The following is a 72089-nucleotide window of genomic DNA, read 5'->3' as shown; positions in this document are numbered from 1 at the left end:
CCTGGTGCCCTTGTAACATGCATCTGTTTAGTGGTTGAGCGCCTTAACACCAGAGGTGTGGACTCGAGTCATGTGACTTGGACTCGAGTCAGACTCGAGTCATGAATTTGATGACTTGCGACTCGACTTGGACTTGCATAACAATGACTTTGTCCCACCTATGAGATGTGGACTCGAGTCATGTGACTTGGACTCGAGTCAGACTCGAGTCATGAATTTGATGACTTGCGACTCGACTTGGACTTGCATAACAATGACTTTGTCCCACCTATGAGATGTGGACTCGAGTCATGTGACTTGGACTCGAGTCAGACTCGAGTCATGAATTTGATGACTTGCGACTCGACTTGGACTTGCATAACAATGACTTTGTCCCACCTATGAGATGTGGACTCGAGTCATGTGACTTGGACTCGAGTCAGACTCGAGTCATGAATTTGATGACTTGCGACTCGACTTGGACTTGCATAACAATGACTTTGTCCCACCTATGAGATGTGGACTCGAGTCATGTGACTTGGACTCGAGTCAGACTCGAGTCATGAATTTGATGACTTGCGACTCGACTTGGACTTGCATAACAATGACTTTGTCCCACCTATGAGATGTGGACTCGAGTCATGTGACTTGGACTCGAGTCAGACTCGAGTCATGAATTTGATGACTTGCGACTCGACTTGGACTTGCATAACAATGACTTTGTCCCACCTATGAGATGTGGACTCGAGTCATGTGACTTGGACTCGAGTCAGACTCGAGTCATGAATTTGATGACTTGCGACTCGACTTGGACTTGCATAACAATGACTTTGTCCCACCTATGAGATGTGGACTCGAGTCATGTGACTTGGACTCGAGTCAGACTCGAGTCATGAATTTGATGACTTGCGACTCGACTTGGACTTGCATAACAATGACTTTGTCCCACCTATGAGATGTGGACTCGAGTCATGTGACTTGGACTCGAGTCAGACTCGAGTCATGAATTTGATGACTTGCGACTCGACTTGGACTTGCATAACAATGACTTTGTCCCACCTATGAGATGTGGACTCGAGTCATGTGACTTGGACTCGAGTCAGACTCGAGTCATGAATTTGATGACTTGCGACTCGACTTGGACTTGCATAACAATGACTTTGTCCCACCTATGAGATGTGGACTCGAGTCATGTGACTTGGACTCGAGTCAGACTCGAGTCATGAATTTGATGACTTGCGACTCGACTTGGACTTGCATAACAATGACTTTGTCCCACCTATGAGATGTGGACTCGAGTCATGTGACTTGGACTCGAGTCAGACTCGAGTCATGAATTTGATGACTTGCGACTCGACTTGGACTTGCATAACAATGACTTTGTCCCACCTATGAGATGTGGACTCGAGTCATGTGACTTGGACTCGAGTCAGACTCGAGTCATGAATTTGATGACTTGCGACTCGACTTGGACTTGCATAACAATGACTTTGTCCCACCTATGAGATGTGGACTCGAGTCATGTGACTTGGACTCGAGTCAGACTCGAGTCATGAATTTGATGACTTGCGACTCGACTTGGACTTGCATAACAATGACTTTGTCCCACCTATGAGATGTGGACTCGAGTCATGTGACTTGGACTCGAGTCAGACTCGAGTCATGAATTTGATGACTTGCGACTCGACTTGGACTTGCATAACAATGACTTTGTCCCACCTATGAGATGTGGACTCGAGTCATGTGACTTGGACTCGAGTCAGACTCGAGTCATGAATTTGATGACTTGCGACTCGACTTGGACTTGCATAACAATGACTTTGTCCCACCTATGAGATGTGGACTCGAGTCATGTGACTTGGACTCGAGTCAGACTCGAGTCATGAATTTGATGACTTGCGACTCGACTTGGACTTGCATAACAATGACTTTGTCCCACCTATGAGATGTGGACTCGAGTCATGTGACTTGGACTCGAGTCAGACTCGAGTCATGAATTTGATGACTTGCGACTCGACTTGGACTTGCATAACAATGACTTTGTCCCACCTATGAGATGTGGACTCGAGTCATGTGACTTGGACTCGAGTCAGACTCGAGTCATGAATTTGATGACTTGCGACTCGACTTGGACTTGCATAACAATGACTTTGTCCCACCTATGAGATGTGGACTCGAGTCATGTGACTTGGACTCGAGTCAGACTCGAGTCATGAATTTGATGACTTGCGACTCGACTTGGACTTGCATAACAATGACTTTGTCCCACCTATGAGATGTGGACTCGAGTCATGTGACTTGGACTCGAGTCAGACTCGAGTCATGAATTTGATGACTTGCGACTCGACTTGGACTTGCATAACAATGACTTTGTCCCACCTATGAGATGTGGACTCGAGTCATGTGACTTGGACTCGAGTCAGACTCGAGTCATGAATTTGATGACTTGCGACTCGACTTGGACTTGCATAACAATGACTTTGTCCCACCTATGAGATGTGGACTCGAGTCATGTGACTTGGACTCGAGTCAGACTCGAGTCATGAATTTGATGACTTGCGACTCGACTTGGACTTGCATAACAATGACTTTGTCCCACCTATGAGATGTGGACTCGAGTCATGTGACTTGGACTCGAGTCAGACTCGAGTCATGAATTTGATGACTTGCGACTCGACTTGGACTTGCATAACAATGACTTTGTCCCACCTATGAGATGTGGACTCGAGTCATGTGACTTGGACTCGAGTCAGACTCGAGTCATGAATTTGATGACTTGCGACTCGACTTGGACTTGCATAACAATGACTTTGTCCCACCTATGAGATGTGGACTCGAGTCATGTGACTTGGACTCGAGTCAGACTCGAGTCATGAATTTGATGACTTGCGACTCGACTTGGACTTGCATAACAATGACTTTGTCCCACCTATGAGATGTGGACTCGAGTCATGTGACTTGGACTCGAGTCAGACTCGAGTCATGAATTTGATGACTTGCGACTCGACTTGGACTTGCATAACAATGACTTTGTCCCACCTCTGAGATGTGGACTCGAGTCATGTGACTTGGACTCGAGTCAGACTCGAGTCATGAATTTGATGACTTGCGACTCGACTTGGACTTGCATAACAATGACTTTGTCCCACCTATGAGATGTGGACTCGAGTCATGTGACTTGGACTCGAGTCAGACTCGAGTCATGAATTTGATGACTTGCGACTCGACTTGGACTTGCATAACAATGACTTTGTCCCACCTATGAGATGTGGACTCGAGTCATGTGACTTGGACTCGAGTCAGACTCGAGTCATGAATTTGATGACTTGCGACTCGACTTGGACTTGCATAACAATGACTTTGTCCCACCTCTGCTTAACACCTCCTGTTGTATTGAGAGAACGGTTAAAGCCTATTCTTATTTTTTCATCACTTTTTTAAGGAGATTGGAACACTGAGGTGGATCGCAGCCTCCGCTCCCCTTGTCTGGTTGACGAGAGCTCTGATGAAGAAGCAAATGACATCCGCATGGCAATTATTCAAATAAAAACCTCCACACTCGTTAAATTGTTGAGCCAATATTTTGGAAACTCTCGATTGAGTCGTTTGTTGGTCAGACTTAATGGATGTAAGTCGCTGCCACTGTATTATTCCAACGATTGCAAGAATAATGCAGTGTGTGTGTGTGTTGCCTCAATGCTGACGATCAAAGCATTGGAGAGTGTGTGCCTAGGGGCTCACATCCATAGTTAAGGCGAGAAAGCGTAATGGAATAATCTTCTCGGGCGGATGTCTCATGTTTTCACAAGTAACGGCGTCAAAGAATACAATTTTCATCTCTCTTGCTGAGTAGAAGCAGAGTGTTGTGGGGGGGGACGGACGTGTTGTAATGTATCCAGAGCAAGCCGATCAGGAGGTGTTTGAGAGGAGGTGTTAGAGAGTGTGTAAGGTGTTTTGGCAGGAGAGGGGGTGTATTAGAAAAGAGGATGTGTTTGAGAGGAGTGGTATTTGAGACGGCACTGGCGGCGTTGAAAGGAAGGAAGGTGTGCTTGAGAGGGGATGAGGTCATTGAGAGTGGAGGAGGTGTTTGAGAGAGGGTGAGGTGTTTGATAAAGTATTCAATCCATCATTAACGACTGTTTTCACAATAAGACCGTGGTAAATAAGCGGACCAGGTGGGTAATGCTGCTAACAATGCTTTGAAAAGAGGAAACCAATGAGACCATCCTCCGACTTGGACATAAACAATTGATCACGTTAGGCACTTTCGTTACATCGTATGCGACTGTGGCAGAGCATAAAAAAGCAGGGGTAAGATTAATAATTTAACAAGGAGATGTCATGATCCCAGACAGTCTCTTGCGGTATTGCCTGCATCGGATTTCTTAATGGTTACATCGATTAAATAAAGACTACTTACTGTACATGTAGCACAGTAGTTATTGTGCCCGTGTCGAAAATAGAGGGCCTGAGTTAAATCTATGTTAAACTATAAACTATTTTTTTTATTTTACTGGGTAAGGCCCACTGGGCTATTTTGCTCTTTTCCAGAAGCGACCTGGCCACAAATGATATCTTAACGAAGTGGCTTATCATGTGGAAATTTATAGGAGCCAAATACTCTAAACGCATGTTTCTAAATGTGGAGGGAAGAACGGGAGGACCCGGAGAAAAAAATCCATGCGACCACGGGGAAAACATATACAGGTGGCAGGGTTTGGATGGAACCCACGACCTCTTGTATACCAGGCGAGGCAGTTAACATCTCGCCATTACGGCGCCCATCCAGGGTCGATCAAATTAGTACCTTTTTTAAAGACGTGCAGCTCAAAGTGTTGACGAGTGAAATCACAGTCTTAATGAGAAGTGTTTTGTGAATGATTTTTCCACACAGCAAGCATCTACCATTTGCCGAACTTGAACTAACGCTTCACAAGTAGCGTTGGGGGTCCTTAATTCCCACACTTTACTTAATAATGGGGGGCTTTTTAATTATAGTAATTGTGGCACTTTTCTCAATGGTGATTCAGATATCATGCTGTACACTTGTACAGTAATGACAATTCACAGCCCTTTGTCAAGCCTCTGCTGGAAGATGGACTCCCCACGTCATGTTTGTCGTGGCGGCTTTTTAACCGTCCGTCACCGTCCAAAGTAAACATGGAACGATGGGCTTACGTTGGTCCATCGGTTCCAACCACATGCCCAACGTTGCCTCAACGTTGGGCATGTTTACTGGGATGCTGGTCAGTGTGGCCTGGTAAAGCTCGGATTCAGGACCCGTTCGGATATATCACTCACCACTGACATTAACCGTGGTTTGACAAATGGCTGTCGATATTGCATTTTTGTTCATTCAATTCATAGTGCAAGGCCAGCTGCTTGTCTTGTGCAGAGTGGATCCTGGGTCATTTCCACGTTTGGCACAAAAGTCCGTGGTATTTTTTTGATCGTAGCTGACATCAGGTGTGCGACTTTGCACCGTCAGTGTTTGTCGTCGACCGAATCGCGCCCGAAATACTTTCCAGATCTCATAAGCTGAGCGAGGTTTATTCTGGGGAGTACTGTGCTTGGGATGAGTGACCACCGGGGGCTTGCCACGTGTCGTGGCCGTAGGGCTGCGAGATGGCCCACGGGAGATGGCGGTAATTAGTGTCTCCCTTTTGTGTGTGTGGGTCCTTCCGAATCCAAACGCTTCATTCGTGCAATTGCCCAAACCCTCCAATTGCAGTAGGACCCTCCTGAAAAAGTCTTGAGACTCAGGATTTATTGGAGCAAATAGTTGACGCTATGAATGCACTCCGTAATAAGTATAACCCGTAAAAACAAAGTTTTTCACTATAAATCCTTTATATGCGTGGCGGCTAGAGTCCTCTCGTCCTCTGGCTTGAGATGGCTGCCACCTATGGGTCAGATGATTGCATTGCACCATTAAGCAATTGGTAATTCAATATAATATTTTCGTCCTAAAAAGTGTAAATTGTTGGAAAATCTTTTTCACGAACATTAATTGTCACGCACAACGAGTCTGCGTGGAAAATATCAGCTCGATTGGATCACGGGAAGTGGGTTAAAAAACGACCGAAAGATTTGCACGGTCCTAAGCAAGCAAGCGAACTTAATATAAAGGATTTAAAAATTAAAGTGGTCTCAAATGCTTAAGTGAGCACGAGGCAACTCTTATCTTGTTTACAGCCCTGAGCCAAGTGTCGGAAATTCCACACTCCAAAGACGAGGACGAGTTTATCTGCAGGACGTCCACTGTTGACTTCACTTTGGAATCTGCTGTGTGCTCTTGCAATAATGTTGTCCCACTCGTGGTGAGTTTGCGGTTCGGTCCAGGCCTCTCATACGAATGTGTCGGATGCCATCTAGAGGTCATACTGTGCTACAACATAATCTCTGCAAAACAATATTGTCGGTTGAACATATGCGGTGATACATATGTATATGATTGACCAATGTGTCGAATGTTACTGGTTTGTTCTGTCAGTAACCAAAACTGCAAGAGATTTGTGCTTTATAAATTAACATCCCTGTTGCTGTATACATACTCCAATTTGCTTGTATTTCCAATCATTTTCGTGTTATTCTCCAATTTCTGTTTACCAAATTTATTATTCGAGATATCAAGTATTTGCAATCATTCTGTCCATAACGGGAGACAACATTGATTTGAAGAATTGCAGACAAATTTGCCTTCGTATCTTCATCAATCATTATTGGGCGAATTCGTGTTTTCTAAACGCAGCGTGTGTTCCTGTTGGTTGGCCTCTGAATTGCCCATTACAATACTCGGTTATCTAACACATTCCTGCGGAGGGAGCTGGTAGGAACGTTGGGTTGCTCGGTCAATGGCCAGGGTCAACGGCGGCGTGGTGTATTCCGCAAATATGCCCGACTGTGAGGGCGGGCACAAGCCGGCGTGAGTAGGTTAAACGTTGAGTTTTATAAGGGCACCACGGGGTGACCAGCCCCTCCCCACCCAGCCCCACCCCTCCCACCCCCCCACCAAGCCCCAACCCTCCCACCCCCCACCTAGCCCCACCCTCCCCACCCAGCCCCTCCCCACCCAGCCCCTCCCTGCACGACGGACGGACGGACACAATAATCCCCTGTGGGCTGGTGTAACCAGGAGGTTCCTACCAGTATAATCTTTTTATACACATTTCATAACCATGGAGTGGCGTGTGCTTGGAATTGCAATGAGGGACAGATGAACGCACGAACCAGATACGCAAGTCATAGACATCGTATCGACTGGTAGGATATCGCATTGGCTTTGGCAGGACACGTCGCTTGCAGATGTGATGGCCAGTGGCCGAGACTAATAACGGAGTGGCAGGCAAAGAGATACTCCCCGACAGTTATGAAATCAGCTCGTGTTCAGACGCTTACAGACAATTTAGATACGGCAATGGCTAGGTGAGGCCGCTACAAATAAGTGGATTTTTCATAGCTGATGACGAAAGGTGTTGTCGCTTTGAGGCCGACAATTAACAAAAAATCCACTCGATTTTTTTACAATTGTATTCCAATTTTCATATTGACAAACATTGAAGTCCTCTTTATAAAATGTAATTGTATATAGTCCACCTCCGTTTTAGGTGTTCACAAGAGGAATGTTTGTTTCTTTAAAATAATTGTTTGGAATATAATTGGACATTTTCATCGATTCCCAGCTATAATTTGTTGATGAATCCAAAAATATTGAATAGAATTGCAACATCCCCGGAAGTAGATTGCAAACGCAACAGCGGCATTCGGCTCCCAACCATGGCAATACACACTGCAAACATTATTCAAGAACGTGCTCTTGCTGTTGACACGGATTATCAGTTATGATAAAGTGCTGCAGGGTATGTGTGTGTAAAGATACAGTACTGTATATATTCCACACAAATTGCACACGAGGAATGATTTCACCTTTGATCATTTTATTGCATCGAAGAAAAGAGACGCTGTCACTAATTAACGTATTGGCACGGGTACTGTATAACAAGCAAGGACCTCAAGAAAGACAGTTTTTGTTCAGTTGTGAGGCTGTGAATTATTATAAAGTATTGTAACTCGACGATAAATACTTGGTATCTAACCATTCCGCGTCCCCCCCCCACCCCATCGCATTATTCGATGATTTGCAACAATTTGGTGTCAATTCAAATGTGTTGCCATGATGGTGAACGGTAGTGGCCTCTAATGACTGCAAGGGTCGTCACGTGAACACGTTTACCTACAGTATGGATGAACAATTGAACGTACGTGCGATTACATATTATAATAAAAATAAATCGCAATACATGCGGAATTTTACAAAAAAAACGAATACTCATTGGTGGATTAAACAAACCACTGGTTACTTTTTCAGAAAACAATCGACGAAACCCGAGGAAAAACGACCAATCGTGACCATCAGTGCGGTGCGGTGGATGACGGCAGAAAAGTAGCGAATGCGACACAACTACATTCGTACAAATGATTCCATCGACGATTTTAGTGTCTCCACTCGATATACCGCTTTTTGTCTCACTGTACCCTTTACAAACCTTGACACAATACACTTTTACAAAGTATTCCAGTTTCATTGCTTCATCGAAGAATGCTACATTTGTTCAACAAATTCATCTCTGTTTAATACAAACTAAAGAATTACGTTGTTTTGTAGATTTATATCTACAGGCACTTTCATATAACACTATTCACTGGACACATATCCGTGTAAATCCAATTACATCAGTGCCAAACGGCGGTACTATTGCAGTAATCTTTTAGGCGAGTGAATGAATCTGCCTGCTATTTTAACTTCACCAAAACCATAAAATAAAACGTTAGGTTACGCCATCCGAGACATTAACGTGTCATGAAATTATGAATCTACATGCTTAACCTCTATTTTTATAATACTGAAAATCAAATCACGCTTCAGCAAATTACAAACTGTAGCCAAACACAAAGTATCTATGTGGAGTCTCTTCTATAACGCCGCGTGTTCACATAACGCGAATTTGATATAACGCGAATTTGACATAACGCGAATTTGATATAACGCAATCAGGACTACGTAGCCTCGGCATCTTCTCATGCTACCCACGTGCCTCAGTCTTTGTTCAGTCTGCATACGTCACGTGTTCTCGCGTACTGTGCTTTACAATATAATATAATGCGGGTGTTCTGCAGGAACGCAACTACCGCGTCGTAGAACAGACTGTATGCTGAACTTCTTTCGCACCGTACGTAGTCAACCCCGTGCTAATCGGAGGAGCGAATGTATGATTAACACCCATTGATTGCATTCAATAACGCACTGAGCACAACCAGCACATAATTTGATCTTTCTCTTGCGACTGCATAGGTTTTTGCGGGTATGCTGTACAGTTTCCCCCCCGTTATTCACGAACATACTATCCGTGATTTGAGCTATCCGTGAACCTTATCCGGAACTCTACACGACTACACCGAGAGAGAGAAAGTGATGAGATAAAGTGATATAGTGATGAGATTATTTTCATCTATTTATTTAAGGTATCATTATCCGCAAAATTTGCTAATCACGAGCATCTCCGGAACGTATCCCTTGCGGATAACGAGGAGATACCGTATTGTAGCTCTCCACTGTTTGTGGGTTGTTCCGCATCGTCTTTGTTAGGCGCGATGCCCGACATCGAATTGATTTCACTTCCTGCACTATTCAGCTCCTGACAAAGCTCCCACCACCCACCACGCGCAGCGAAACATCAGACACCACGCCGTAGAATGCGCAGCAGCAACAACACGAAAAAACACGACGTGGGGGAGGTCGCAATCTTTCTCATCTTTTACCAAACCCGAATTTGTTTAAATGTGAAATTTTTATCTTCTTGGTTCTTTCGGTAAAGTCACGTAGAAGGGAAATAATAAAATAATAAAAATAAAACATAAAATTATTCTCACGACGTTTCGGCCACAACGCAAGCAGCCGTCCTCAGGTGAAGAACAGGTCTGTCGGAAAGACGCTGTCTTTCCGACAGACCTGTTCAGACCTGTTCAAACCTGTTTTTCACCCGAGGGCGGCTGCTTGCGTTGTGGCCGAAACGTCGTGAGAATTATTTAATGTTTTATTTTTATTATTTCCCTTCTACGCGACTTTACCGAAAGAACCAAGAAGATGAATCCCTGCAGTCACGAAAGCTTCAAATCGAAAAGTTACATTTTTAATTCGCACACCCTTGAAATCACAGCGGGGCGGCCCGGTGCACCAGGGTGGCAACGAGAGTGAGTGAGAGCGTCACGGCGATGTTTGCGCGACCACGGCCGGCGTTTCCCATTTGGCTGGCGTAATGACGAGCCACCTCCACGTTAGGGTTTTTGTCGGTGAACCACATCTGGATGCAGCGACCACTCCCACGATCGTCCTCCGTGTACTTATAGGAGCTGCTCCAGATGCGCTCGCACAGGTCCTTCGGTGTGGGGAAGATCACACGGAACTGCTTGCACTGGGAGTCAGGTGGGCAAAGGTTGGTACCTGCCAGGGGGAATGACAATAATTGAAAGGTAAGATATTGGAAGGCAAATATACAATTGTGTCATTTAATAATGATTGCAGAGCACAGCATGGGAAATATATTGATCTACGATGGCGCTCTCTCCGTCCCCCTAACCCCCTGCAGCATAACAAAAAGCGGCTTAACTTAGCCCCCCCTCCCACAGCCCATCCTGGATCCTCCCCCCCGCTTAACCTGTATATAATCTCGTGTCTCTTAGAGCTCTCTTCACTTGATACAGTAATTTTGCTGTGACGGTTCCACCTGAAGACGGAAGCTTGTGTTGCCTCCGAAACGTCGTGTTTTAATTTATTTTCTTTTTTACCTACGTGACTTTCCCGAAAAAACCAAAGAGTATGGACCCTTACAGTCACGAAAACTTCAAATCTAGAATTGTTTTTAATTGTCACTTTTCCAAATTTACTCAAATTGTATTCTCGGCCTCGTGTCATGCGAGTCCATTTTGAATTTTAGAGAGCCACGCACCCATGTGTCAGAGCACGGCCAACGGAATAGATTTTTCACAGCATATGTTCCATCAACTCCACAAAGTGTGTGTGTTTTGTCCACGCACTCAGCAATATGACTGTGTATTACATGACAGTAAAACTGACATTTAAACGTATTGGCGGTACACCGGTGCACAGTATAAAAACACATGTTACTCAATAATCATTTATGTTCCCGTGATTCGCAACCCCTGATAGAAAATATTGCAGGGTGGTGCGTCAAAATCAGTTCTCGTGATGTCGAAGCAGCCGGAAGACGAATGCCAGTTCAAATGTTTATTGATGAAATGTTTTATAAGGACCGTTGTGTTGTGCTCCACTAGTGTACCGCCAAAACGTCAACATTTTAATTTCAAAGCTGGACTTTGCCAAATTGAGTAACACACCAAATTTCATAAAGTTTTTTTTCGTGAAGTCACAGGGCTGAAATCAGAGGTCGCAACCGGGTACCTGATACCCGTACCCTACCCGATACCCGGCTACCCGTACCCGGCCGGGTACGGTTAGCCGTTTGCGACCCTGGTGCGGCCGGGTACGGGTACGGGTAGGCCGTGAGTCACTGGTGAGTCACCGTTTGTCACTCATTTCGGGTAGGGTACGGGTACGGGTAGGGAACGGGTACCCGTACCCGGCCGGGTACGGGTACGGGTACCCATTTGCGACCCTGGTGCGGCCAGGTACGGGTAAGGAATCAAAACCCGTTTGCGACCTCTGGCTGAGATCATCAACTCGCTCCACTTGAGAAGCTGGTTTGACCAAGGCGGAAGTGCCAATTCAAACCCAGGATTCCCAGTGGTGCGAACACGACGCATTCAGAGGTAGAGGAGCTATCACTCACCGCCCCGGGAATCGAATTCCAATCGGTCCGGTGCAGTGCGTTAACCACCGAGCGTCACCTCACCAAAATGAAGTCAATATTCGACCACGCTGCGGTTGTCTGTGGATATATTGTGCAATGGGGGGGATATTACTAAGTGGCATTGAGAGTTCGTGGTGTTTTACGAGTCGCTTACCATTTATCCATTCCCATCCGCTGTGCCAGTTTTCTTTGCAGGTGTAATCATTTCGACAGTCATTCCACCAACTATGGCAGTCACTTTTGCAGAGTGGAACATTTATGATTCTCTCCTTTCTCCAGCTGCTGTCAGTCTGTTGCCCATAAGGCCAAAGATACAAACATAACAAACAATTAGTTTAATTACGGAGCCATGTGTTTCCATACTCTTTTAACAAATATGTATTTTTCCACAATATTATCCCGATTGCAGTTTCAGAGTTGCATCATGAGACACAGAATCTCTCGCAATGCAGTGCCACCTTTCGCGTTAAAGAAAGTCTCATGGAAGCGGATAATATAGAACTAACGTTGAGATCCCGTCAAGTGATCTCTATTCTGCACAGTAAGGGGCAGCAGTTTCCCTCGCCACCCAACAAGAGTCATGTTTGTCACGAGTTAACCCAATATTTTTTATTGTCAGTGTTAAAATGTATCCAAATTTATTGCAGAACTAAATGTTATGTTTATTTATTTTGCAGTCATTGGTAACCAGGCTGATGCAATCAACTCACAACACTTAAGAACCCAGTTTACTCACAATTTCACGCGTTCGAGCGGTGATAACAAATGATATCAATGACCACGAAGCACATGTTTTTTATAATTGTGTTAATAGCCGACTTTGTGGATTCCGCACCAGCATCTAATACATGGTATTTGTAGTATAAATTAGAGAACAATGCATATGTGAAACCAAGAGCTGTTCCATGACCATAAAATGTATCTAGCACATTTAAAACAATATGAGCACATCACACGCATTATTCGTTCCCTGTGTTGGCTTCCAGTAAAAAACAGGATCGAATTTAAAGTTCTTGTATTGGCTTTCAATACCCTGAAAGGGTTCGCGCCATTATATCTCGATGATCCGCTGAAATCGTATGCCCCTGTGCGGCAACTTCGATCTACCAACTTCCGGGCACCTGAGTGTACACCTCAGACAAATCTGCGTTCAATGGATGATAGAGCATTCAGTAGTCAGGCGCCTTGTTTGTGGAACGCCTTGCCCCAGACCGTTAGGGATGCTCCGTCAGTCGAGGTTTTTAGGGCTCGTCTAAAAACACATTTATTTTCTCTTTTGTTTTCCGTTTGTGTAGGGTTATTTTTCTCTTAGTTTTAGTGTCAAGGGTGTTTACTGGGATTCCGTTGTAAAGCGCTGTGAAGCCTTGTGTGAATTGCGCTACGTAAAACTAAGCTTTACTTACTATTTACTTAGTGTGGCTGTGTTACGGTGCGCCATCGTGCCACCCTAATGGATATTCGAAGCCAGTGAAAATTACAAATGTGGTTACATTTTGCTGACCATGCTTTGGAATTCCACAATCTCTTGTTCAATGTTGGACTATTGCTCTTTGCATGTGGTGCAAATTTGACTTCTCCTCGTGTCAGGTCTCCGACACTGATTTTTAAATCCTTTATATGAAGTTCACTTGCTTGCTTGCTTGCTTACGACCGTGCAAATCTTTCGGTCGTTTTTTTACCCACTTCCCGTGATCCAATCGAGCTGACATTTTGCACACAGACTCGTTGTGCGTGACAATTAATTTTCGTGATATTTTTTTTCCAAAATTTTACACTTTTTAGGAAAAAAAATTATATGTAATTACCAATTGCTTAATGGTGGCAAACAATCATCTGACCCATAGGTGGCAGCCATCTCAAGCCAGAGGACGAGAGGACTCTAGCCGCCACGCATATAAAGGATTTATAGTGAAAAACTTTGTTTTTACGGGTTAATTTATTTTAAATTTAGAATGCAGATAGTGCAATTGCAAGTTTAACCATCAATACGCTTCAAGGACGCATGGCAGATGCAGCTATCTCCTACACAAAGGGCATGTAAAAATGGCCCACAGTGGACACTGGTCACCAATCTCCAACTGTGGAACACAGGAGAATCTCAGATAACACTGGTCAACAAAAAACACATTTTTTCTGGCCTGGACTTTTGCAGTTGTTTTAGACTAATTTCAGGGTGCTGATTCCAAATCTGATCTCAGACTTGCACTATTACATCTCATCTTTATGCTATCGGCATTACCCCGTTTTTATTGATTTTACCCGAAATTAACTCGGTCACTTATGATTGCAAGTTGTTGCGAGTCAGTGACTGCTTTAGTGTTAAAATATGGTGCTGTATTTTTAGGATAGTGTATTTATAATATCATTTTATGTAGATATCCACATTTATTTAATATTTTAGTTCTGCAATTTTTTATTGAAAATGCAATATTTGATATCTCATAAACCTGATGTGATAGACTAAACACTGATGCCAAATTACCATAAAACCGTTGGAATACCTTATGCCAGAAAAAGTGTGTTGACCAGTGTAATCATCCCGGCTACTCCTGAAGCCATCCACCACCTTCACAACCTTGACACGAACATATATACTTTGCTGATTAACTTTTCGCCAGAGGAAATAATAAGACGTTAGATCAGTGAAGTACCTTCTTGATCCAGGGTCCCAGATTTGGCGAGCACTCGTACAAACAGGTGTCCTGCACAAAGTGCTTCTTGCATGCATCCGACAATTTAGGCTGACCCAGAGACCAGCAGTGATTCCAGTTGAAGTTGTACAGGTACGATTGATCCTCATGAGCTTGTTCTGTAGTGTTGGCGTTGCAACATGCGTTGTCCTTCCATGGTGCACACTTTGGGTTTCACATTTACACACACAAAGACAAAGATCATCCTCGTGGCCTTAACCAACATTTGGAGCAGGTGCAGTTAGCGAGCACCTATAAATGCCGGCACGGTACACGACAGGGTGGGTTACCAACGCCACGCTCGACCACGTTTGTCTCCCCAGTGGCGATGTTTATACACCACACCACGTACTCATTTGAGGCTGAGTCGACCTAAGACCGGTTCGGATAACCTTCACTGCTGTTGGTAGCCAAAATCAGGAATCGAACTCGGGTCGCGTGGTTCGTAGCACTCCCAGCTAACTGACACACTACCACTCCCCTATAGGTTAACACAAAAGATACCAAAGATCCCCCAAATAGCCTTAACAGACTGTTGGGGCAAGTGCTGTTAGCGAGTACATATGAAGGCCAGCACGGTACACGAGGAGGTGGGTGGCCAGCACCACGCCCGACCGCCTTTGTCTCCCCAGTGGCGATGTTTACACACCGCACCAGGTACTCACTTGAGGCTGAGTCGACCTAGGGGAGGCCCACGACCAGTTCAGATAATCGACATTGGTGTTGGCCGTGAGCGGGAATCGAACTCGGGTTGCCGGGATAACACACACACTTAAATATATACACACAGAAAAGAAATACTTGAGAGGAGCAAGGATACATGAAGGGAAAAAAAAACGTCAGTGGATGGGATGTATTTACTATTTACGTGAAAGACTTTAAAATATACACATGGTTGCCCACTCTTTAATTGTCGCAATCGAGCCCCACAAGGCTAAACAATGGACAACAAAATACATCTTGTCCTGTATCGCTACACCCCCTTGTCTTTCTATCTCACTTCGATGAAAGAAAATCTACATCCAGTCCCGAACTCCACCTTCACCAACCCGCACTGACCAGTGTGGTGAAGTATGGCCAAAGTAACCCCCACTACCTGCAGATTGAGGGGAGGTCCTCATCCAGCAGCGGACTGACAAGGGGTGGTCCATGTACAATGTGCTAAAGGATTAATGCTTAAATAAAAATCTGGTCCATTGACATCGATCTATTTTGAGCATTAACTGCATATTATTCTCACTAATAGCAGTGTATTAACCAGGGTTAATAGTCACGCGAACTCTCTATCGCACTGAATTCCACAAAGTCTCTAAGACCAACCTTTTAGACTCGTGACCTTTGATCGACTTTTTAATGTTCAAGCAAACTCGTCTAATTTGGATGAGATACGTTTCAGATGAAGTGGGTCAATATTGCACGAAAGATTGAGAGCGGATAAATATTTGTACAATGTAGACAAATGAGATACTATCCAAGTGTCCCCGACTAGGAGCTGAGACACAGCTGTGTCTGAGATAATCAAGAGTCTGAACAGAAGTATGTACTTGAGATGAAACTGCATATTTAACATTGATTTATGTTCGTGCAGTATTTTCAAATTCTCACGTGACGCGTCGCTTTTTTTGTTGTTTAGGTTTGTATTTGCTACATTGCTGTACTTGGTGACCCAGGTGACTTTTCAAATGATACTTTCCTGATCTCTTGAGTTCTCATCTAGTTAAACAAAACTCGAAACTACACTGCAATTGTAACACATATTGCACTTTCAATGGTAAATGCTTTTTGTCAACATATACCGCATTAAGTGTACTACATTTTAGGCATGTAGCAATTCATTTTATCCGCGCCTGTGATTTGAGCCGTCACTACCGTATTCTAAGTTGTGTTTCAGTGACTTAGCATGATTCAGATTAACAACAACTCACTGAATTAACACACAAACACACACAGAATACACGCACACAGAGAGAATTGAATTTTCACAATGAATTGTCACAATTCAGATTCACAATTCGAAACAAGAAGAACTTCTCAAATTTTTACCCATATGACTTGTATTTCTTTTTGTGCATTTCTGTCGAAATTATATTAAAAAAATCACACCGTTAGCCTAAATATAACTTCAGAATATGACTTGCATAAATCCATGTTAATTCTCACACGCAATTTGATGCACATTTGTGGCCAGATCGCTTCTGAAAAAGAGCTACTGTATATAACTCAGTGGGCCATACCTAGTAATATAAAAAATAATTAATAGTCTTTAATAGTAATACTTCGCACAGGCCAGTGCCGGTTGGTGAAGGTTTACCAGGATAAATTGAGAGATAACTCGCCACTGATGTAAACCGTGGCCAGGACTTGAACTCAGGTAACCAGGTTAACAGTGGACACCCCTTCCCCCCTTCCAATTGCAAATGATAACTAATCGATTCTGACATGTGCGTGCTTTTCGATGCACGTAACGCGAGCGTGCAAATCGATTTCAATCAAAGATGCACCATATCGTTACACTGCAGCATAAAAGGAGACGCACGCACGTTCAGCCGCGAAAAGGCACGGAAGCATCACACGACGCGGCGACGAACAAAACTCACCTGTCCGTAAAGTAACCCCTCGGGACCCGGCTTGGTCTTGTGGTGCTTGGCGTCCATGCAAATGTTCAGCAGCTCGCTGGCCATGGCATTCGATGCCCACATGGCCAGGAGGAACACCAACTTAGTCTGTGGCATGACTGGTCCTGTCTCTCCCCGATGCCCCTCCACCGAGCAGCTGCGCACACTGGCTGAAGAATCTGTTGGCCCTGAAACAAACGCAGGTGGGCTTTTTATAGGGTTTCCGATCAATACATCAAGAGCAAAGATCACACGATGGTAACCAGGTTACCCATAAACTGCTCAGAAGTGCTTTATATATTTAAATATTTCTTGTCTATAGCAAGGCACTAAAGGTTTGAATATTCACAAAATGTTGAAATTTGAATTGCCTGTCATTTAACTGCCAAGCTCAACTGGATTGGTATAACTTTAAATGAAACTGTGAAGCGCTATGCATATTGTAAAGTTACCCACAATGATTTTTGCCGTTAAAAGAGTTTCAAATATTTTGGGGCTTATTTACTTTTAAACCATCCCATAAAAAAAAAAACTTGCACCTGTGACTTTATTAAATGTGATTGTCAACAAGCTAAAATAATTTGTGAAAAAGTTACTAATTATAAGTACTTTCAACTCTTCCGTCCCACTTTTCGGCCAATATCTTTTCATCTTCCTGCCTCATCTTTTACCCTTTTATTTATTTTGTGTTAAGTTTTTGAAATGCTAGGCTGTCCCTTTACATGAATTAATTTTTTTTTATATTTCATCACTTTTTTTTTTCCTCGGCTCACCGTTGTAAAAGCTCATGTAGCCTCATTGAGAACTCACCTGGTTAAAATAAAAGTGATTGTAATAAGCATTTGCTGGAATTCAGAGACCTTAGTTTAATTCAGAACCACGGCTAACATTAGTGGCCGATTATATCCAAACCAGTTCTGCCTCCCCCCTCCCTCCTCCACCAACCTACACTGACCAGTGCGCAGACCTATGGACAAAGCAACTTCCATGCCTCATGTGGCTTGAGAAGGCTTTGCGTGAACAAATGGCTGTAAATTATTATTATGACTACCCCATGATTAACGTGGATAGATTAAAGAACCGCTGAGGTAGACAACTTTTACAATCAAGGACAAAGACCCTAGCACATTCCAGAAAAGCTGTGGATGAACCTTTAGGAGGGTATTTAATAGGCTTAAACAATACCAATGTGATTAAAGATTAATAAGTCACGGGGTGGAGCAATGGTGCGGTGGTTCACGTGCTGCCCTATGAACTGCGTGACCCTCGTTCAATACTCAGCCACGGTCAACATCAGTGACTCGTAATATCAGAACCGATCCTTGTCCCGTTATCCTACCACTCATTCATTCGTAAACCCTCACGGACCAGCCTGGTGGAGTCTGTTAAAAACAAAAATCCACAATATGTACCGATGTGTCTTGGCCTTCATCCAACGGCGGATTGAGAATGGCTGAATTCGTTTTTTGTGCGACGTCACCGGCGTTGACCACCAAGGTTGGCGAAAAGCTTGTGACTCTGGTTAGCGTCTAATCCATTCCTTTGAGGGTCAGACATCACGTGGAGATGGTGCCATTAAATTGAACGTGATACTGTTGAGAAATTAAAGAACAATGAATGGTGCTATGCTTGTAAAACAGCAGACCCTTGAGGCAACCTGGACCCCGACCAACCCAAGTCACGAGCTGCTATTGCACGAAACTATTTCGAGGTCTGTACTAAAATCGAAACCTTCGCGGAATAAACAGCCGCACTGATGAGCGTGGAGATGCGAGCGCGATCACGCAACGCTCACGTCTGACGCAGGCGTCGGGAGGCATTTATCCAGCAGTGGATTGACAAAAGGAGGTTGTAAAGATGTCTCAGAAGCACTTCAAACTCATGGTCAGAGTTTTAATAATAATTAATAATTAACATTATTAATGGGAGTTTCATCCAAGGATCCCAAAGCGCCGTAAATGTATTTCTGTGTGTAGCTGGAGCTGTGTTCATAAACTTGATCTGTGTATTAGAAAATCGAACCATTCAGTCAAGAGCAGCAGCTAAGGTGGTGTTTTAAACCTGTTACGTTTTAAATACCTTATGAAACACACCTGAAACCATCAGTCTGTAACCAAATCACCTGGTACGTGCCCGATCCCATCAGATTTTGGAAGCTAAGCAGGTTTCATCCTGGATGGGTGCTTGGTTGGATGTTTGTTGTGCCCTGCTTGCTCGCAGCTCAAGCGAAGCAGTCATGGATCTGTCATGGCTTTCGATCCGCTGACCTCGCCAAATGTTGATTTAAACTTTGAATGAAACACCCACGCGGTGCTTTGCCGGGTCCAAAAATTGCACAATGGGAGCTTTTGTTGATTTCCAGTTTTTTTTGGGGGGGGGAGGTTTTACTAATGTCCAGACAAACAGCCAACCCACCCCCATGGTGACCATCCGCCTTCGGCAGTTCTGGCCGTCCTGCGTTTTCTGGCACTCATCCCGCATACCGTAACAAATCGATGAGTCGCTCAAATATATATATGCGAGATTTAACAACCCTGTCGTGACATTTAGCCTTCAAAGGATATCAAAGGATCAATGATTAACAAGCGATAGCAGCAGAACGCCAACTGCGCGGGGTGCAAGATGGGCCACTGGATTGAACTGCAATAAACTTACAAATCTCGCTTCCCTTGTGCACAATAAGCCATTCCGTCTCGCTGGGCGTCAATCAACTTTCAATATCTTATCGGTTTTTAAGACGTACATATCTTATCAGTTTTGATACGGTATTTACGTAATCGGTTTTGATAAGATATGTAGGCCAGAATGTATTACAAATGGGTCCCAACAAAGTCGCATCGCTGTAGGCTACATTGCGGGCAGCGACATCCAATGTTGTACTGCACTGCTATGCCCCCCCCCCCCCCCCCCAAGGTATGGTACCATCATTGCTCAGTCATCAACTATTAGAAACGCGTGGGCGACAGCTAACGATGCACAGCAAATGCCCACGTGCGTTAAAGGGCCGTCCATAAATGACGTCACGCACCTAGGGGGGGGGAGGGGGGTCAGACATTTGTGACGATGTGTGACGAACGAGGGAGGGGGGGGGGTTTGAGAAATGTGACGTCACATCAAAATGCACAACTTTAAATAAATATTAATTGAAAAGAATTGTTATAACACTAATTTTTATTCATTTTCATTATTAACTATTTGATTATTTAAATTGACTGAGGCCACCTTTTATTTATTCCATGAAGGAGCATTTTGCTTCTCCATGGAAGAATGGAGAAGCATCAATTTTGTAAGAACAAAAAGATTGTTATTAAACGTTTTTATTCTAATGATTCTACCAGGGCTTTTCATTCTGTGAAATGAATGTGATTGTTATAATTGTACTCTCCATTTTGCTTCGTTCTACTACAAAGTTTCAAGTATTTTTTAAAGTTATAATTACTTTTAATATTTTATAATTATAAGAGAATTAAAATCTGAACATCCGCAGTTTTAGTTAGACGTTGAATATTTTCAAGTGCATTTTATGCTAAATTTCAGCTTTCCAACGCCTCCTTTTTAATAAATGTTTTCTCCTACAAAATCAGAGTGCAGCGCCACATTAAATACGCACTACAATGACAATAGTTTAAAGGGATTTGAAGCATGTTCTATTTTCAAAAAAATATTGTTTTGGGGGGGGGGGGGGCAGAGCTTTGTGACGTCATATTTGAGGGGGGGGTCTGACTTTTTGTAACACTGTGACGAGGAGGGGGGGGGGGTAAAAAATCGGCCAAAATCTTGTGACGTTATTTATGGACGGCCTCTAATTCCATCAGTCCGGTCAATTCAACTCGCTTCGCTTAATATACCGCCCATGTACTAATACGACGACGACGACAACAACGAACCACAATCGTATTACACAATCATTCATCTTAGTGGGGGTTTATTTTGTCTAGACATAACGGATGTGGGTACTGCTGCATTCCTCTGCGTGCGGAGAACCACGGGCTTGGTAAAGCTCATAAGGGGCCGTCCATAAATGACGTCACGCGATTTTGGACGATTTTCGACCCCCCCCCCTCGTCACAAAAAGTCAGACCCCCCCCCTCAAATATGACGTCACAAAGCTCTGCCCCCCCCCCCCCAAAACCATATTTCCATCTTGAAAATAAAACATGCTTCAAATCGCTTTAAACTATTGTCATTGTAGTGCGTATTTATAATGTGGCGCTGCCCTCTGATGTTGTAGGAGTGTTGTTATAACAATTAGTGTTGTTATAACAATTCTGTATATATTTAAAGTTGCGCATTTTGATGTGACGTCACATTTCTCAAGTCACAAATGCCTGACACCCCCCCCCCCCCTAGGTGCGTGACGTAATTTATGGACGGCCCCTTACACAATCATTACTTTTTTTTATATGGACATAACGGATGTAGGTACTGCTAGCTTTACTGGACATGACAACTGTTGCATTGTAGCCCATGCGAACATCGCAAGCAACCGCGCACTTCCATGCACTATACACACGCACACGCACGCCACTGCAATCTTCCACGCTTCTTTGGTGTACAGTACTGTACACTATAACACACACACGCAAAGTCTCCACAAATGCTACAGGTCAATACATACAATTCAGTACTTACGTGACGCTGAGCTGTAAACGGCACATACATAGCATACACGTATTATCTAAATATACAGAGCAGAGTATATGCTTATGCGTAGTGTACACCGCATACATACGTGTCTATTAGAACGTCTATTTCCTGAGAGTCTATGGCACATGCACGTGTACTGTATGTACTGTATGTACTGTGGATACTGTACGTACTGTATGAAATGTGCGCAATGTTAACTGTGAACTGTATGTACTGTATATATGTAATGTGTATGAACCGTGTGTACTGCGTGTATGTACATTATATATGTGATGTGTATATGTAATCTGTATGTACTGCATGCACAATGTACATGTAATCTATGTGCTGTGTGTATGTACGGTGCGTACTGCATTACTGTATGTACTATGTATATGTAATGTATGTACTATGTAATGTATGTACTATGTAATGTATGTACTATGTAATGTATGTACTGTGTACGTACGGTGTGTACTGCATTACTGTATAAACTGTATGTACCGCATGCACAATGTATATGTAATCTACGTACTGTGTGTATGTACGGTATGCACCGCTGTGTATGTTTATTGCCCGTACACGTTGAGGTTGTTGAGCAGCAGCGGCAGCACCACCACCACCCACGTGGTCCGTGTCCAGACGCACGCTGCCCCCACGTGGTCGCTCGCGCTTCCGGGTCACGCCTGATGCAAAAGGACGCGTTCCCAGAGCACGTGCTGAGAGCAAAGCCGCCTCGTTGTGGTGCAGCAAAGTCGCGCCTGTCACGTCTCACGCTAGCGGCCGTGAGACACACACACACAAGCTATCTCATGCTGGCACAACGTACTCTTAGGTTTTTTTTTGGGTAAAGTCACGTAAGTAAAAAATAAAAATAAAATTAATTAATGTAATAGAAATAAAATAATAAAAATCACGACGTTTCGCAGGCAACACAAGTCTCCGTCATCAGGTGGGACCGTCACAGCTAGATTTTCTGTATCAAGTGCTGTGATACAGCAAATCTTGCTGTATCACAGGTGGGACCGTCACAGCTAGATTTGCTGTATCACAGCTAGATTTGCTGTATCACAGCTAGATTTGCTGTATCACAGCAAATCTAGCTGTGACGGTCCCACCTGATGACGGAGACTTGTGTTGCCCCCGAAACGTCGTGATTTTTGATTTTTTTATTATTTTATTTCTATTATTACTTTTATTAAAAAAAATTACCTACATGATGACTTTACCGAAAAAACCTAAGAGTATGTATCCTTGCAGTCACGAGAGCTTCAAATCTAGAACTGGCACAACGTAACATCGTGCAGTTAGTTTCGCGTGTGTAGTGTGTGAAAATTCAGTGGGGGGGACGTTGGGCAGGGATATTTGTGTATTCAGTATAACATCATTACATCATTCCTCATCATACACCCCCCCCCCCAGTTTGGTGGCCTCGCGCTGATGGTAGCGATCTTTTCTGGAAGTCTTCGCTGTTTTTTTCCTGGATGTTTCTATTGCGCGAAGTCACTTTAAGATGTTTCTTGTTCATGTATTTTTTGTTTGTTGCAGTTGCACCCAATTCAAGAGCCGCATGGCTCACAGGGCTATGCCGAATAAATGATCTGAACTCACGCCACTCGGTGGTCGCTCTCACTCATTGCACGTCCGGCGTTCCCGTGCACCCGTTACAACATCGGGTGTCGCACACAGGACACACGCCTGTCACGTCTCACGCATCAAACCGCGAGACTCACGCAGGCACAACGTAACAGATTATTTTCTGTCACGAAATTTCACGTGTGAGATATAAAAAAAAATTGGGGGGGAAGGGTGGGTTCTTCTTTGGGGGAAGGGTGGGTTTTTCCGTTTGATATGTCAGTACATCATCCCATCCGTTTAACACGTAGGCTTTCGCGACCAATATTATTCATAATCAACGTTTTTGGGTTAGATCGCGAGAGCAGAGCCTCACCATTCTGGCGAATTGCCCGATGATGCTGGATGCAATTACCAGCGAAACGTCGTACGACTCAAAAATTGAAAATGTTGTGGTTTCACACTTCAACACACCGGTGGGCTAAAGCAGTGAACTATTTGTCTTTTGTCAACGTGACACTTTTTTGCTGATTGGCCGTGGCGGGTGGTGGAGGGTTACGACACATTTATAAATAACGCGATCTAACCCAAAAACGTTGATTATGAATCATCCCATCCCTCTGCAGGTCTCACGCCGATTTCCAGCAAACGCACGCCACTCGCTGGCTGCTCTTAAGCATTGCATGTCGAGAGATGTGAACAGTCGTAATAGTGATTTAAAGCTTTCGTGACTGCAGGGATTCATATTCTTGGTTCTTTCGGTAAAGTCACGTAGAAGGGAAATAATAAAATAATATAAATATAAAACAATAAAAATTCTCACGACGTTTCGACTGCAACACAAGCAATCATCATCAGAAGAAAATTTTCTTGCTGTTGATTTCACACATGCTGGGGATTTCACACCTGATGATGATTGCTTGTGTTGCAGTCGAAACATCGTGAGAATTTATATGTTTTATATTATTTTATTATTTCCCTTCTACGTGACTTTACCGAAATAACCAAGAATATAGTCGTAATAGTGCCATGTAAATTGTTTGCTGCATGTAAATCAAATTAATACGGTACGATACGTCCTTCCTAAGTCATACCGGTTACCCGTATTCTTGTATAGAGGAATTTAGTTTAAAAAACATTGTTTTTGTGTTTCTCCCTTCTGATGGAACTTTGTAAGATGAACGTTGAGATGTATCAGGGGCACGAGGTGATCAATAAGGTCTGTATTGGTCTGTAATAAGGTAGGGCACTGAGAATGGGTTGACAGTTTTGCTAAGTATACTCAGACAACCCATATGACGGACACAGAGGTGGAGAGGCCATTCTGCGGGGGATTGATAACGTTAAAAACACACACACACACACATACCCTATGTATGGACTGGTCCCTATCTTGGGAATGTGGAATGTCCACCACTTTCTCAGAACAGTAAACAAGACTACAGCTCCACGTGCTAACGCGAAACTTTGCATATATATACAGCAATGCTTGTGCCTTTGCTAAGTTAGAAGTACACCATCTGGATGAAACTACAGGACTCCAGGGAAATGCAAAAATGTCCGTTTTTATTCTCGCTTTTTATGAGGATGCTGTTGCTGTGATTTTCCTGTTTCACAATTATTCTTGTATAGGCTACACAATCAATGCTATTGAAAGTTTCAAATATGTGCCTTAGCCTTTCTTTATTATTCATGTATTCACGTACGTTATATACCGATGTATTATCTAACTACTATATCAGTTGTTTTAACGGTGAATGTGCATGTTACATAATAGTTGGACATGTATTTTCGTTTTAATCATTAACCCACTTAAAAAAACCTCCACTCTCTAGGTATACAGTGACCATGGAATGTCAGACATCTCTGCATGACCCCATCCACCGCTGTAAAAAGAAAAGTTTCACGGGAAATCTCCCTGCCAGTGATTACTGAGAGTAAATATTCCAACATTTCTGTTGAGCTCCACCAGGATACGTGTGAGCTAGCAGCCCCCTCTACATCTCATCAGCCAACTTTTGCATATAGCCATGCCCACTCAACCACCAGAACCTTATTTGGCCTTCTTCTGAGTCATGCCAGACATTTAAACCAGAGTCAAAATTCTGACTTTTTCAGGACACCGAGAACCTCGTAATGAAACCGGGACTGTCCTGACAAAACTGGAATGTTTGGTGGCTTTACGGTTATTATGCTTGTCTGTCCAGGAAGGCCTAACTTAATCTCAAGGCTTTTTCTCAGGAGGGTCCTGCCAAGTTTTTTTCAGTAGAGGGGGATATTACTATGTATAATCTCAAGTAAGTATGTTTGCGAGAAATGTTTGAGCATTGGAAGGAAACCAGAGAACCAGGAGGAAACCCATGTAGAGCAGGGGGAGAACATACACACTCCACGCAGAAAGGCGGGAATGAAACTTAAGTACTTTTTGCTGTTGAGACACAACTGTTACTAATGCGCCACTCTGGCACCCATTACACAATAGTCTTGCAATCGATGAGTGGTCGCAATAATAATTTACCACATTTCGATTTAAAGCTTTCGTGACTGCAGGGATTCATCTTATTGGTTCTTTCGGTAAAGTCACGTAGAAGGGAAGTAATAAAATAATAAAAATAAAACATAATAAAATAATTCTCACGTGAAAGCTAATCAAAGAGATCAATCTATCTCACTAGACTTTCACGTGAGAATTATTTTATTATATTTCATTTCTATTATTTGATTACTTCCCTTCTACGTGACTTTACCGAAAGAACCAAGAAGACATGGGGTATTCCTACCGTTTTTATAGCGCAGGGTTATCATGAGGATGCTATGTTCTACAGAGGGATATTGTCTGCGAATAGGGAGTCATGTTGCTATATGTAACCCAGTTGAGAATTTGGAATGTATACATAACACCAACTTACCTGTCTATAGTGTTGGCAAATACTGTATGTTATAGCCCAAGGATATGTTATTAACATGGCAATGCGTCACGATGTTAGTCACCAATATGCCACCTGAACATCTCGGAGGCATGTCTCGACTTGCTGACCAAGCCATGCGTCCTGTTATTTTGGCACGTCTAGTTATTCATAATCATCATCACCACCACCATCATGACAGCTAATCAAAGTTTTATTTCATGTGGATCTGTCATTATCATGACTGTATCACGAGTCATTATCATGATGTGTATGTATCATCGTCATTATTACTGTCAATTGGCATCAGTATCTTCATCACTTCATCATCTCCAGCAGCTGCTATCTATTCAGTCACGTACATATATTAGTAGTGATCGCGTGACTTTCAGCTGTGTACCAGTTTCATCATCTTTATAGATCAGCAGCACTGCTTCGTGTGAGCACCCAGATCCCTTGCAAATTAGACTACCCTGGTCTTGAGTTATCACCTTATAAGTTCCAGAGGTCTGTCCACAAGTGGATTTGTTCGTAAGTCTAACTTTACGCCTGTCGATTCCAAACATGTTGTACGGCATGTACACTAAACACGGGGAATGGCTTTAAATTTGTATAATCTCCTGTAGATGTAGATGCCACTGGTTCTTCCTGTTCCACAGATGTAGATGCCACTCCCTCCATCGATTGCGCTGCAATTGAACTTACGACTCTCCATCCGAACAGGTAAACTGGGCATACGGACAGGTTTGTTCGTATCTCTAAAAGTCAATAAGTCGAGTGTTCGTAAGTAGAGGAGGCCATTTACATGACTATTCAGAGGACGTGCTATGCAGAAGGGTCATTTACATTTGTTTCCATTTTAAGGCCACAGTGTTATTGACGAATGTGTTGAGTTGGTTTGTTTTTTGTGTTTCTGTACCGCTGCCAACGCAGTGGCATCACCGAATAAATAATAAATACACATTTGACAGCTTTATTCAAATCGTTAAGTCTCTCCTATCTCATGATTGTTTCCTGTTATTACAAAGCAACCCAGCAGGGGGCTTTACTGGTACAAGGCACCGCGGGCCCCATTGTGTTAGAGTTCATTTCACACTGCCATGGCTTGCATTTGTGGCGAGTGATATTTGATCTGGACTGGGACAACCACACCCCCCCTCCCCCACCTTTTTCACCAACATTGCACTGACAAGCGTGGTGAAGTATGGTCAAACAACCCCAGCGTGGGGAGATCTTCATCCAGCAGTGAATTGCCAAATGGTTGTACTGTACATAATAACCAAGCAGCATTGATTTAACAGGCAAACCTCTACTGATGAGACTATGAAGGTGAAATTGGTCCAGATTTGACATTCTTAAACAAATATTAATGATCTGATGGACAATGCACTACTTTACAGTTGGGCTCCGGATAAATGTAATAAATACGAGCGAAGCAAAGGGCATATACAAAAATATTCACGGAACAATTCTCTACACTATTTGAATTGTCTTCCAGAGTAACAAAACTTCTGTCCACCAGCTATTGCTGGTGGACCGAAGTAAGAATAATGACATAAATAAGCAGACAAGGGCAGGTTAGAGTCCTTTTGGAAAGCTGAATTTTACAATGAGAAGTTACATACCGATGTGCCCACATGAGCACACAAGGCATTATAATACCGAAATCAGTGCGTACTACCCATGAGATGTGAATAGGAAACATGGTTATACTGGTAGGAACGAAGTGGACCAGACCACCAATAGATTATATCGTCCGTCCGTCCGTCCGTGTATCAACATCGCCCCCTACTGCAAACACTTGGCAGGACCCTACAAAAACCTTTTGACTCAGTGGGGCTTTCCTGGCTTAACAAGTGTAATAATACATTATGTTTATATTCTTTGGTTATTCGTTCCTACCAGCCCACCCCGCAGGGTCCTGTTACTGGTAGGAACGAAGTGGACCAGACCACCAATAGATTATATCGTCCGTCCGTCCGTCTGCGTCCGTTTGTCCGTCCGTCCGTCCGTCCGACAAGATGGCCGCCCGCTCCCCCTGCGATCTGTGAATTAAAGAAGATGGCCGTCGCTTCCGGCGCCTCACGGCGAAACTTTTTGATCGACTGACTATGGGCGAACTCATTTATTCTGGTGGGTGAACAGTGGCGGGGAGGGGTGGAGGAGGAATTGATGATAAAAAACAAACTTGCACCATCGTTACAGCTGCCGCGACGAGAGATGTGGGAGGAGAAGCGGCGACCGCTGCCTTGCAGGTGAGAGGTGCGTGTGTGTGTGCGTGTGTGTTTGCGTGCGTGTGTGTGCGTGTGTATGCGCGTGTGTGTGCGTGTGTATGCGCGTGTGTGTGCGTGTGTGCGTGCGTGTGGGTATATGTGTGACTGTGTGCGTGTGTGTGCGTGCGTGCGTGTCCGGCCCACTCGAGCGGCGTGATGAATGGGCGCTATTGGGCTTCGGATCGTTATTCACGGCGAACTGGAAGCGTAGCAACACAACTTCAATTACGTGTGTGTGCGTGTGCGTGCGTGCATGTGTGTGTACGTGTGTGTGTGTGTGCGTGTGTACGTGTATGTGCGTGTGTGCGCGTATGTGCGTGTGTGTGTGCGCGTGTGTGTGCTTCCTGGAATTACATCGAGAGCCAAAAAGAGGAATCAGAATACCAAAATCAGTGCATACTGCCTGCTATGAGATATACTCAGAAACACCATCGTTAGCAACAAGACTGAACAGGGCGTAAAGTAGCATAGATCTGTTTCCTGGAATTTCATCTAGAGACAAAAAGAGGAAAAACACGTGGATTAGAGGGCATGGGGACGTCAATTACAAGTCAAACTTTTAAAAAGTGGGCTTGGGCAGGACATGTCACGGCTATGATGGCAGATGGCCAAGAAAAATAAGAGTTGCAGCCAAGGAATTGAAATCGTCTGAGAGCTCGTGACCTAGTAGATGGAGCGATGAAAACAGCTCATGTGACGGTGCAAGGTGGAATGTTACATCGCAACATCGAGAGAGGTGGCCGGAGCACGGGAAGGCATTCACCCAGCAGTGGATCGTACATGGTTGTTGATGACAATGAATTTTGTGAAGAGCCAGAGAGTACTGTACAACATCAAACGTGGCTTTTCGTAACCAATACGATTAATATTTGCTGGGTTAGGCCACGCGATAGTTTTATGACAACGTTCTTGACATTAACCCTCGCATCACCCAACAATTGGATTGTCACTTTGCAAACAAATTTGTCACGAAAGTCTTAAGCCACCGGTGAGAAGTGTTATTGGTCAGGATTTGATCAATACTGTACATTGATTGGCACGTTTGAATAATAATTTGTGTGAACTTGACAATCTGTGTCGGGTGGTGGAGGGTTATTGACAAGCATTTAGTGCTGCTGCGTTGGCAGTGGCGCACACGCAGTTAACAAAAAAACAACGTCAACATGCTACAAGGGCCGTTGCCCGAAACGTCGCTTATCATATGTATTTGTGTTCTTCGTTTTCGACCACCGTGTCATCGACGAATGCTGTGAAATTGTTGTCCGACCCAATAAATCAAATATTTGGTCGGACAACACCAGTACGTACATCCGTCACATCTGTGCGAGAAATTGTGAATCGAAATCGTCATTGATGGTGCAAGCGGAAAAATTAAATCAACCCCAGCAGCGTTCCGCGTCGCCTAGCAACCGGCAACAACACGGGGGGGCGTGTCGCTGTGTTGGGGGCGTGTCGCTGTGCGTTGGGGGCGTGTCGCTGTGCGTTGGGGGCGTGTCTCGCTGTGCGTTGGGGCGTGTCCCTGTGTGTTGGGGGGCGTGTCGCTGTGCGTTGGGGGCGTGTCGCTGTGTGTTGGGGGCGTGTCGCTGCGCGTTGGGGGCGTGTCGCTGTATGTTGGGGGCGACGTGTGCGTCGTGACGTCACCACGCACGGACGTCACGGCGCGCGCTGACGTCAGGGCTCGAGGCGCGCCACTGATTTAGGGTGGAGGATGAGGCGCTGCTTCGGCGGCGGCTTCGGAGTCGGTCTGTGCGATAAAAAGTTTTCTACGACCGCCGCACATTGTCGCCGCGCCAATTTCTCTCGCCGCAACTGGCATTTTTCTGTACGCACACAAATACGGACGAGCACTTCGCTCTGCGTGATTCCTAACTAACCCGAGCGCGCTAGTCGACCGCGCACTGGGTGGAGACCAGGCGGGTTTTAGTTTGCTCGCCATGGTGGACGTGGTGGTGATGACGGGGGAGGAGACGGAGGATGCCTCGACGATGACGACGGTGATGGTGGTGAACGGCAACAGCGTCGACGGTGATGTTGGCGGTGACGACGGTGACGACGGTCACGGCGGCCGTCGGCAGCGGCTTGCGGCATCTGCGCAGCGCAGGGGAGACTCGCCCGAAGTAGCTCAGCTCCAGGAGCTCGTGAAGAAACTCGAGCGGCAGAACGAGCAGCTGCGCCGGGCGAGAAGGACGGGCGCGAAAAGGCGGCAGATGAGCGACGATCACCGCCAACTCCTCGACTTCCAGCTCATCCACCAGCAGCGACAACCAAATGCTGAAGAGCACAGAGGTTGGATGGACCCCGCCGCCGCCGGATTAACTTCTCCGTTGCTAGGGCCGCCGTGCCGTGGTTGCGCGGACTTTCAGCCACTGTCACCCACGTCGCCCACGTCGCCCACGTCGCCGATGTCCTCGGGCCTCCAAAGTCCCACTTCAGACCTCCAGACCACCGTGATGCCTGATGCAGGATCGGGACGTCTCCACCACCGTCATCACCACCAACGTCACCACCGTCGACACCGTCAGCAACAGCAACAACAACAATTTGGGCCTTCGGACCATTATCCCGTGTCTTCAAACTTTCAGGTGGCCTCGGATCTGCAGTTGTCTTCGGATCTTCATCCCATTTCGCCGGATCTCCATGTGCCCTCAGATCGCCAAGTGTCCCCGAATCTGCATCCCATGTCCGTGGACCTTCATCCCATGCCCTCGCACCCCCACGTGTCTTTGCGCCATCAATCCGTTCCCACTGATCTTCGTGTGTCCTCAGACCTCCAGGTTTCTTCTCACCGGCAAGTCCATGCCGTCTCGTCGGATGGCCACGCCACTTTCGCAGACCCACAGCCACCAAGTTCAGTTCGAGTGGAGGAGACCTTGGTGGGGCCGGGAGGACACCGAGACGGAACCCTGAATACCGTGGCCTTAGTTGATCTTGAAGAGTGCGCACGCTGGCAAGATGAGAGCTGGCAAGTGCAAATTGCTCGTCTCTTCTGGCTGCTTCACTCGTGTAACAACATGGTCATCCAGTACTTTTCGTTTTAAAGTTACACTGTGTAACACTATACTGTATCTTCTACGTGACTTTATCCAGTACTTTTCATTTTAAAGTTACACTGTAACACTATACTGTATCTTCTACGTGACTTTACCGAAAGAACCAAGAATATGAATCCCTGCAGTCACGAAAGCTTTAAATCGAAATACAGTATAGTTTCGATTTAAAGCTTTCGTGACTGCAGGGATTCGTATTATTGTTTCTTTCGGTAAAGTCACGTAGAAGGGAAATAATAAAATAATATAAAATAAAAATTCTCACGACGTTTCGACTGGTGTGAAATCTGATGATGATTGCTTGTGTTGCAGTCGAAACGTGAGAATTTTTATTGTTTTATATTTATATTATTTTATTATTTCTCTTCCACGTGACTTTACCGAAAGAATCAAGAATACTATACTGTATTGTTATGCATGTTTATTTTTTACTGTACTTTCTGTAATGTTACCTCCACTCAGAACGTCTGTGAATCATGGATTTAGAACGAGGTTTCATCTTTATCAGATTTACATTTCTTGGTTTGCCTGCACTTTGCTGATCCATGCCTGTCTCCCGTCCGCTTCGCTGCTGCGAAATTATCCGACTCAACTTTTACGCGGTACATTTTCAGGCTAACAATAACACGTGTAGCAGTTTAATAATAATGAAAACATGTCTAAGCAAGCTGCTTAGGTATAGCTGTTTTCCTTACTCGGGAATGTGACTATTAAAGCAACTGTTAAGTATTAACAGAGCCCATTTTCCACACAGATAATTTTAGGTTAAGTGAGCCAGTATATTTAAGCCTTGGTGCTATCATTAAGTAATATCAGTACCATCAATGATGCAAAGTTTATCAAGTAATTTCCTTCAACCTGCACTAATCTGGGGTCATTAGTGCACTTTTTACATCAATAGCTATTCTTTTTTTCTTATCCACTTAGCCGTTGGCACTCTCCCATCCGTCATCCTTTCAGGCCTTTTTGAGTTTGCAGAATGCATTAGCAGGTTTGTTTAATGCTGCCAGGGAAAGAATAAACTGTTTAGTTTTTATGTCTCCAGATAACCTTCCAGCGCCCACCACAATCCCACCCCAAGCTCATTGATTTCTTTCCCCCCCTTCCCCTGGGGTGCGCTCCTTCCTGCCCGCAGGCTGTACACGTCTTCTCGCCAATGCAGCACCTCTGACGGGACGACGCCGAGCTGGTACGAGTGGAGCCGTCAAGTCCTGGACAACCCGAGCCCCGAGATGGAGGCGGCTCGCCGCTCCCTCATGTCGCGCCTCAGCAGCACAATGCTTGGTATGGGGTGCAGCACTTACCCACTTGGCCCGCAAAGCGAGCAACCCTCGAACTAAGGGCAAGGAGATGCCTATGGTCGTGTGGTATGAGTCTTTAGTCTTAAGATTCATATCACACCATCATACAGACTCGGTTATATATGCTTCTTTCATATGGATTAATAGCAGAAGATTAAGAAGAAGACTTGGCTGTACGTATATTACAAAAATACATTTCATAGCCTCTAGGTTTAAGGTCGCAGAACCGTGGCTGAAGTTATTATAGGGATCACTTGCAGATTTAAAGAGCAAGAAGATGCAGGAGCTGCTGCGACGTGAATATGTAAGTCTTCTGGGTTGTCTGGTGATTATAAATAGACTAAATTAAAAATAACATTCTTTTTATAACCCCTAAATTAAGGTGGCAAGTGCCATTGCTCAAATAATTTAAGAGGGCACCTGCAGCTATGAGCAAGTGGATACGGAGGGTAGTGCGCCAAGAATCTAGTCTACAGGCTTGGCTGGTGATTAAAGACGGACTATAGATGTCGGTTTAATCTGCCATGACTCAAATAATCTTCAGGGGTACCTGCCTGTGATCAAATTTACTCCGCCACCTCTACCCGCAGCACTCATAAGATTTTTATCCCTGCTTACTCTGCTCTTCCCCTATAGTCGGTGTTCTTAGCTTTAAGGAAAAGCGTATTGACAGATGATACGAGCATATCGTTTTCTTGCATAATGTCATTATCAATCTCTTAAGCATGTCAATCAAGTGAAATGTCCTGTTGCAAATATGGCCAAGAATCAATGTGAATTTTGATATCAGCACTGGGATACCACTTTAGTGTGCTGTATGGTTTTGAGATTCGTTTAGCACATTTGGGACCCACTCTTAGCCACATAAGGGGAATTGCAGGATATATGATAGTTTAAAACGGTAGCAGGACTGTGGGGTGGGTAGCGTGGTGATGCAGTGGTTAGTGCATTGTGCTACAAGCCCGGGAACCTAGATTTGATTTCCAGCCAAAGCTGACATCAGTGGAAAGGGATACCTGAAATAGTACTGGGCCTTCCCTTCACCATTCGCACTCACCTACGTGGGGAAATTTGGTCACATAACCCACGTAACTGACACGGCGTAGGATGACCTTTCTTCCAGCAGTGGATTGACAAAGGACTCTCAACCATACAACATGGCTGTATGTTTGCACACATTATATACACATCACACAATTTCCCATTTGTTTCTCCCGCAATTTCACCTTATTTTACATTTCACCCACAATATACAGTGCCTTTTATATGGTACGAAACTGCCAGTGTGGCACAGAAGGGAACACTGGTGAATAGATATTGTGGCCATCACTGCTATAGCATGATCATAAAAGGCAGTGTTTTGTGCTGGCACAAACACGCGACACAAAACTCTTGTTTCAGCCAAATGGTCAAAAGGGGCCACGGGATGCGAGCAGTTTCTGGAATTTGGCAGCCATAGTGGAAGCGCAGTAGAGCCCCATTGTGCCTTGACCGATTAGGTCCGTGGCCCCGTCCCATGTTCTTGCTGTCCTGTAGGCAGTTCCACAGTGTTCCTTTTATGTACAGCTTGGCCTAAACTGTGGAAGGTCAGTGACAGCAGTTATGCATGCCACTTTGTGGCATTGCGTGATTGAAAGTCATAAATATGCTTGCACGATACAGCAATAACGTTTTTCCCGATATGACAGATATGATATAAAATTTCATAATGATTATTGCCGTATCAATATCCCACTACTTTGTAATTGTAATTTAACTTTTTATTCGATAATATGTATGCTTTTCTGCATTTCCAGGACACATATAAATTACTTATGTTATTTAACTGCAGTTCAGTACAACCTGCCATAAGTCTTCTAAACGTTGGAAACTTACAATCTATAATGCTTACAGGGCAGTGCCGTCAGCCATGCAAGGAACAGTTGAGTAGTTAATTAAATTATGGAGATGACGATATCACGTTAACTGCCATGCTGTCAATGACTCCAGAAAACATTTTACAAGGTGGTCATTAAATGGATATCTGTTATTTACAATTTGAATAGTTTATTTTGTGATTTCATATTTTTTCAATCGCAGAATATTTAAGAAACACGATGAGCAACGGTAATCAGGATTTAGCAATATTTAACTAAACAGAAAATAGAATTATTATGGATATTATCATGTACAATGAACTATTATATCGCGGTAGCCCTAGTAATAACCTTGTATGTTTATGAAGATATGTTAATGCCAACTTTTCAGTTATTGGCAGATGTGGGTACATAGCATCTTGCACAGCTTTGAAGTTCTGGCATGCAGCGTTAATATTTCCATGAAATAAACATCTACCTCGTTCATGCAGCAACTGAAGCTGAATGCATTCAATTTGATCCACTTTCGTGTATGGTGAAATCACCCTGAAATCACCCTGAATGCACCCGATCATGTCAAAACGTGGAAACTAATCAGAGTTCAGCCTGATTAGTACTTGAATTGGAGACTCCCTGGAAATACCAGGTGTTGTAGGCTTGGGCTTCATGTTGACCAGGAGATGGCAGTGCAAAAATGAGTACACCAGTCAATCGGCAGGTCACGTGTGGTGGGGTAAAGTGGGTACTGCCACCTTTTCCAAGATGTCTGGCCAGTGTGAAAGAGTACGCCAAATCCCCTCTTGAGGGGCTCCCGAGAGCTCCCTCTAGTGGAGGCCCTTTCCCCAGAAGTGGCATGAGCAAGCAATTGTAGAGCTGCATCTTTTTTTACTTGTCTGAGCTATGGCTACGAGCTTGGGCAGGCTCTGACAAGTTTGGTGGTCATTCATATTAATTTCGCGTGCGCATTTGTGCCGAGCCAGGCCACAGATGCATCATTTGCAGAATGCAGTGTCCTCAAACCCGCTAAGCTTGGTTAGCGGACAGTTCTTAAACAATGCGTCATCCTCTTGTCTTGTACCACAGCTGCAGTTCAGGTTGTCGTATCGGCCCCACCTGTGCAGGCTTGATGCACACAGGCCTTGGCCAGTTCAGAACCTGTTGAGCAGGGCCCAGTCACGGTGGGCGGACCGTAGCGTCGTCCACCACGGGGAATTGGTTCCTTGTTGATGATGAGCCACTCCTCACACCACAATGACTGCTGACACATCCTTGCATGGCATATTGGCCCACAGTGGGTGCCGTGATGACAGACGGGGAGAGTAGGCGGGCAAAAGATGTTTGTCAGCGAAGGACTTAGGTTGGCGCAAATCTTCTCCAGTAGCTCGCCAGTGGCATTCTCCGGACGGATGTGTGGATTTGCTCAGAACTGGAATCCAATAGAGTAGTCTGTCGAAGAGCTGCTGAGATGATGAGCATTATCTAATGTAAATTCCTGTCAACAAGCTTTGTGTGCGAGTGCACACCAAGATTGTAATTTCTATAATGGCTAATAAGTGTCTGAAGCCACATAGACACTACAAACTATTACGTGATATAATATTGCCCAAAAAAAACCTACTCCTTATAAATATTGCCTTGGTGTCAGTGCGTGCAACATTATTTGAAAATCCTATTATCTGAAATATTTACCGGGTGTGCAGGGTGGTGCATGACCCTTATCCAGTACATTGGAAGCAGGGGTCAGTGCATCCTATAGATTTTGTAAACTCTAAAACCTGCTGAGCTGTGTGATAAGATGGCAGTAGAGATATGTGTGTGCACCTGTTGGTGTAAATCTTTCAGCTTCATTCCCTTAGTTGTGTGGGTTTTCTTTGGGTACTCTGGTTTGTTCTGACATGCTAAAACGCTTCTCATAAAGGAATAGGCCAAATATTTCAATGCAGGACTCTCCTGAAAATCCACAAGTCTTGATACACCTTGAGGCTTTCACAGCTACGTACATGGAATCCTACACATCGTGTGTGATTAGTCAAACAATACAAATGTGTCCAGTGGAGTCTTAAGTACTAAACCTGGTGTTTACAAATGGCTATACATAATGTATTGTTTGTAATCGTGTCTTTTGGTTCGACCAGTTTGTGTCTACTGTACGACACACGTACAAAAGGGGAGTGACACGCGATACGCCCAACTCGGATTCATCCACGACGGGACACTCATAGATTTCCTGCAGGGGATTTAGCTAAATCGCAGGCTACCTGCCAAGCCCATACACCTGCATTTCAAAACCCTACAGCCATATCACAAAGCGCTCAGACAGGAACCGGCACGATCAGTTTGCGAGTTCAGGGATTTTTAGGCAATGTTTTTTTTCACCCCCCTCCAGCCCCACCCCCCCCCCAACTTGAATTGTGCTTTATATGTGTGGTTTTTGTTGTAGCTAATACACTACATGCACAATTTAGATTAATAGTGAAAAGAATTGGTGCCAGAATGATAGATTATAACAAATAAGTTGCGTGTTGTTTTTAAGTTGGTTGTGCTTTTCCTATAATTTCACGGTGTGTTTCCTGTGCTTGCAAGAGAAGCGAGCGATGCTGAAAGTTCCATAACACGTTTTTGCCTGCTGTATAATTTACGCTCGCGTGCCTACGTTTTTTTTCCTCTTTCTTCCCTCGGGCTTTGCTCTGTATATTTATACAAAATGGAGCAGTCCAGCTGTCCGTTGAGAAACGTAAACAAAAGGATGTAAATTGTCCCCAACGTGTGCCGCCTTGGGTATTTTGGTTAAAAACATTTTTGCCCGATGGCGTAAGGCGTGCACTTATTGGGAACACGCCGGATAAGCAATGGAACGACACGTGGGTTTCACGGCCGTAACGGTGTTGTTTTGTTTCCTGACCATGTTTTGCAGGGAGCAGAAATAGGATGCACCGAGTGAGCGGCTGTAATCGGCAGTACACCATGGTGGGCTGCGGGGGCGAGAGCCCCAAAGGAGCTAACCTCACCTTGCCATCTTCCGCGCCGCAACTGGGGCGACATCGGCGAGCCGCTGTGGATGGTAATGGGGTCATACGTGTGCTGATGGCTTTGCAGTATTGACTGAGGCTAAAGTGGCGTCGAGTTTCAGAGAACACTGTGGGATGCAGCTGCTTGTCTTTGCAGTCTGCATTTAGATCGATCTTGAGTTTCAATAAGAATGTTATTTATCCAGGAAAGCTGCAATGAGGCTCATAATGCTTCTCAGGAAGGTTCTACTTTGGGGTGTTTTGCTAAATGTTTTTTTTAGCATTTATGTTCATACAGAAGGAAATTGATTACCCTGAGGAATTGTACGTGTCTGAGATGGTATTGCTGTTCCATGGCCACCTTGCAGTATAGCAGGTTTCGAAGTTTGATAAATCTAAAGTTCCAGATTAAGTTTGCACCACCGCACCTGGTGGTGATGCATGATGCCGTCACTCCAACCAAAGAGGTTGGCTGATTTATTGTTGCTATTCCAGTGTTTATTATAAGTCACAATGCAGTTTGTAATTGTGGCCTATGCATTTACTGTTTAAATGTAATGTATAGGTTTGTAAAGGTTACATTTGAATAAGAAAGTAAGTATATTCAAGAATATCAGGCAATATTAATCGCTCATTTGGTGACAGGAGTGAATGGTTTGCATTTTGCATACATATTTATTGGTATAAAAGTCTTAAACAGTACAAATGGGAAAGCAGCTGATAAAACTGATGAGTGATAGCTTGTCGAGGAAATGAAGACCTATAGTTTGAACTATAATAGTTATGGAGTCGGAGGTACAGGAGATAAAGAAAGGGAGTTCCAGACAGTGCGAGCAGCTGAGGATAATAAACAACGTAAATAATCACATCGCAATGAAACGTGTGAGAACACCTTGTCATCTTGTTTTTAACCTCGATTCTGCTTGTAGCTCAACTTTGCAATATGCTTATCTTTGAGATATTTTCTTCTCCACTTGGTTATCACTAAAGAATATAGACTGCTTCGGGTATATTCTTGGTTCTTTCGGTAAGTCACGTAGAAGGGAAATAATAAAATAATAAAAATATAAAACAACGCTTCAGGTACGTTTTATTTATGGCAAAATGGCTTTCAGTGGAGCTGACATTATCTTTTTCTTTCACAGATTGTGACTTGGACCATGTGACAAGGCGGTACAGCACTCCGCTAAATACATTCGGAAGCCCTGAGATTAAAAGCTCAAAGGGGCCAGACTATGAAACACCTTTGAAAATGATGCAGCTTATGAACGGAACCCAGATTCTGGATGGTGATGACTCTTGTATGGATTCCCGCCCAAGTAACATCTCTGAACTCCGACTAATGATCTGGCTTAAGGAGCAGAGTGAGTACTTTGAGATTCTACGTCTATTTTGAGCAACTGTTATCCAGCAGTCAACGCTTTTACCACTGGGCCAGTATGTACATGGTCGATGGCTTATTGTTTGATAATTTAAGCATGTCCTTTTTAAAAAAATAGATGTTGAAATTCCTGTGGTATGTCACAAGAGTATCATTGTGTGGCAGTGTAACAATATAAATTCCAAGTTATAAAATTATCTGGAGCTCAATGGTTTGAACAAAAATGTTTGTTTTATTCAGGCGTGTATGGAGGGTGTGCCCTGAACTTAAACAGTAAGGCACGTTGATCGATTTGCTGTCGTGGAAGTGTGCAACATTGAATTACCCATGTCGTGCATAAAAATATAGTGAAACTTTGTCTTTTCATGTCACAACATTAAGTTCTAAATCTGTGTAATTTATTAAACAGGCGAGATAGTCATTTTCTTTTGTTAAATATGTAATGTCATCATTATTTGGAAGTCATACAAAGTTTTTTTGGCTGGCATGTGGGTGGTCAAGTGTACAGGGCTCACGTGACCCACGTCCCACTGCGTTCAGCCGGGGTCATGCGTGCTATGTCACACCTGCCCTCCATCCACCCTCGAAAACATGTTAACATGGTGTTTTTGCATATTATTTTGTACTAATTGGAATTTCCTGTTTTTGTTAACAGTAGTTTTTTAAACAAGTTTAATTATCTTTAATTTGTAACTGTTCCATATGTATTTTATGTATTTCTGCATTATTTTCTTACAATCTGTTTCATGTTGTTGCTGTATTTCTTTAAACACAGGTGACCCTTAAAAAAGAGACACCTGGTCCCATTGGATTCCTATCTGACTATGAATTAAATGCATCTTATCTTTTGCTTGCAGAGCTGCAACAGCAAGAATTTGGGTCCTCGCTCAATGAGATGTCCCCGCCCATGTACTCTCCCGACATTCTCAAGCAGTGCATCCAGGTGTGCGGCTTTGACACAACATGCATCTGCAGTTTGGAGACAACCATGCTCGCAGAGACTGCCGCAGACCTTTCCTCGTGCCAGGGTTTCCTCCAGTCGGAGGCGACCGCCGATCCTCGAACAGGAGACCCGCCCGCTTCGCCGCCGCTGCCATGTGGGCCTCGTGTGGCGGATGAGCGTCAGGACGGGGACGGCTCGTCTGTGTCGGGGCCCGCAGATTCGCCGGGGCGACTCCGAGCACCACTTCTTCACGACCTCACCCCCTTCAGCGACCAGGAGGAGGAAGAGGACACCTGCGGTCCTTTCTCACCTTGCACGGACGATGTCGATTCTTCGAGAGGAAGCCGGCGAGAATCCCCAAGTGACCACCTCCCGAGCAAAGCGTCCCGGCTTCAGCCGCCCTTACGTCTGCGTGCACCGCAAAGCCTCCGGACAGACGGTAACATAAGCCGAGTTTGGTTTGCTTACCCAGTGATGTAATGTTGACAGAACGCAAAGGTCGAGTGCGGCTAATTTGAATGTTCACAACTAAAGATCATGGAAACATGCAATACAGATCAGAGAGTAGAGCAGTTGCCCATGAGTTTATATTGTAGCAAGTGATCACTCAACCCACCGTATATCTGGGTTGAGAAAAATTAGCAGCCTTTAATTGTCAAGCAGTTGTTTCCTTATGGAGACTGATCCCAGACCAAATGTGGAATTTTTGCCACTAGCCTTGTGAGTCACTTTCACGAATAAAATGATGCATTGCAATACGGTGTGCCTTTTCTTTTCATTGTATACTTACTGTACCGTGAATGTATATAATTGTCAAAAAAGAAAGTATACATATATTAGGAGTGCGAAAAAAATATATATGCATAGAACAAGCTGTGCATTACAAACATGTATTTAACTTGGATTTAAGTACATGTATGCATTGTTTGCATTAATTTATCTGGGGCAAGTTGAATCCTGAAAATCACAGCTGACATTAATGAGTGCTTGCAGTCAAAGTGGATAAACAATCTCCTGGCAACTGGCATAGTATGCATCAAGGAAGCAGTGTTGAATAATGTTTTAAAGTGTTCACTTATACATGTTCAGGATGCATCTTCATGCTACAGTGTACAGCATCAAAAACGTACAACATTGACGTGAAAGCAATATTTGAAGAAAAAAACACGTTTAAAAAAAAAAGCATTGTATAAATAATAATAATTTACAGTGCTTTTTCAATACGTTGCTGAATGAAGGCCGCCTCTCACTCCTGTCATGCTAGTTATTTGACCGTACTTCATGCTGGTCAGTGAGGATTTGCTTAAGATGTAGTGCCCAAAACCGGTTCAGATATCACTTTCCATTGATGTTTAGCTGTGGCCAGGAATTCATTTCAGATTACCCGGTTCATACTGCAGTGCGTGAACCACTTGTGTCATACTCCCCTGTATACTATGCACCAGACACAATACAATTTCATCTCAGGATGATGTATAATTATTGCAATTTAGGGTCATGATTCGATTGTGGTGAATGTTGGTGCCTCTTGGCTGCAGATGATGACGCGAGTTCAATTCATATAACATTCACATGCAAAAACATCAACTTTTATGCACTCTATACAGTTAATATATCGCGAGCTAAAGAATGTAAATCGATGCATCGTTCCACCTTGTATACAATCTTGTACAATTAAAGCGTTATTGAAATTTTTTATCTGCATTATTACATGTGTATGGTTTGTAGGCTTGCAGCAGAGGAGCAGACATTTAATGGTGGAGCCAGGGAGGGTGGCTTCCGGTCTCTCTCAGCCCCAGGCGGTGGTGCGGGGTACAGCGGTACCCCAAGGCTCTCAGCAGCGTCGAGTAGATGTGCCTGGTGCGGGACAAGCCAAAGGCCTGGCGACGGGTACGTGAGGTCGTTGGCACCATCTTTACATGCTTTTAAAAAGTGATATATTCTCTACTACATATATATATCAGTGGCATAGTAAATATGCCTTCACATTCCATTTAATCCTAATCAAACAGTGGTCTTAAAACAATCTGAAGCTAGAAACTAACCTGCATACGAGTTGTAAATCAAACTACTTGTCCTGAACATATTCCTAGCTATAACCCATGGCCTTATCTTAACCCCTAATAGTATCTGTGCCATTAACCAAAGCCAGGTATGGGCATGCTTACAATTTTGAACTCTGTTAAATATCACGACATCAGTGAATACACCGTTCTCAGATAGTAATTGTTTTGTGTTTCCAGCACCTTCGTCCTCCAATGGGCTGCCAGCGGTCACTAGCCCAGGCCAAAATGTCCGGCTGGCGAACACGAACGTGGGTCGCGCAGCGGAAACGAGGCCCCGCACTGTTGCGACGAACAAGCAGCCGGCGCCGCAGCCAAGGGCAGCGAGCGGTCCCACCACACCTGCTCGGTCGCGCCTCATGCAGGGACAGAGGCCGAAAGTGGGATCGCCTAGACACGGCCAAATCAATGCCAGCCCAAGTATGCAATGCTCACTCTTCAAATGTTGGTCTTTACCATCATTGTATCATTCAGATCTCACAAAGTGGTGCAGCCCTCCATGTTGGAGCCCATGGCAGTGAACATCTTTGTTCGAAAAGTACTTGCGAGAGCCATTCAAGTGACCTTTGCTCTACACAGCATGAGGCAGAACTTTCTTCCTACCTGACCTGCGACATAGATTAATGTTCGTTGCATGGCAGTCAAACAAATCTCTAAAATATTATAGAAACAAATTTACCGTGATGGTTGTACAGTCTTTGGTGACCAGGCGGAGACTGTCAACTCATTACACTTGAGAACATGGTTTAAACGCAGGCAGATGCTTGGATTCGAACCCAGGATATCAGCGGTGCCAGCTCAACGCTCTGAACCACCCAGGGAGCTCGTGACACAACACGCAATCTCTGCATTCTCCTGGGCACCAATTTCGCATGTGCTGCTCGATACACTGCTTCTTTGGCGCATATGGTATCTGGTTAGTTTAAATAGGCTTGTGTTTGCCCACCATCGCAGCTGCTTTGGCTATTTTGCATAAGGAAGAGTGTGGTAACTTGACTTGTCTGCTCTCTGTTGCACAGTGCTCTGGCTTGTTGATGCATTTTAAGTGGGGTTATACAATGTAAAGGTTACATGTACATGCCTGCAGGCATGAAAACATGAAATGTGCTATACTGCATTTTTCTTTGGGTAGGGAACCTTTTAAAAAGGTGATAGTTCAGAGGTCACTTTTGTATCTTGTTGAAAGCTTTGAACCTGCCTAGGCCAACAAATTCTATTGAACCCAAAAGAGAAAAGGATTTTCATTTAATGAAAAAACTGCATAAGATTAGTTTTATTTTTCAGTTTTTTTATATTTGTCCTTTCCCATTCTATGTCACCTTATAGATGATACGCATGTGAGCATGCCAAACCTGAACAGCACTATCGTGCGGCCGGCTCTTGCAGTTGTAAAAAACAGCCTCAGCCTGGAGTCCAATCTTCAGGATCCAGCTACAGATGCGTCTCTTCGCTGTAAAACCAAAACAGGTATCATCCCATCGTGTTTTGCAGCTTTTGACGTTGAATCCTCCCATGTTATGACACATTTGGCATTGTTTCTCATGAAACAATGATAGCTGTTTGTGGAATCGGATAGTTCTAAATATAAAACATTGCCTAGAAACTGGAGGAACATGCAACCCAAAAAATTAACCTAATAGTAGTTGAAGAAACGTTCCCAGGCTGTGTCCTTAATTTAAACGTCTGACAGAAACTTGGGGCTTATTTAAAGAGATAAAATCACTTTAAAGTTACTGTCAGGCAAGTCATTTTGGAACATGAGTGATATCACTGTCATGCATTTTATTGTCAGTGCAGTGACATCACCATGGTGCTATTTTTGAACCCCCGACCGATGTTAAAAGTCTTTATTTTCTCATTAACAAAGCTTCAAACTCATGGGACAGCCCAGTGCACACAGCTATTTGATTTTTGTGGGTTGTATCTCAAATGAACATTGTTGCAAAATATCGTAATAAGCTTTCATACTCTGCTGCTTTACCCCTTCCCGTTCCGATGACATACGTTCATCGGTTTTTCTTCCGATTCCGTTCCGATGACGTAAGTGTACATCGTCAAAATGAAACTGGAAGAAAATAACGTAACTTTATCGGTACCGAGGCTCCCACAAGGCCATGCGGGGAGGGCGTGTGGCACAGTTTGGCGTCAGCTATCGTAGAGTGCGGTCGTGTGCCTACAGTTATATGCGGCGAGTGCATTGCCTGTAAAAACAACAGCGATATGCCTCTCTAAATAAAATTAACGCTGAGCCGCTTGCATGTTTCGAGATTAATTGGTGAACTGGAACCCACCCTGCAACTTACAGATGTCTCGGAAAGGGTTAAGGACGACGTTTTCTTGAAGTGACATCTTTGTGCCGTAATAATTTTGTCACAGGCTCGTCGAGGCTGCGTCTGCCGACGTCGACTTCCCAGTCGAGGCTGCCGTGCAAAACGACGCCACCTCCCGCCGCGTCCGGAGCGAGCTATCGGACGACCTCCCAGTCGAGCAGTCCCGGCACTACTCAGGGCGGCCCAACCGGTTGTACCACCACGCACAAAGTGCCCTCGCCTGGAACCCCGAAACCCCGTTCCCGCCTGGTAGTTCCGAGCGCGTCCCCGTCGTCGGGAGTAGGAGCCGGCGACAGGATTGGTGGCACCCGGGCGGCAAGCACCAGCTCGTTGGGCAAGAGTGCGCTGCCGAAGCCGGCGGCAAGCAAGACCAGCCCTAACACCCAGCCGTGTTCTGTGGTGCCTCGCAGCAAGCTGGCACAGCCAACTCAGAGGTGAATATGTACCATGTACTTAAATGTTATGCTGTTTAATTGCACAGTTAACGTTGCATCGATGAACAGCCATTCTGTGGGTCATGTTACTTGCGGTGAATTGTGGGTATTAGAATTAAGCTTTATGCAAATTATAATAAAATGGCCTTTATTACATTGCAAACAAAAATTTACATAGAGGAACAAGAGAGCTGTGCAAGTGCTTGATGCTGCTTGCGATGTGTCTCATGCTACTTGGAGTCTTGCGTTTACAATGAATTGTAAAAATCATAAACATAGTTTGATGTGACATAGGAAACTTGTTGTGACACACAGTTCCGAAATGCATTGGTTGTGAAGGGTTTTTTTTTATCATTCATGGACTTAATGGCAGAACCCTTTTTACTCGCTACAAATCATGGGACTTTTAAATTGCTATATTCTTAGTTTCGGTAAAGTCACGTAGATAGAAAACTAAAACTGATTTTTTTTTTAAAATAAATAAATACCTTTAATAATAATAAAAAACGCGATAAAAATAATACAATGCAGTTAAAATTTATATTTTAATTTTATTTTTTAAACTTAATTTTACTATTTTTATTGTGTGTTTTATTATTCTTATTTTAATGATGTATTTAAATTTTATTTTATTATTTTTATTTTTTGTTTTCTATCTACGTGACTTTACCGAAAGAACCAAGAATATGAATTCCTGCAGTCACTAAAGTTTTAAGTCAAAATTTTTAATTGCTATTTTGTAAATGCTACACGTGCTGGTAATTTACATTTCTATCTTTCAAAACTATTAGGCGTCCGGAGCTTCAATTTGTAGATGTTGACAAAAGTAATGTCAAGCATCATTAATTTGATATGTAAATTTTGGACATTGTTTTTTCCCCCACAGGTCCCTACAAATGCAAAGGTCTTTCGGGGTGTTAAAGGATGCTTCATGCAGAGTCAACTACTAATGAAGGATATGTAGCAATCCCAGCATATACAGATATCTATTGACTTATAGGAGGTCTGCATGTGAGATTATGAGTGTTAACTGGTGCCATTCATCATACCTTTCTCAAATTACAGCCACCATATTCAGATTATATACCTCTTAAATTTGTGGATGCCCATACATAATTGGGTTTTGACTTGTTTTATAAAAAACAAATGTTATTCAAGTTGATAGGTTTGACTTTTTTGAACCACTGTAGATGTGCATAATTTACTGACATGCACGTACACTACTTAAGCATTCATTTATTAATCACCTTGCTTTGCAAAGAAGACCTTCATAGTTTCTTTGCGTGCTTTTGCACACGTGCTTAAAATTATTTTAAATGTATGTGCGGTGTATTTTGCAATCACACCTGCAAAGTGGCACTCGGAGGGATTTTAATAATGCTGTTGTACTTTGTGTTTTCTTCTTGTAACTTGCTAACCTTTATTGTGCCTAAACTCAGTACGCTAACCTTTATTCAGTCTTCGCGTGTACGTGGTAATTGTTTTTTTGACTATATATACTAATGGAACTGGATATCGTAGCAGGTTTAGTAATTTAATATATGCACATATCCAAAGTATAATTTACATAAGCTACCTTGTGAAAAGAGGTCACATTTTTTCAATTTTATAAGCTTAGTTTTTTTTCCTCCCGATTAATATTATTCAGGTCTATTTATTGTAAACTAAAGCCAGGAGTATATATAAATGTTCCCGAATAAATTCTGGGCACGCAGGTCTTGTTGTTAAATGTGTAGAGGATAGGTTAATATTTCCGTTATATACCAATGATGGCATTACAGATACGCTTTCGTAGAAGAAGTGGGATGTGTTTGTTGAGGGTATGGGGGACGTGTTGTGTGGCTGTTGAAATGGGACTGGAGTAATTTGGAAGGAAAATGGAAGGGTTACGGATTGTCATATAAGACAGACAGCTAGGAAAAAACGATTTTAAGTGGCTCACTGGTACGGTTGCCCAATCATTTGTGCTAGTTAACATTTGCTTTGCAAGTACATGGGTACAGAGTAAAATTTTTACCAGCTCTGCGAAGAGGATAATCATATTTGTCATGTTAATGTTCATGAATTTGCAGCCCTACCGTTGGAACTTTGTGTGTTAAATGCAGTGGTCTGTGGCTTCAACAAGGTACAACCTTCACTGGTGTTTACACAATGATACTACTAATATTGCACTACATAGCATTCAGTACCAGCAAATCCCGTTGCATGCCATAATGTTATGCTTAACTGACTTCTTTAGAAAGACTGTTACTAAATCCTGTTACAGAGGGGAATGTTTAAGTTCTGCTGTAAGCACTTGTGGCATATGTTTTGTACGTATATTTTACAAATGATAAACATTGCATAGCATGAATGCACCCAAAAGCCCCGAATGCAGCACTTACTACTTACTATATGGCAGCCTTGAAGGGTCGTCTGTACAATATTTTTTGACTTGCTGAACTTTCTCAGGCCAATTGTTCACCAAAGTTGTGCTTGTCTTAGGTTCTTTGGTCACTTTCCAAGACAATCAAATACAGAGGTATGGTGGACTTGGTAGGAACTTGGCATGCAATGATTCATCAATATAGTATATCAATTAAAGTGAGTTATTTTGCCCATGATGCATGCATAAAATTGCACTTGCCTGAATCCATTGAAATGTATGCAAATTATATGTAAATGATACGAGTAATGTTACTTTTAGGCTAATGGAGCAAAGGAACCATTCTTGAATCAAACCCCAAACCCTGCCTGAATCGTGACGATGTATTGAACCACTCGGGAGATGAATCCTAACATGCCTAGTAGGTATCCTGCTGATAAAAACCATAGTTTGCATTTTTACAAAGGAATATTTCAGATGTTGCCTTAATTATTGAACAGTAGTCATGCTCTTTAACTAAATTTTAGTTCGTTTATTTGAGCAGCATGGCTGGCAGGGAGAATTGTCTATGCACGTGTTTTGTGTTAACGTAATCTGAGCTTTGAATGCTGTCGGGTTCATCATGGTTCTGGTGATATTGTTAATGCCATTTAATGAAAAAGTTGGCGTATCTAGCGATATTTATATATGCCATTTTATGAACAATACATTAAATGCATTTGAGATTCATGTTTATATTTTTTATTTTGGGCGTGACAAAATCGCTTGACCAACCTGGGGGGTATTGTTCGTTGTTTATGTTGTCCTTTGTTTAATAAACATTTTGAGTTTAAACTTACAATACATTTATTCAACTGACCATTTATATGCTCTTGATTCCTAATGTTAATATCCGCAGCAGCAATGCTTTATCCACTGCTGTATGAAGGCTGCGGCCATCCATGTCTTCTCGCAATGTGTCCTTCCCAATCCCGTTTTACTTATGTCAATATGATCCATATATTTTGCGTCAGTTCTTTTCAACGTCTTGATACTGGCAAAAAGGTCCCATTGATGTAACTGCTCAACTCGAGCTATTCATACTTTGATACTTGTGTCGTGAGCGACTTCCGAGAAACATCGAGTAGAAAGAAGGCTTCTTGTTTATTAAGAGCACACTGGGCGATACATTACGTAACGCAGCTACACATAGGCGATCCTAACACATTAGCCCATCTCCGGCATACGCTACGATAGCTGTCCAACTAGCGCAGCGATGGCGAGTGAGAGGGTCTTAAGGAAGAACAGCCACGTGGTCGGGGACGAAGAGATGACAACAAGCAGCGACGCAGCCAGGACCCGCAACAGCACCCGAACCTCTGGTTCGGCAACCCTGATATGCGCCCCGGCGTGGCCAAGCCCCGCCTCTGGCCACGCCCCCTTCCAGAACCTTCGAGCAGGTTCCTGGAGCCTCTGGACTAACTCCGCCTTTCACCCAGATACGCCCCCCTTATAATAAGGCATTACATAATACCCCCGTAACCGCAATTACCCCTTCAGGCCGATAGGTGTCACCCTGTCATTACACTTGCATTGCCTTTTGGCGTTCTCTGGTCTAACACTGGTGAGACAAGGCCATCGAGAAGGCTGTCTTTGGTGTAGGCCAATCAGTTTCAAAGACGATGCATACAATATCAGAGCCTATTTGCATATTTTATCACAAGTATGTGTGATTAATGTAGACTTTGATGTCTTGAAATAGATATCTATTTGGTGTTTGAACATCATAACGCCTGTTTTATTGCCAGAAAGGGCAATTATTGACTAGACCGCAATTAAAATGATTCAATGCAATTCATGAAATGTAGAAGTACCTGTATAATAATTTACAGTCCTCTGTCAATCCACTTCTCCCAGAAGGCCTCCGTTACAATTCGACGAGACTTCTCCATGCTCGTCAGTACAGGTTGATGAAGTGAAGGCAGGACAGGATAGGTTCGAATATCAGTCGCTACTGTTTCCTGGATTCATAGTGCAGTGCGTTAACCACTGCTACACCTCAACGTATGCTTAGTTTTTGTTTGTCATATGACCACTGTAACTAACAGCACTGCACCGTGTATATTGGGTGGTATCCACATTGGTAGGTAAAAATTTCAAAGTGCAAGAATGTTAACTGCATGTCGATACTTGCCACTGCATACAAGTGTGTGGCTATACTGTGCAAGGCGTGGCAGTTGTGTATAGTCAGGCTAGCCTTGTAAACGTCAACGGTACTCTAGTATCCATGCCGTGAGAGGTAACATAAGAGCCTATCAAGGCTGCTCGTTTAAGTCATTTTATTCTGCAAGGTCTTCATCTATATATATGAAAGGGAAATGTGTAAATAAGTGTGTCTGTTCAAAATGTTTAGCGTACTTCCCGACATGCAACAAACTTGAAATTTGGCATGTGGGTACTTTCCAGACTGTACACCATGCAAAAATTATAAAAATAGACTTTTTTGGGGGGAGGGGCGAAATAATGGTTATATTTTGCACGGCAAGTGAGCGATGACGTCACATATCTGCACGTCACCCGCATGCGGCAGCGTCACACAGTGTGCCTGCTGACGTCACCCCCCCCCACCATCCGCATAGGCCGTGTATTAATCCAAGACAAGAATCCAAGTCCCGGGCGAAGCCGGGTAGTGAAGCTAGTGAGACATAAGGGAAAGAAGTTCAACATACATAAAGGGCTCTCTGGCAAGTGGACAGCTGGCACTACAACGCAACTCCAATAATCCGCGTCGATAAGATGGGACTCGCAGATCCCGGAACATGTGGCGCACTGTGGTGGTTTTCGCGCAGACGCGGTGTGCTGCAAATTATGGAAGGAAAAAGCCGCGTAATTCCATTAAGGGGCCGTCCATAAATGACGTCACGCGAGTTTGGACGATTATTTACCCCCCCCCCCTTCGTCACACGTCACAAAAAGTCAGACCCCCCCCCCCTCAAATATGACGTCACAAAGCTCTGCCCCCCCCCCAAAAAATAGAATAAAACATGCTTCAAATCGCTTTAAACTATTGTCATTGTAGCGCGTATTTAATGTGGCGCTGCACTCTGATGTTGTAATAGAAAATATTTATTAAAAAGTATTTAATGAAGTAGAACGTGTTGTCTATATTTAAAGTTGCACATTTTGATGTGACGTCACATATCTCAAACACCCCCCCCCTCGTCACACATCGTCACAAATGTCTGACCCCACCCCCCCCCCCCCTAGGTGCGTGACGTCATTTATGGACGGCTCTTAATCCACACGCAGGAAATATCCTCACATGTCCTCTTGCCTCAGCAGTCCGCCTGCTGTATTGTTTCACCTGAGGACGACGGCTTGTGTTGCTATGGAAACGTCGTGAGCTATTAATTTTCTACCTACGTCACTTTACCGAAAGTCTCATTTCAAACCCCCCCCCCCACAAAAAAAACCTGTCAACCGGCGAGATGACGTCATCACAGATCAATACGTCACCGCGCGCCGTGACGTCACCAGCGCGAGCCCCCACAATCCCGTGCGCGAGCGAGCTAGCATGGAGGGTGGCGTGGAGGGAAGGCCGCGGTGCCTCTCAGCGGTAAGGGCACAAATGTCGCGCTCTCTCTCTCTCGCTCTCAACGCAACCTAAACACCGTAAGCAATTGGAACACAGCGCGCCTCGTAAACGTCGCCGCTGAACCCTCGTGTTTATAATATATAGCGTTGTATAACGAGGGCCGCAGGGTGAGCGGCGCGCACTTAAATGGCCGCGTCTTGGCACACGTGGGTTGAAAAAAGTGTCGCCATGGCAACTGTCGCGATTCTTATGGTTCAGCATGGAAAGGCGTGAGACTCGTCGAAACAGGTTCAAGTCGTGTGCGGCATCGCCGATAAAGAGACACGGGGAGAGAGCGAGAGAGAGCGAGAGAGTTGATGGACAAAATAGCAATGCTGCGTTTATTGCGGCAAAACCGGTTTTACACGAAGCGGTTACCGGTACATTTTTGCTGCTGTTAAAAACCGATTGCGACGAGACGGATTGCCACACGTCCACTGCAGCACGCGACCTCACCCGCGGATTTGGGGCAAGTGCTGCCAGGGACCACTCCGCACCGCATCAGGAGTTGATGGAGAGGCAGACCCACGGGGAAGGAGGAGCACGAGACATAGGGGGGACACACGCATACGAAGAGACAAACACACGAATACGAAGTGTTACGCAGAGGCATGCACTACAAAGACACGGATACAGACAAGATGCAGATGTACAGATACAAACGGGGGTCACACGCATCGACATAAACACGGGTCTACGATAATACACGTGGTTTTGCCGAGTAGTTTAGCTCGTCTGCCGGGGTGGATTAACTCAGATTTACATCACGTGTATGGGCTCTGCCTAAGGCAGTTGTTTACATTCATTGAAAAAAGTCTCCGTCTGAACATTATTTTTTTTAGTCAGCAGGATCCCGTATGGAGATATTTGGACCATTCAATAAACGCGTGTTTGGAAATTCTGAGGGTCAGCGGTCGCAAACGGGTTTTGATTCCTTACCCGTACCCGGCCGCAAATGGGTACCCGTACCCGGCCGGGTACCCGTTCCCTACCAGTACCCTACCCGAAATGAGTGACAAACGGCTACTCACCAGTGACTCACGGCCTACCCGTACCCGTACCCGGCCGCACCAGGGTCGCAAACGGCTACCCGTACCCGGCCGGGTACGGGTATCGGGTAGGGTACGGGTATCGGGTACCCGGTTGCGACCTCTGCTGAGGGTACCACACCGGCAAAACACTCAAAGCAGTGCTCTACTGCCATCTCCTGGCTACCCCGTAGCCAAGTCTACAGCATCTCCCCATTCCCAAGCAGCCTCCCATTCAAGCAATACCCAGGCTCAATACCACTCGGCTTGTGATATCCACACTAGGTCCGGACACGTGATGGGTATAGTGTGGCCGCTAATGCAGTGTTGCTGGATTTTATATCGCAATTGCCCCCCTCGGTGCCCGTTAGCTGCTCACTGTGCATGGCTGTCGTCAGTCACAGGGAGAGGTGACACGCGCGCTCTGTAACTCACCCCCGTGTGCAGATACATTCGGATGTGGACGACGACACGTGCGTCACGTTCGTGTTGAATGGCGAGGACCACACTCTGGGCAACCCGCTGCGCTACATGGTTATGAAGAAGTGAGCACCGCCACCACCGCCGCCACCAGAGGGCGAGCGGTGAACGCGCCCGGGTTTCTCAAAACGGCTTTCGCGCAAGGCAACGCTGCAGAGCCACTCTTCTTCTTGGTTCTTTCGGTAAAGTCACGTAGAAGGGAAATATTAAAAATAAAATAATATTATAAAATAGCTTTATTTTTTATTATTTCCCTTCTACGTGACTTTATCGAAAGAACCAAGAAGATGAATCCCTGCAGTCACGAAAGCTTTAAATCGAAAAAGAGCCACTCTTTTTTGTGTGTTTCGTTACAGCTCAGCCCATTTGGTGTGCTGACGTAGTGGTTCTGTGAAGCTGGCACTGTTCTGCAAACCTGGAGACAAAATCATCCACATTTGCGTGGTGTAAATATGGCACGTGAAGAGAGGCGGCATCATTTGGTGTGTGTGTTTGTTTACGCTGTAAGATATCGACTTCTGGGGAGAGATCACGGCTCCGTGGTTAGGGCTCTGAACGTTGCGACCTTTTAACATCGGTGGGGAGTTTTCGCTAAAGCAGTTCTGGATCCCCCTTTCATCCACTGGTCACCAACTCGCACTGATCAGTGAGACAGCGTGTGGTTAAACATCCCCGTTATTGACACGGGGAAGGTCTTCGTTCAGCAGCGGATTGACAAGAGGGCTGAAAACAATGAAATGACGCGAATGTCGTTTAATTTGTCAACAAACGTTGTGAGGATATATGACTTTTTGATTGAATATGCTCCAACTTCCGCTACTCTTATGCCTGGAGCATTGCCAGTGGTTGTGCCTTGCTTTTTTCTCTCTGTTATCCCTAAACCTAACCCATCTTCATCGTTTGTGATTTATTAATGTGAAGTCATACATTTGTGGACATTGATGCATCTGCGTAGATAGAACTGGTACATATTGTTATAATGAAAAAGAGATGTTTAAAATATATATAAATTGGTTACACATGGATGTCCGGATAAATAAGCAACATATTTGAGGAGATTTCAGGCCATAGTTGCAGTCGTGCAAGCCAGCACGGAAGTACAGTAAACAAATCTAATTTGTTTCCAGCCCTGACGTGGACTTCTGCGGTTATAGCGTGACACATCCGTCGGAGGATAAAATCAACTTTCGAATTCAGACACGAGGTAAGTCGTTTATTGTGTTTGCAATTGTGTCCTATGGACATTCACGTTTTGGAGGCAAGCCTATTTTGGATGCTCCCAGTGCAAGCACTGAGCACTAACTGTCCTTCACATTTTGTCACCGTTTGCTTTCATGTGTCTGAGTTGATGCGATTAATTGCCATGGTTCGGGATTGTAATTCGATTAAAGAAAAACATTTCTCCAGCGAATTCATCAGTCTCTAGTGGTAGCAGATGTCATGTAAACCTATTAATTTAAGGAGTACAAATCTGAAAAAAGTATTTCCTATACGCGCGAATAGTGAGTTAGAATCAATTTCAATCACATGTCATGCATCGTTTTACCCCTCGTTTATGGTAACATTAACATGGCGGGTGGATGCTTAATATGTTGTCAATTAAATTAAAATTGCAGCAACTAAATAATTGGAGCGTGTTATTTCATGTCCGCAGACCGCACAGTAATAATGGTCAAGGCAGATACGAAAGCACGCACCACACAGGCACACAGTTGTGGTTGAATTACAGTGCTGCGCTGAAATGTGAGTGTGCTCTTATGTGCTTGGCAGGAATCCCAGCTGTCGATACGTTCCGAAGGGGCTTGTGTGAACTGACGACAGTTTGTGAGCACATACTTGCCACGTTTGAGGTAAGGCCTGCCTTTGTAAGTGTACTTTATGGAAGTTTAAATACTTGGGAGTTTGTGATGCGTGTTGTGAAAATCCATTTGCGGTTTTACAAGATATCATTTTCTTAATGTGCAATAGATTTGTGACCATAATTACATGATGTTACTCGATAGGGGATGGTTAAAAACAATTTCGATACTGAACTCTTAATTAAAATGTTAATATCAATTTACATTTAATAAATAGTGGGAAGGGGTGGAGCAGTGGCTTAGTGCTTCGAGTACTGCAATTCAAACACCGTAACCTGAGTTCAATTCTTGGCCACAGCTAACATCGTTGAGTGATATCAGAATCAGTCCTGAGCACCCACACTAACCAGGGTGGTGAGGTATGGTCAAACAACCCCATAACTGACATTGACACGGGAAAACCTAAATCCAGTAAGTAAATTATCAAAGGGGCTGTACTAGTAATTTGGTAAAAAGGGAAATTATGCAAACATACACATGATCATGTTTATAATTCTGTGTGGTGCAATAATAAACCCTCGGCACAGTGTGTGTTTTACAAGCTGTATGGAAATGCTCTGGGTTTTCTGTGCTCCACAGGCGAGCGTGAAAACCTACAACGCAAGTCACGGCATTGCAGACCCCATGGATGATTCGTAATGATAATGTACATCAAGCTGTTATTGTGTCACATGTAGTGTTGCTCTGTGTTCACATCTACTTTTCGTACGTTGTTGAATTGTTCAAAATAAATTTTTTATGCAAGACACTTTTAAAATGTTCTCCTAAAATAAAGTACGAGCAAAGATATTTATTTTAGCAGATGCTGTGTGAAGTACAAAGCTAACATCGCCAACAGTTTTATTCCAAACATTTACAAAATAAAGTCTTCTCCGTTTGAGGCTGGTTGACCCCTCTATACCAGTAACATCTCACTCACAATCTGTTAAGCACAAATATCTCTATTATAAACATGTCAAAATTAAAATGACCAAGGGTAGCAGTACAGTGTTTTCAATGCACATCAGATATGGCAAATGCAGTTAAATTACCACATCAATTTTTTTAATGCAGTTCCAGGATAGCAAATTAACATCTTTGATGTCTTTTTCCCAGTCACCTAACGCTGAATGAAGCTCTGTAAAACCTTCCTTTGGCACTTTAGCGTTGCGTGACTGTGGGGCCTTAAATCATGGGGAAAACGAGTGATGTTTGTAAGCACGTAATTTACCTTCAAGGCCTATTTAGCCAAGCCAGGACACAAGCTGAATGTGCTCTTAGTTTTTTTATGTTCTAGGGGTAATTAAAGCTACATAACGCAGCTACTTATGAGTGTTCTGTTTGCAGCATTGGCTGCAACTTCGCAAGAGAATTTCAAATAAATGTTGATAAACTGGGTGAGTATTGAGGCTGTAATACTGACCTGCAAAGCTTTTGTTAAAAAATGTTGATGCATTATCCATGGGCATTCAGCATTTCACTGACTGCAGTTGCAAAGAATGAATGTCCTGGTGCAGGACTTTATTTAATTCGAACCATTTTTCTTGGATGATTCTGGTATGTAGTATGGCTGCTGTGCAGCTCATTGTGAGAAAAACAACTCCGCATGTGATGGTTAATGACACCAAGACCACTCCGTTGCGCTGCCAAGTCTGCATGGGTGGCGACCGCGAGCGTCTGTGTGAGGTCCAAGCAGCCACTGCATGGCAGCAGGGCCCCATCTTATAGCCCGAGGAAATAACCTGTAACTTAGATGCAGTGTAAACAGCAATAAATAAATACCTTAAATCAGCCAAAACTTATTTGTTAATTTGTGTCTTGTTGCCAAGTTGCTTTTTTGTGATGTAGGCCTCCACTAGTAATGATCCCATGTGGTCTAGTTCAACTTATAAGACCATTTTACTCCCCACCCACAACCTAATCCCTTAGTTACCAACCAATCGCCAAGAACCTTGTAGGTGAGAACACAGAGTCTCTTACCGTGTGATTGTCTTTTTTTTATTAGCAGATGACATGGAAACTGGAATTCAGATGAGTTTAAGCACAGTTGGAAAACACGTGATTTGCATTTGATTGAAAAGGGACACATGAAGGTGACCAGTGTTGAGAGATGCCTCGGTGTTGCTCCATGTCTGGAACTCAGCGGGGGCTGCAGTGGGTAAATGCTCAATCTGGCCACCCTCCAGCAACGATGGTCTTTGGGTCTTGAGCAGATGGCAGCGTTCTAGCTAACGTGGACGAAAAGCATTACCACATGGGGAGCTGCGTTTCATTTGTAAGGAAAACATGAGTGAACGTAATGAAGGCCTTACTTTTATTGGCTGATCAGCTTGCTGCTTGTCAAGCCAAGAAAGCTTGCTCGGTACACCACCGTGGAATAATATTGATAAGTTCCACGGGGCCGGCTTGCACTTAATGAAGCATTGCGTCACAGTTTGCCTCCGGCTAACGCCTTTGAGGGTTGTTTTTGTCTTGTGTGGACGTTCTGTCAGTGCTGACGCGGGTGCTGTAGTTGGACGCTGATGGGTTGTGACAGTCGGGAGGGGGGGATCCCATGTCTTTCTCTGCTACTAGACGGCCAACTTTGGGCCTGAATAAATATTTCCTCAAATTGTACAGATAACAGCAGCCACGTGCGCCGGTGTTCATTAAGTGATAAAACGTGTGTTGCATAATTTGTTTCAACGTGCTGCAAACAATTTAAGGTAGCTAATGAAGCCCAATTAAATTAAGACAATTTAGCTGTGCTGCAGTTTGTAAAAACGTTGCGATGTGGCAATAGGATGCGTCTTTCTGGTAGGTATCGTGTAGCCATCTGCCTCCAATTATCTGCATTTAAGCTCAGTAAGTTAATGGCAGAGCTGCAGATGAGCTCGCATAAGGCAGCAGAGAAGTCTGCAGTGTACGTATGTTGAACTTCTTTTGCATCTTACATAGCCAACCATGCTAATCGGAGGTGCGGGAAATAGCCAGCCGGTTTCTCCCAAGTGTTTTACAATCTTACAGGTATCAAAGAGTCAAGAGCTTAAGCAATAATAGCCTCTTGGTGTAAGAGAGTGTTTTATCTTCAGCGCCCTACTGCGCTGGCAGATTCCTCTTCGTACGTTTTGATGTTTCGACTTGGTTTTCATGGAGTCAATAAAAAAAACACCCCGACCGTCACGTTCCCGTGCGGTCGCTGAATGGGCCCTTGTGTTTGGCCGTCACGGTGCGTTGTTGCCCAAACGAACTTAAATGAAAACATGCCGCGTACAGCGCGCACACCGATAAATACATTTTTTTTTACCAATCTGCAAACGTAACGGTGACTGCACGAGCCGTGATTGCGGGTAACCCTTGTAAGGATTGCTGCAGAACTGAAGTAGGGGGGGGGAGAAGAAGGGAAAACACCCCAACCAACATTTGGACGGTGGTTGGTTGGGTGGGTGTGTGAGTGAGTGCGTGCAGGAAGGGGGCAAGGGACCCCCGCCATGAATGGCTACCCTTTGTTTGAACTACACGCGCTTGCTTGTCCTCCCCCCCCCCATGCATTTTAAGTTGAATATTATAAAGAGCTGCTGTTTGTGGTGGCCTCCTGCTCGCAGCCCTCCCTCCTGCGCCCCTGCCGGCTCCATCTCCGGAGCCGCGGTGTGGGTGCGCGCTTTTCCCCAGCGATGATGGCAGGTGCGATCGCACATGGGGTCCACATGGACACTGGCTCGGCCGAGCGACTCGAGCAGTCCGTGAAAGCCCTTGGAAGCCGTCGTTTGTTCACAATCACAAACGCCCGGTCAAATTTTCTTTGGCGTAGCGCGCGGTGTGTTTCCGTGGGGGTGGGTGGGTTTTTTTGGCACTTATTGTTTGGGTTGATTCTTGTTTGTTTATTTGTGTCGTGTAATGGAATGCTAAACTACGTTATTATTTTTTGTTAGTTTTTACTTATCATCATCTCTACTGGATCTTGTAATGACCAATGTTTTCAGCCTGGTGTAATTTACACGAGCACGCATATTTAGTTTTGCTCCGGAAAACTGTCCGAATGCACCATTTTAAAGTATGGTACTGTACTTCCTAATTTTGGTTTTATAACCATTTTATACATTTCCAATTTAAGAGCAGTACTGTTGAATAGTTTAAACATTTTTTTAAGGTCGAATAACTTTTTCAATAAGAAAATACTTTTTATGCACTGCACACTTATGGACCATTAATGCACGCAGCGACAAGTGATTTCTTTTTTTTGCGTCGTTTGACACTTTCACGTTTTGCCTTTCGTCCCTGAGCATTTCATGTTCAGTGCTTATCGTACATTTAAGAGCTCCGATCAAGCATACAAAATAACCCCGTAGGCTTTGAAGCGTGCGCTCGCTGTGAGGTGCTGCTCTCAGTCAGGCCCTCTCGCGGTCTCAACGTCCAAGTGTCTGTCGAGAGATGTTTGGCTTATGCCCTTCCTGTCTGCCTGGGCGAAACACAATCCTCCTCGATGCCTTCAGATTGTAGTCGCCCATAGCGTGCATCTCGCAGTTGCTTTTTGTGCGTAGAAACAACGACAACAACAACGAAAAACCCCAACACAATCATTGAAGGTGTGCGTGTGTGGTCCTCTTTTGGCTTTGCTTTCTGTTTACATTTCACGGTGGTTTCAAATGAAGGGGAGACGAGTGCATGTACAACACCGTGTGCTTCGCTCGTCGGCGAAGACGAGCCGATATGATTACTCGCGAGGCCGCATTTCAACCCCACAATCTGTTTCGGATCTGCCCAAGTTGGTCACGCGTGTTTATGCCCCTTGGACGCACGTGAACTTGCAGTTTTTCGGTGCTGATTGCGCCGCTTTATTCCGTCCAACCCCACCGCAGCCACCAAACGTGCCGAATCAAGCTTGGATCACCACCGCTCCACGTGTCCAATTTCACCCTGGCTGAGTAACTCACCAGAGGAACCCGATCATTTTCGTGGCACCGCATGCACCCCCGCCGCCGCTCCGCCCGCAAGTAATGCTCATTTCCTGCTCTTTCCCTTACAGCACTTGGCTTGATTAATATCAGACGATTATGTTTTTCTTTGCAAAGCTGGCTTCAACTCGCGGAAATACTCTTTTTTTTTTGCACGACTATGATAATAATCACTTGCTTCGCTTTTATTCCGTTGGCTGTTTATCAAGAGTTGTTGAAAGGTCATGAATATTTACGTTTTTTTTAATGAAAATAATAATAATTGGTTGTAATTTTGTTTCTTGCAAATTACGTTTATCCCTTCTGTTAATATTTGTATTGTTTTTATTACGAGGGGCACACTCAAGAGATGAGTAGGGTTCGTAATTTGTGTCCTGTTAGGATGCCGTACACGGATAATATTTAACGACTGAAACCCGCGCACATCTGTGCTCATGCTTGGGACATGCTTGTATTTGTGAAAACATTTTTTACTCATAAACCCAAGGCTACCATGAAACGTTACGAATGGCAACATTTTCTTACGACATTTTATGCTCAGTTCTTTTTGGTTTAAATGTTTATATAATAAAAGGAGACTTTTGTTATGTTTCTTCAATGCAAATATGCTTGCACATATAAGCAATCCGCTGTTCTCACGTGAATATGCTTTCCTGAGCGCTTGTGGCCAGTGAAAATAGCAAATACTGATGCTAACGTTTTCGTCTCAAGGAGAAGAAACACACAGCATCAATCCCGGTGAATGCGGGAGAGCAACCCAGCCTTGGTCACACGTGTTTTAAATTTTCCCATATTGCACTCTTTTTGTGATCTATAGGTCTCTAGGCTTACATTTGGATGGGATTTAGGGAGCGTGTGGCCAATGGCAACATCATGGGCTACGAGTGCATGCCAAGCTTACCTTACCTCTGAGTGTCTTCGTGCGTCTAGAAATCTGCATTCGTTTGCACGCTGTACGGGGTTGATTCTTGGCTGCACACACCACCAGTGGAAATAATGTCTGAACCTGGCCAAGCAATCTCTCCTGTGTGCCGTGCTGACTTTAATAGGCGTCTGCCTACTTAGGACACTTGCCTTAACGGGACTGTGCAATTCAATTGGGAATGTTTATACGAATTGTGAGTGGGATCGAGTATTGCCGGCCAAGTGTCTCAGCGTTGGAGCGAGTGGCTTGCAATTGGATTGACTCAGCCAATCATATTTTGGAGTCGATAAAACGAGTACCATTTTGTGCGAAAGTCAGTAGTGGTTGTCTTTTGGATTGATTTGCCCCAACCATTGGAATGTGGAATCTCTGCCACCAAGCTCAGGGCTGAAAACAAGAGATTAGCACTGCCTCAATGCTCATTTGAATAATAAATAACTTTGGCTCTTTGACTATTAGTCTAAAGAATATCCGTGTACAGCAGTGGTGATGCAGTGGCTTTAACACATTGCGTAATGTACCCAGACACGTGAGTTTGAATACTGGCAACGGCTAGCATCAGTGGCGAGTGATATCCCAGGTAGTTCTAGACACCCTCTAAACCAGTGGTTCTTAACCCTTACAGCAGCTTGCACCACTTTGGTTCTCAATCTTAAAATGTATATATATAATGTTAATAAATACATAGGTTTGATGAAACAAAGTAGTTGTATCTTAATTTTGGAGCTTTCGTGACTGCAGTAATTACTCTTTGGTTCTTTCGGTAAAGTGACGTATAAAGATAAAATAATAAATTAAATAATAGCATACGACGTTTCGATTGCAACACAAGCAATCATCATCAGGTATAAATGAAATAGCAACAAAAAATCTAACCAGAAAACTATAGACAGACATATAAGCAGACAGATATTACCAAGATACATATAGAGAGAGTAACACAGGCACAGAGAGGGAGATCGCCTCTGTGGCGAGGCCTTAAATAGACAGAGGGGGGCGGGTGCGGAGAGAGGGAGGGGTTAGAGAAAAAAATAACATGTCAATGAGTACGGCGACGCGTGGTAGTAAAGTACGCAAGCTGAACATTAGGAGAGAGGGAGAAAGAACACACTAATTTAAATAACCTAGCAAAATATCGAAATGTTATGTAATACAACACAGAGAGTAGGTCAACACACAACGCATAGCCTGGTCGATTACGTATTTCAAAGATTGCTAAGTTAGAATTTCAGTTTGAAAATTCCAAAGTAGTTGTATTTACGTGCCCGTGCTTAAATTGTGCTTTGGATTATTTACCTTTAAAATAAAAATCTGGCCATGTCTCGCACTCCAATAAAAGGCTTCTCGCATCCCGATGAGGTGCGTGCACCCCAGGTTAAGAAGAAGAACCACTGCTCTAGAACAATCCGCATTGACCAGCGCGGTGAAGTGTGGTCAAACAACACTTGATACAGTAAATTTAGCTGTGACGGTCCCACCTGAAGACGAAGACTTGTGTTGCCTCCTAAACGTCGTGATTTAATTGAGTTATTTTTCATTTATTATTGTTTTATTTTATTATTATTTTTTACCTACGTGACTTTACCCAAAACAACCTAAGAGTATGAATCCTTGCAGTCACGAAAGCTTCAAATCTAGAAAGAGTAGAGAAGCCTTCATCCAGCAGTGGATTGACAAAGAGCGAAAATGTTTATATTTTTTATGGGCCTTTTAGAAATGAATAATTAGACCACTACAATGTTATAAGCAGTGCGCCATCAACTGGCTTTGGAAACCGTTCAAACATTATGTTTTGGTCTGCCATTTGTTATGAGCCTCAAGTAGAATTGCATTCATCATCATGACCTATTGTGCCCTCTCAATTGCAAGTAAAAGTGGCGAGGCCATTTATGACTGACCCAAGTAAAATGTGTTCACAATGTAAGCTTGGGGTGTTTTCTTTCATTACGGCAAACAGGCTGTGTTTTAGTCATGTTTATACGTGCACACACAGGGTTGTTTTTCTTGTTTTACGACCGCGTACACGCACGGCACGCGCACATGTTCGCGGGTACACAAAGTGGCCTTGTTAGGACGAGAGCAATTAACCTCCATCCTTGCCGGTTTCTAATTGGCTGACTGGTCACATCGTGATGGTTACCGCATGCTCTCGGCTCTCATCCATCACTGCCTCCACGAGCACTCCGTCCCACCGATCACTCTGTCCCACCGAGCGCTCAGTCCCACCGAGCACTGAGTCTTTCTCAAAGAAAAATAAAAAAAATTCTGGATTGAACAAAAATGTGGATTCTTGCGGACGATGCCGCAAATCAACTTCGCTAGGAAAGAACGACAACTGGGACGAGTGACAAAGAGCATGGCAATATCTGCAACTTATAAAGGCCATATCAAAAAGGAATGCAACATCTCTGGGACATGCGATGAGACAAGAAGGATTGGCAAAACTTGTGCATTACTGGTGAGATTTTTAGATAGAGATGAAAAGGGAGACAAAGGGGAGAGTGAACAACGCGTTGACGTGATTTGGTTCAAAAGGGCAGACACGACGTGCGATTCGTTACGAAAAGGGACAGGAAAATATTGAGCTCAAATTCTGCTAATCCCCAGATTTTGGATGATCACGATGATGATGACCATGATGTCATCTTCAATAGCTTTGGCTAAGAGTAATCAGATATGAGCGTGCGTGAACTCAAGGGATGGCTGAGTGGCACGTGAGGGCTCGTGCCCACTCTTGAGCACTTCGTCAGCACCACTGTGATCGCTGTGCGCAGTCGATGGCGATCACACAAGATAACCCAATTTCCATGTAAGAGTCTGATGACGGGCCCGGTTGCCAATGACTTGCACAATAAGGAAAAGTGAGTGATCAGTCGTGGTGTTTCTCATGGTTCAATAGGAGTTCCCGCGCTCAGCTAGCCCGGCAGGGAACGTACCGAACAGATGGCGTATCTGAAAGTCACACGAGAAATGCGACCGTCTCCTAAAACCGATGGGGAAATCAAGAATAGCTCACGCAGTGCCACCGTGACCACCAATTCCAAACCGTAGACCGCACGGTACATACGGCACTGGTCCCGCTTCGAACCACTGGCTGGTAACGTTGCAAATGTTCCCCATCGGCAAGGGTTAGCAAAGCAATAAAAAATAAACTCAATATTTCAAGAGCCACAATGCATGTGGAATAGGAGACGGTCCTCGATAAATTACGCCACGAAGCAGTCGTATGTATGTGTTATTGAACTTCTCTCGCACCGTACGTAGCGAACCGTGCTTATCGGAGGTGCGGCAAAAGGACAACAAACCAAACACAAAAAGCAACTCTAAAGACATCCGTTTTCAATCTAGATTTAAAACGGCATAGCTGCAAATGGCGCCCGAAGAGCGTTCCAGACGGCCGCAGAAGCGCATCTGAATACGAGACGGCGGGGTCCTTAATGGATAACGGTAACGAAGCAGTCCCTGAAAGAGCCGACCCATTTCCGATGAGGCTACTCAAGCCGCCCCCCACTGCCTCGCTCACCAACCTCCACACGCACGCGCGCATTCACGAAAGAAGTTCATTATCGCTCTTGCATATGCGCGTGCGTTGCTATTTAAAGACAAAGTGAGTAAGTACATTTAGAAACGCGCATCTTTTTTTATAACCTCAGATTATCACGAGTGTGGAGGGAAGATGAAGGGAACATTGTTTTTGCCTATTAAAATCGTTTTTTTTACTTTTAAGGCAGTGTACCTTGCAGAATGTGTTGAGATGTTTGAGTTTTGTTGGTACTGTGTACACAAGCAGGTGGCTCTACAGTGTCGCTCCCAGGTGTGTCCCTCTATTGCCGTGCGAGGCCCTGATGGCTGGCAGAAACATGATGTCAATGAACAGCCCGGCGTGTCCATAGCGCAGAGTACGATAATTATGAATAATTTAATGTTTTAAATTACATCCTGCGGCTCGTCGTGATGGCGGTGCAGCGGATAGCAGGATGTGATTTAATTGCTGAATTTTTTTTCTCTCCAAAACTTTACGAGACCGGAGTGTGCAACTATTTGTGACCGTTCTCCGTCGACGTTGCTCGTGGCTTATTGCCTCGGTTGTGTACAAACGAACTGAAGGACTTGTTAAGAGACTTGTCATGTTTGCAAGGCTGTGAAAATATCTTTGGCCGAACACTGCACGCGGTGGATTTTTATTTTTATAAGCAATCCGCACGCCCTTTGGTGCCATGTCTCTCCACCTTCTCTTGCCTTCTCTGTACTGTATATCGGAATTCGTCTAGATGTCTTGCTTTGTCTCTGTTTATATCTCTCCATTCCTCTGTCCCCTCTTCCATTTATATTCCTTTCCTCCCTCCACTCTATCTCACCCACTGCCCTCCCACCCCAACTCTCTCCCCTGTTTCTCTCTCTCTCTCTCACCCTCGCTCTCCTTATTCCCACCTCTCCCTTTCCCGTCACGATCTCTCTTGCCTCTCCCCTAATCCTCCCCTATTCCACTGCTTGGCGATTTCCCTCCCTCTCCTCCCCTGTCCGTTCTGCTCTCTCTCTCTCTCTCGTTCCTGTCCGTTTTCTCCGTCTCTTCCTCCCCGCTGTATCTCCCTCCCTCCCCAGTCCGTTGTCTATCTCCTCCATCGCATCTGCGCGGGATACACGGCCCGGGGTGGAGGGTGAGATGCAGGTGACGTCATCACGCAGGTGTGCGCGGTGACGTCACCACCGCACGGACTTGCGGGCCCGACAGCCAGCCAGGCAGGAATCCAACCATCAAAAATAAATCAAATTTGTAATTCTACTGGACACGTGTGGAAAAGAGCTTCATTAGCCTATCGGATTTATCCAGCAAAAATAAAAATTCAGATTCCGATAACGATTCTCAGTCTGTAAGTTGTTTGGATTTGACTGTGTCCCTATAGCACGGTGAACCCGTTTTAAGTAAAAACGCGAATCAACTGCAATTAGCAGTGATGCATGAGCACAAATTAAACTAACTGAACACGCAAGCCATGTACACTGCCTTACAACAGAATACACGCACTCGACTCTATTTCAGCGTAACATTTTGCTTCTCACAGAGGCGTAAATAAACCGTGGGGTTTGAATAGACATGTGAACACTTTTCCGTTCGCGCATACTTATTAAGTAGTAAATATCTATCTTCTTGGTTCTTTCGGTAAAGTCACGTAAAATGGAAATAATAAAATAATAAAAATGACAAATAATAAAATAATTCTCACGAAATTTCGGCCACAACGCAAGCAGCCGTCCTCAGGTGGAGAACAGGTTTGTCGAGAAGACTCTGTCTTATATATAGACAGTCACGAAACGTCGTGAGAATTATTCTATTATGTTTTATTTTTATTATTTTTTTTATTTCCATTCATCGTGACTTTACCGAAAGAACCAAGAAGATGAATCCCTGCAGTCACGAAAGCTTTAAATTGAAATAGTAAATATCTACTTGTGGGCAGCTGTTTCGGTAACCTCTTCATGCGAATGCTATTCGCGCGTGTGCAAATGTTACCCACTTGCACTTGCGTTGGGAGTCTTTTCAGGGGGACCCACAAGTCAGGCAACTCTTTGGGACTCAGACTCACCCTGGCACCTTGAGTTCTCACCTGGTTTAAACAAACGAACTAACGGTGGTACGACCTCCATCTGCACGCGGTGTTCTCTCTCCGCTCTTGACACGGACCGTGAAGTACCCTTTCTAAGCAATAAAACAGAACGTGTTACGATGTTCAAACAGCAAATAGAAACCTTTTTTCAGGGAGACAAGTCTGCATTAACCACACGTGATCGCGGTGAGCATGCAAACAAACTCTGATCAAGTATGCATTGCTATGCCATGGGATATCGCTGCTTATCGCGAGCGATGCATGCCCTGATGCGTGCATTGTCGTTGTACTGTTCGCATTTTGGCATTCTCTGGTGTGCCACTGGTGAGACGAGACCATAAAGAAGGCTGTCTCTGGTGTCGGCCAATCAGCGTCAAAGACAATACTCCGTGCTCTGACCTCTGAGCGACCCCAGGCCACATTGGGGCACAATTTTCGCATGCAGCATTTGCAATCGGCGACAGGTGAAGCAAGGCGCAAGTAGGCACGTAACGACGCATCGAATTCTTTAGCTCACGATACAAACAGGAGATTTTTTTTATTTTTATCGTACATCGAATGACAACACCGTACACGCATAATGATTGTCTTGTGGGACAACTCCGTGCGGCTTGCCCCGCGAAACAGAAGCGCCACGTGGCTTTGTTCGGGCGCACGATTGTGAAGTGCAATCCCCTCGTAGCGGCACGCGGAGGTCAGCCAGAGAGTATCGTTTTGCATGCAGCGTTGGCCGCTTCCTGTTTAGGCTGCGTCTCATTGCTGAGATTTAGAGCAACGGCAAAGGAGGCAATGCACGTTCCCTCCCCTACCACCACCTCCCCCACCATCTCCCCCAACCACCACCCCCACCTCCCCCACCACCCCCATCACCACCCCCACCACCTCCCCCACCACCCCCACCACCACCCCCACCACCTCCCCTACCACCACCTCCCCCACCACCTCCCCCCACCACCACCCCCACCACCTCCCCTACCACCACCTCCCCCACCACCCCCACCACCTCCCCCACCAACACCCCCACCACCACCTCCCCCACCACCCCCACCACCACTTCCACCCCCACCACCTCCACCACCACCCCTACCACCCCCACCACCACTTCCACCCCCACCACCCGCACCACCTCCCGCACCAAATCCCCCACCACCTCCCCCACCACCACCCCCACCACCACCCCTACCACCTCCCCCACCACCCCCACCACCTCCGCCACCACCACCACCACCACCACCCCTACCACCTCCCCCACCACCCCCACCACCTCCCCCACCACCACCCCCACCACCACCCCTACCACCTCCCCCACCACCCTCACCACCCCCACCACCACATCCCCCACCACCCCCACCACCTCCCCCACCACCCTCACCACCACCCCCACCACCACCCCCACCACCACCCCCACCACCACCCCCACCACCTCCCCCACCACCCTCACCACCACCCCCACCACCACATCCCCCACCACCCCCACCACCTCCCCCACCACCCTCACCACCACCCTCACCACCACCCCCACCACCACCCCCACCACCTCCCCCACCACATCCCCCACCACCCCCACCCCCCCAAGCGACGGGAGGGAAAGTGCTGTGCTCCGTGCGAGTACGCCAAATTTATTGCGTTGGCTTGCCAACTAATACATAAAAAATTATTTTGACAGTTGTGAAGAATTTTTTTTTACAAGGACTTGTAATGAGCCGAGGAGTCGCCCTTTGGGTTCACACGGTTGTCCCATAAAACAAAGCAAAAAAAAGGATATTTATTTTCTTTAAAATATCTCAATGTGACGTATCACGTTGTAAGTAATAAATACACATAAATACATCCATTTAACAAAGAACGTTCTAATTTTTTTTGGTTCTTTCGGTAAAGTCCCGTAGATAGAAAATAATAAATTATATATAAGAAAAATAATATAACACATTTTTTTTTATGAAAACCAAAAACTCACGACGTTGCATGATGACGACCGCTTGTGTTGCGATCGAAACGTTGTGAGTTTTTGGTTCTTTTTTTCTTTTTCTATCTACGTGACTTTACCGAAAGAACCAAAGAATATGAATTCCTGCAGTCACAAAAGTTTAAATTCAAAATTTTGAGGATCGTTTTTTTGATGTTCAAAAACACCGCAGTTAAAGCAAATTCAAGCAGTATATTGAAATCGTTAATATGTTTTTTTTTCCCCCAGTCCAGGTTAAAGGATGTATTTTTAAGAGGTGGGGTATAACCCACAATTTAACAGCAACCATCGGAACGACGATGACAGTGAACCATTATCCCCACACTGGAGAGAGACGCCCCAGAGGCAACTGGTGATGGAGCGATCTGCCCAATGCGCAACTTTAAATAAATATAGACAACACGTTCTACTTAATAAAATAGACTTTTTAATAAATGTTTTCTCCTACAACATCAGAGTGCAGCGCCACATTAAATACGCACTACAATGACAATAGTTTAAAGCGATTTGAAGCATGTTTTTTTTTTGGGGGGGGGGGGGTTAGAGCTTTGTGACGTCATATTTGAGGGGGGGTCTGACTTTTTCTGACGCTGTGTGACGAGGGGGGGGGGGGATCAAAAATCGTCCAAAATCGCGTGACGTCATTTATGGACGGCCCCTTAGTAATGTGTTTGTGCTAGATTGTGTGAATGTTACATGTGTGTCTACTTCCTTATGGCAATGGTGGTGTAATGGTTATGGCACTGCTCGATAAACCCGGTGACCTGGGTTTGATTCAAACTTACGACCAACAACAGTGGTGAATTTCAGAACCAGTCCTGGGCCTCCCCTAGGTCAACTCAACCCTAAACGAGTACCTGGTGCTGTGTATAAACAACAACCCTGGGAGTGTGGTGTGGGCCAGCCACTCCTTTGTGTGCTGTGCCGACCTTCAGAATTGCTCGCTCACAGGACTTGCACTAACAGTCTTTTCAAGGCTATATGGGGGATCTTTGTCTTTCTCTGCCTCATGGGAGTTAGCGATACTGGACAACGAGTCCAGCGAACTTAGTTCTATTCCCTCTTGAGGGCAACATCAGTGACGAATATCCGAAATGTTCCGGGGTTTGACTCAAGCCTTGAATGAGTACTTGGTGCAGCTGTGTACATATCTCGCGATGGGGAGACAAAGGCGGCCGGGCGAGGTCCTGACCACTCCACATTGTTGCGCACCGTGCCAGTCTCTATAGGTGCTGTTCGCTGAAAGCACTCTGCGCCAACGATCAGTGCTGCTCTGCAGGGGAGGAATCTTTGCTCTCGGCTTTGTGTGCTGCCTTACATTGTGGTGTGACCCCGTGCTAAAGGAGGAGAAGAGAGTTTCCAGCACGGCACAGTCTTGCATGGTCATATTGATTTCAATTATGTCAGGACGCATGACTTATTTCTTTATTTATGTTCCTGGTGGTATGCTGTTTTCCTACGCCAGTGTTAGTTTTGGCAAACGGAACACACACACACACGAATCACAAAAATATGAAATGCATTATTTAGGCTTCATGTTGGGGGGAGGGGTGGGGGGTCTGTAAAAGTATAAACAATATTTTAAAATACGTTTACATGAAGGAGATTTATACGTATTTTAATAAATGTGCATTTTGTTAAAAAACGTGTGTTGTTGGGAACACATCGCAGTCTTTGAGAACAGCTTCAGTGATGGGCCAAGAGGCTCAGAACTCAGAGCACTGAGCCAAACACCACTGACATCATGGGTTTGAATCCGGGTTTCAACATTTCAACTGAACAATTAAACGAATTAAACTATCAATTGTATTTTTACCAGCTAAGGCCCACTGAGCTACGTAGTTCTTTGTCACAAATGACAGCTCAACGAAGTGGCTCATCACGTGAAGGTTTGCAGCGGCCAAAGTGCTCTGAGCGCGCGTCGATTCGAAATGTGGAGGGGAAAACCGGAGAACCCTGGGAAAAATCCACGCCACCACGGGGAGAAAGACGCGCAAACTCCGCACGTACAAACGCCGGGTCGATATCGAACCCACGACCTCCTGTATACCAGGCGAGGTCGCTAACATCTCGCCACCGTGGCGCCCCAATTTCAGCCTCCCGTGATGAATAAACACGTTTCTTAAGTGTAGCGAGTCGCTTGTGTTAGCCTGGCCAGCACAAATAACCATCATATTGAAGTAGATTGTTTTCTGAGTCAATCCGGCTCACACCAGCTCCAACAATTACACATATCTCAGTTTGACTCGACTTTGACAAACATTTCTCTCTCGCAGTGCGAGGGGTAAAATGAGTTGCTGTCAAGTGTATCGGAAGTACTTCTGTGATGCCTCCTTCTACGGGCCATGTTCTACCACGCGGCGTGACGCACGTGATCTGACCCCCCACAACACCCACACAACACCCACACACACTCGGAGATCAAAACTAAATTAGGAAAAGTACAAAAGTCAAAAAGAACTCCGTGAACCACAGCGGCATTCACGTTGCGCCACGGCACTGCCGCCCGTGCGAGCGTGAGTTGCCGTGAGTTTCCGTGAGTTGCTGTGAGTTTCCGTGAGTTGCTGTGAGTTGTTGCCGTGAGTTGCCTTGAGTTTCAGTGAGTTGCCGTGAGTTGCTTTGAGTTGCCGTGAGTTGCCTTGAGTTGCGGTGAGTTGCCGTGAGTTGCCTTGAGTTGCCGTGAGTTGTTGCCGTGAGTTGCCTTGAGTTGCCGCAAGTTGCCGTGAGTTGCTTTGAGTTGCCGTGAGTTGCTTTGAGTTTCCGCGAGTTGCCGTGAGTTGCCGTGAGTTGCTTTGAGTTGCCGTGAGTTGTTTTGAGTTTCCGTGAGTTGCCGTGAGTTGTTTCCGTGAGTTGCCGTGAGTTGCTTTGAGTTGCCGTGAGTTGCCGTGAGTTTCTGTGAGTTGTCGTGAGTTGTTGCCGTGTGCCGCCCGCCCAAGTTGAGTGGGAGTGGACCGTGCAGCGCCACTCGGCTCCATTTCTGATAGAGAGGCCACAGCAACAACAGCAACAACAAAAAGATGAATTTTCCAAAAAAAGAAACAGCAGCTTTTCACAAGTCCCCGCTTCTCACTGGCAACAACATTCCTCTCAACCTAGGATTGAAGCTTTCGTAACTGCACGAATTACTATAATCATTGGTTATTTCGGTAAAGTCACGTATGTAGAAATAAAATAAAATTGTATTTTTAGTAATTTTTATTTTAGTTCTTTCGGTAAAGTCACGTAAAATAAAATAAATAAAATTAGCATTTTATTGAAAAAAATATTTATTTTATTTTATTTCTACATACGTGACTTTACCGAAAGAACCAATGAGTATAGTATAGTAAAGTCACGTATGTAGAAATACAATAAAATAATTTATTTTAAAATAAAATAAACTTTTATTTTTATTTTATTTCTACATACGTGACTTTACCGAAAGAACCAATGAGTATAGTAATTCCTCTGGTCGTGTGGGTCCGTCACCGCGGCTTTCGTTCGCTCCGAGTTCAGCTGCACGGATCCCAAATCCAGACAGTCGTCTCTTCACTCAGCAGGGCCCCTCTCTCCACTCCTCGCCAACAAAACAAAGCCCGGTCTGCTGCTGCACAGGTAGGAGATACTTTTCATCGATGTAGTTGTTTTTTTAAATATACTCTTTGATTCTTTCGGTAAAGTCACGTAGGTAGAAAAATAATAGATCACGACGTTTCGATCGCAACACAAGCAATCGTCATCAGGTGGGACAACCACATCAAGAAACAAACTACAGCAGTTTTTTTATTGCTGTAGTGGTTGGTTCACCTGAAGACGGTAGCTTGTGTTGCGATCGAAACGTCGTGATGTATTATTTTTCTACCTACGTGACTTTACCGAAAGAACCAAAGAGTATGGATTCCTGCAGTCACGAAAGTTTCAAATCAAGATTAATATCGTTTTCCATCTCCACCCTTGACAAAATACTCGTGCCAGGAAAGGGGCCGAGACCCCCAAAGAAAATAGGATCATGTCTGGAAGCAATTAATTCTTTTGGTAGTGCAAACATCTGCCCTGGAGCGCCTTCAAATTGCTCTGAAAACAATGTTAATCTTTGCAAGGGATCTTTTGTCCGGCTAAGCGGTACAACGAACGTGTGTGTGCGTGTGTGTCACCCCACCTTTCGGCCATAAAACAAACCGTGTTTTCATCAGCGCATTTCCCGCCCTTCGCAGACGGAAAGAGACCTTTATATGTTGTGTGTGTGTGCGCGTGTGTTCTCGTGGATGTTAAATAGGCGTCGGTAGCTTTTGCGCGGTGCCAATGCTTTGCCCAACGCAGATGCGTTGTTCATGTTTTTGTTTGTTGCGTCTGCACCCGAGTCAAGAGCCGCACGGCTCACAGGGTTATACCTAATAAATGAAACTGGATAACGTCATTCCTTTTGGGGCTGTGTATATA

The 72089-nt window shown here is 44.5% G+C and overlaps 3 protein-coding genes across 10 annotated transcripts; 2 read left to right on the top strand and 1 right to left on the bottom strand.

Annotated features, from left to right (window-relative positions):
• Positions 1-7899: 7899 nt before the first annotated feature.
• On the bottom strand, positions 7900-22478 carry LOC144722698 (folate receptor gamma-like). 7 transcript variants are annotated; one of them, XM_078601016.1, is made up of 5 exons: positions 22381-22478; positions 17155-17360; positions 14519-14722; positions 12022-12157; positions 7900-10480 (listed from the first exon to the last, which is right to left on the bottom strand). In XM_078601016.1, the coding sequence occupies exons 2-5, from the start codon at positions 17287-17289 to the stop codon at positions 10191-10193; spliced, it is 765 nt and encodes a 254-aa protein (XP_078457142.1). In that variant the 5' UTR covers positions 17290-17360; positions 22381-22478; the 3' UTR covers positions 7900-10190. The 7 variants fall into 7 exon arrangements, with proteins under 7 accessions (XP_078457142.1, XP_078457145.1, XP_078457144.1 ...); XM_078601019.1 differs by having other exon boundaries at positions 17155-17351; positions 22381-22472; XM_078601018.1 differs by lacking the exon at positions 22381-22478 and adding an exon at positions 18585-18719.
• Positions 22479-30215: 7737 nt separating this feature from the next.
• LOC144722697 (uncharacterized) lies at positions 30216-48121 on the top strand. 2 transcript variants are annotated; one of them, XM_078601010.1, is made up of 10 exons: positions 30216-31514; positions 32735-32883; positions 37671-37817; positions 38910-39128; positions 40003-40527; positions 41817-41978; positions 42332-42571; positions 43478-43618; positions 44528-44915; positions 45802-48121. In XM_078601010.1, exons 1-10 carry the CDS (start codon positions 30487-30489, stop codon positions 45863-45865), a joined length of 3063 nt encoding a protein of 1020 aa, XP_078457136.1. In that variant the 5' UTR covers positions 30216-30486; the 3' UTR covers positions 45866-48121. The 2 variants fall into 2 exon arrangements, with proteins under 2 accessions (XP_078457136.1, XP_078457137.1); XM_078601011.1 differs by lacking the exon at positions 43478-43618.
• A 2627-nt stretch (positions 48122-50748) lies between these two features.
• POLR1D (RNA polymerase I and III subunit D) lies at positions 50749-55138 on the top strand. The gene is made up of 5 exons (XM_078601009.1): positions 50749-50875; positions 52369-52466; positions 53529-53605; positions 54172-54251; positions 54840-55138. The coding sequence occupies exons 1-5, from the start codon at positions 50834-50836 to the stop codon at positions 54897-54899; spliced, it is 357 nt and encodes a 118-aa protein (XP_078457135.1). The 5' UTR covers positions 50749-50833; the 3' UTR covers positions 54900-55138.
• The last annotated feature ends 16951 nt before the right edge of the window (positions 55139-72089 follow it).

Source organism: Lampetra planeri, chromosome 15, assembly GCF_965212315.1.
Source record: "Lampetra planeri chromosome 15, kcLamPlan1.2.h2, whole genome shotgun sequence".
NCBI lineage: Eukaryota > Metazoa > Chordata > Hyperoartia > Petromyzontiformes > Petromyzontidae > Lampetra > Lampetra planeri.
Note: the sequence above shows the minus strand (reverse complement) of the source record. Positions and strands in the feature narration are given on the sequence as shown.

Bases quoted from the DNA above. Each gene is read 5' to 3' on its own strand.
- LOC144722698 (XM_078601012.1), bottom strand. From the start codon at position 17,836: ATGAGGCAGGAAGATGAAAAGATATTGGCCGAAAAGTGGGACGGAAGA. The intron at 17,361-17,781 runs GTACTTATAATT...CGTTTGTTTCAG, and splicing joins GTGGGACGGAAGAGTTGAAA to GGCCAACAGATTCTTCAGCC. The intron at 10,481-12,021 runs GTAAGCGACTCG...TCCCCCTGGCAG, and splicing joins CGGATGGGAATGGATAAATG to GTACCAACCTTTGCCCACCT.
- POLR1D (XM_078601009.1), top strand. From the start codon at position 50,834: ATGGAGGGTGGCGTGGAGGGAAGGCCGCGGTGCCTCTCAGCG. The intron at 52,467-53,528 runs GTGAGCACCGCC...ATTTGTTTCCAG, and splicing joins CGCTACATGGTTATGAAGAA to CCCTGACGTGGACTTCTGCG. The intron at 54,252-54,839 runs GTAAGGCCTGCC...TGTGCTCCACAG, and splicing joins ACATACTTGCCACGTTTGAG to GCGAGCGTGAAAACCTACAA.
- LOC144722697 (XM_078601010.1), top strand. From the start codon at position 30,487: ATGGTGGACGTGGTGGTGATGACGGGGGAGGAGACGGAGGATGCCTCG. The intron at 32,884-37,670 runs GTATGGGGTGCA...CATGTTTTGCAG, and splicing joins CCTCAGCAGCACAATGCTTG to GGAGCAGAAATAGGATGCAC. The intron at 37,818-38,909 runs GTAATGGGGTCA...TTTCTTTCACAG, and splicing joins TCGGCGAGCCGCTGTGGATG to ATTGTGACTTGGACCATGTG.